We start from the raw sequence: 72,089 nt of genomic DNA on the forward strand, positions 1-72,089 counted from the left end.
CATACAGATATAGATATATGTAGATACATATACATAGACAGACTGATCTGACTATCTACAGGTATGACTGTATATGACGACCTGCAACACAGCCTGTCCCACCCCCTCTGTCACTCACACACCCTCTGTGCCCCCCCTCCACATCTATAGCAATATATGTACATCAATATATATATGTGTATATGTATACGGACATATATATATATATATATATATATATATATATACATATAGATATATCTATATACATATATATATATATATATATATATATATATATATATATATATATATATATATATAGAGAGAGAGAGAGAGAGAGATGTATATAAATTCTGAATGAGGCACATGTGTACAGATGTATTGCAACAGGTGCCTGGTGACAAAGGCATGGAGTGAACACCAGTGTCAGAACTGGAGTACCATACCACATTCCGGATCACCTACACCAGTAACCACCAGATATGTGATTGGCTGCCCACCACTGCATGTGTCAGGGGTGAACAGGGTCATAAATGTGTACAATAGTGGCCCCAATGATATTCACAGTGGCACACTATCCCTGGAATACCTGCACATGGTATGTGTCAGCGGACATGGTGTGTCAGCTATGGACATGTAGGTCGGTGTACCCCTCCACACCACATAATGGATGCCATGGTATGGACCTCACATGACAGCTACAGATATGGAGAAGGACACAGTGACATGTACAACACTGTGACAATGCACTCAAACACATTACCAATGCACAGTGACTGACAACACCACAGAGTACACATATGCTACCCACATAGAGGTTACCACTCCCGGATTTACATATGTAAGTCACACCCATGACTGATGTCCAACAACCATAGTAACACCTCACACCATCCACAACCTAAATGCCTGCTGTGTGTTGTCTGTGCCACTGCAATAGAGTGCACATGTGGAGGTAAGAGTTCCTACCCACAGATAAGACATACCCTGCAATAAACCACACAGTGTTAAGAAGCAAGACTCCCCATTAGTACATGTCACACATACCCCTGCTGAATGTTAGTCAGATAGGTAATATGCCATATGAGTCACCCTGTGTAACTGTGTGACAGCAGCAGGTACCATCACACCACATGTGTCACAATGGTCAGGGTAGCAGAACAGTACGCTGCTGTAGTCCCAGGGGCAATAGCATATTGTATAGTATTGTATTATAATGTAATGTATTGTGTTGTATTGTATTGGTATGTTGAGGTGCCTCCTTCATGGAGTGGAACCACTGCTGCTGTGCGCCAGTGTACAGGTACATATCCTGTAGTCAGGCTAGTGTTACATTGCACTTCTATATGTGTGTTTAGCTCCTGTCAGAGTTTATGTAGCATGCAACTGGGGATACCATCAGGTCCCATTCATGTTGTGTATTCTGCTGTCCTGAGGGTGGCTCTCACCTGGACATCTGTGATGACAGGGAGGTTACAGTCAGCTGGGATAACTATGTCTTATTTTGGGGAGAGGGTGGGGTGACACCTGCACTGAACCTGTCTGCCACAATGTTGTCGATATCTGTGGTGTCAGTGAAATATTTGTTGTTGTGTACTAACTATGGGCATAGAGGATGGATCCTGACCAGGTTGCTAACATAACTGAAGAAGGCCTTCTGGTTATCTGTAGTGTCCCTCTTGATTTCCCTCTCAAAGTTGCCCATGGATTTTGTATGATGGAAAATAGATCCTTACTAGTGCTGCTCAGACATGCCCTCCCTTTATGGAATTATGCTCTGTCTTGCAGTAGCTTCCATCTTCTGTAATACAATCTGTCTATGGCTGGGGTCCACCAGACAGGATGCTGTCCCTTTGTGGAGAGTGTCTTGGTCATATATGGGATTGCATGATCCATGCATTCTCGGAGATGTCTGTAGAAAGCAATTGTGTAGGGGTCAGCATTGTGGGTTGTATCTGCCACTGGCCCAGTGGGCTGAAAGGATACCATGTCACTGTTACAAAGTGTAAAGTTTGTATCTGTAATGTTATGCACTATAGTCGTTTGTGCTGGTGGTGGAGGTGGGATATGTATATCCAGGGCAATCAGTGTGTGGTCAGCTCACAGTAGCTGATGATGTAGGCCATACAGTACCTAGATACAAACCCCCAGAGTGAGGAGGTGCTCTTGACCTGAATCAGTGTTCTGACTGCTGGGGTTTGGTAGTATGTTGTATGGAGTGTGCCAGGTACTGTTGCACAGTTGCTGGCTGAGCACTGATACCTGGCCATCTACATGTGTATCCACCAATAGACAGACAGATGCTACATATGTGAGATATGTTGTATCATAACAGTCGAGTAGCATGTGTAGTATGTGTGCCAAATTCTGCTGACATATATTGCTGATACCAGGTTATTTTCTTTCTCAGGTACATGGCCCACCCGCGGAATCCCACCTACTCCACAGCTGAGGATGAGGAGATACACCAGAGCCTGGTGCGGGATTATGCAATACTCTTTTCCCGCACCAGCCAGAATCAGCAGGAGAGGGCTGCACTGTGGCAAGACCTTGTCCATCGGGTAAATGACATAGGCACGCATAATAGGACATATGAGCAGGTACGACATCACTGCAGTGATTTAATCAGACATGTCCGTCAGCGTGCGTCGGATATCCACAAGCAACAGGTCACCACAGGTGGTGGGTGGCTACACATCCCCCACTCACCAGACTGGAGGGACTACTCATGAGTGTAGTGGCTCCAGTCCGCCAGCAACAACAACAGCAGCAGACATGCATTATGATGGAGGCTGGAGCCACGCAGCAGCAAGACAGTGAACATGCAGGTAATATGCCATATGTATAGTTGACTGTTGTGTACACTGGTAGTTAATGCATGTGTGAGGTGTGTCCTTGGTTTGTAGCTGTCACCATAGTATTTAATGTGCAAGTGTGATATCCTCAATATTAGCAGCTGACCTGTGAAAGGCGACTGTTGTACTACTGACCTGTATCATATTCAGTAACAATGGCACAGTTGTGCCCACTGACATTAGTTTCTTCACGTCTGCAGGACCCTCTGGTATAACAGCAATGCAGCCTATCCATGCTGGTGAGTGTGTATTAACAATTCCTGTAATAGTGTTGATAGTAATAGTACTATTTGGCTGACTTAGTAGTGCTCTTTGTATGCATGTAGGTGTGTCTGTGTCTGTGTGTTGATATCACGTATACTGAGTACTGTACAATTGTGTGAAACTGTGTGCATGTGTGCATGTGTGCATGTGTGCACCTGTGCATGTGTGCATGTGTGCATGTGTGCACCTGTGCATGTGTGCATGTGTGCATGTGTGCAGCTGTGCATGTGTGCATGTGTGCATGTGTGCACCTGTGCATGTGTGCATGTGTGCACCTGTGCATGTGTGCACCTGTGCATGTGTGCATGCGTGCATGTGTGCACCTGTGCATGTGTGCATGCGTGCATGTGTGCACCTGTGCATGTGTGCACCTGTGCATGTCTGCATGTTTGCACCTGTGCATGTGTGCATGTGTGCATGTGTGCATCAGTGGTAATGTGTAGACATTGTAAACTGTGTTTCCTGTTTCCCTCCCACAGGTTCTGTTGCTGCTCTGGTGTCATGTAGCAGGGAACCTGAATCAGGTGCCGTGGGTACTGATAATGATGACATCTGTGTAATGGCACAGGAAAGTATGCCAGGGTCCGCCATTGGTCAGCCGATTGACAGTACACAGCTGTCGACCCCATCAATGCGCACAGTTATCCTGCCAATACACCCTTTGTCACCAATGTCCCTAGGTGATGGACAGCATACAGTGGGCATTGATCAGGGTAATGTGGTATCTGTGGCACATGCCTCCCCACACAGCAGCCATGGGCATGGCCCAGAGATGGTACCACACAGACAGATGTCCAGGGGTTCTCGTGGGAACATCCGTGGGCGTACTGCCCCTGTCAGACGTGCCCACAGAGGTCTTACAACCTCAGCTATGTTTCGGGCTGTCATGCAGGCACAGTCACGTATGGAATGGTACACCAGACAGGGTCTGAGGGAGCTGACAGCATGTCGCACAGCCATGACTGACAGTATGCGTGACATTGCGGCTGCCATCCGTGATTTCACCGATGTCATAGACAGATGTTGTGGGTACATATTAGACCGGTTCCACAACTACATGTCCATGAGCCAGGGCGATGGTGGGTGGTTGAGGCGTCGACGTGGCCGTATGCCAGCAACAGCAGCAGCTGGCAGTCATCGCGGATGACAGCAGGGCCGCGGCCGCCCCCGTAGTGCCAGCAGCAGCCCCAGCAATGCTGGGTCTGTGCTGTCATCAGACCGCCCCAGGAGACCACGTGCACGTGGCTCTGGCCAGGCCGACAGGGATCTGTGTCCAGTCAACGAACACCTGCTTCTGATGACAGTACCCAGTCTGGGTTGGTACTGGATACGGTCCGTAGCACCCCTGCAAGGCACAGGTACCGTGTCCGTGGCCAGAGACACTGATCTGTATGACCTGGCAGGTACAGTCTGTGGCTGTCCACAAACACCAGTATATGGCAGCCATGAGGTGGAACTGTGTGCATCCATACACACATGCAAATTGACAACACCTAGGGCTACTGCATACACGCACACACTGCATCAACATTGCCCCACCTTCTACTGCTGTCCCTCACCAACACACATACATGTCAATTGGTGGTATCAGTGGCTGACTCAGGCATACCAAGTTCACACCCTGTGCATATGATGAAACTGTGCCACCTCCTGCAATCTGTAACAACTGTGCAGGTACAGGTTAACATGTTGCTGATGCACAGGGTCACCACATAGATGTGTAGTAATAGTATCATGTTGTTAACAGTACTGTGTGCTGAATTAATTGTGGGTATATCACAGCATGCCTGATGCAGTAAGTGTGTGATTGTCATGTCCTGTTGTCTACACCCATGGTAAGTACCATAGTGTATCATCTGCACATGTTGGCATACTGGTGGTAATGATGTCAACAGAAGGCTATATACATAGGTAGCACAGGGATAAGGTAATGAATGTAGTAATACACAATGATGGACATGTAAATTGCAAGTGGCATGTTGCCCACACTGGACTCTGCAATGCAGATGTTTGAGGATGTTGATATGTGTGCAGTACTACACGACTGGTACAGGACACACAGGAGCACCCTAGCACTGCATGCTCACATCTCATACCATGCTAGACAGCCCCAACACACATAACTAACTGTCACAGGAGGGAGAGTCCCCATATATGTCAGGGATACTGTGGTGGCAGGCCAGGTAGCATACATCCTACTAAGTATGGAACCACTGAGTGAAGGCTCAGTGTCTGTTATTTGACATGTGTATTACTGCAGGTATGAGCACATGGGTTTCCATCCAGTTATTGTACATCCTGACAGTACATGGTCTGTACACTTGTGTGCACTGAGACTGGACCCTAGCCATCTGACCCATGTATTTCCATGTACATGTGCATAGTGCCTGCATATTTGCAGTGTTACCTACTGGAACTGGTACAGCTTGTTTGTTGTACAATGGACTACATGCAGCCCTGTTTACTGTAGCTTTGTTTGCATGCATGTTTGCTTGCAATTACCCTGGAATACTGATCACACCTGCAATGCATAGTTATAGAGCTTCTGTGGACTCCTAGTGCCATCTGCATAGCTTACTATATGTATGTCCATGTGCCACTTGACAGGATGTCACTGTTTGTCCTGTTCACATGTACATTGCCTGTGACACAGTGCATATGACTTACCTGGCATGTGTCCACGTGAGCAGTCATATATGCTACTGCTAACTAATCACAGGCACTACACCTTCACATATTCATCTTCTGTTGAACTACCTGCTTCGCTAGGGACGGCCTGCACCTGTCACCCCTGGGCTTTCAGATATTGGCAAAGGCTCTTGCTACCCCCATAGTGCCTATGTTAGGCAAGGCTCAAATGACAAACCCACCTTCATAGGTATCACAAGGGATAAGAAACTAAGAGTAATGCTACCCAACGCCAGAAGTCTAAACCTCCAGATGCATGCACCCAAAACACTCCTTGGCATGGAGAACATCGATATCTGTGCAGTAACAGATGCCTGGTTCAGGGCTACTGAGAGCGCACCAGCACTACCAGGTTTAACCTGGTTGATTTCTTTGAAACAGTCACCAAGGCCATTGACGAGGGGAAGGTGGTTCACACAGCCTACCTGGGCCTTGCAAAAGCCTTCACAACAATACCCCACTTGGGCATTCTAGAGAAGCTCACCAGCTTAAATATAAGCCCCTATGTCACTAGATGGATTGCACAGTGGCTCAAGGACAGAACCCACATGGTTAGAATTGCTGGAGCCATGCCAGACTCCAAACCAGTTACGAGTTGTGTCCCACAAGGCTCAGTCCTGGGACCTCTCTTGTTTGGTATATATTTATTGGAGGTACAGGCCAACATGGACGGACTGTGGCTGACTAAATATGCAGATGACTGCGAACTGGCCACCATAATCGACTCTCCAGCCGACACAAGCATCTTCCAAAGGGGCATCATAGAAACAGACAACTTGTGCCAGAGCCATGGCCTTCAGCTGAACAGTGTTTAGAAAGGGGAATGTGCATCCTGTAGTCTGTTCACCTAGTTGCCAAAAGGGACATTGTCCTCACACACACTAACCCCCCTCAGCCAAAAATACACACTTGCCATTTGCAGGATTCAAACCCCTATCTGACTATGTTATGACACTCGAAACGGACACATTAGCAGAGTGTGCTATTTGCATTACTGGAACGCTTCCTTTCTCTTGCTGTACTTATAGGGTGCTGACATCATCAGTGTTTAGAAAGGGAAATGTGCATCCTGTAGTCTGTTCACCTAGTTGCCAAAAGGGACATTGTCCTCACACACACTAACCCCCCTCAGCCAAAAACACACACTTGCCATTTGCAGGATTCAAACCCCTCTCTGACTATGTTATGACATTCGAGACGGACACATTAGCAGAGTGTGCTATTTGCATTATTGGGAGGTTTCCTTTCTCTTGCTGTACTTATAGGGTGCTGACATCATCAGTGTTTAGAAAGGGAAATGTGCATCCTGTAGTCTGTTCACCTAGTTGCCAAAAGGGACATTGTCCTCACACACACTAACCCCCCTCAGCCAAAAACACACACTTGCAGGATTCAAACCCCTATCTGACTATGTTATGACACTCGAGACTGACACATTAGCAGAGTGTGCTATTCGCATTACTGGGAGGTTTCCTTTCTCTTGCTGTACTTATAGGGTGCTGACATCATCAGTGTTTAGAAAGGGAAATGTGCATCCTGTAGTCTGCTCACCTAATTGCCATAAGGGACATTGTCCTCACACACACTAACCCCCCTGGGCCAAACACACACACTTGCCATTTGCAGGATTCAAACCCCTACCTAACTATGTTATGACACGAGACAGACATATTAGCAGAGCACGCTATTCGCATTACTGGGAGGGTTCCCTTCCCCTGCTATACTTATAGAGTGCTGACATCATCAGTGTTTAGAAAGGGGAATGTGCATCCTGTAGTCTGTTCTCCTAGTTGCCAAAAGGGCCATTTCCCTCATACACACTAACCCCCCTCAGACAAACACACACACTTGCCCTTCGCAGGATTCAAACCCCTACCTCATTATGTTATGACACTTGAGACGGACGCATTAGCAAAGCGCGCTATTCGCATTACTGGGAGGTTTCCCTTCTCCTGCTATACTTATAGAGTGCTGACATCATCAGTGTTTAGAAAGGGGAATGTGCATCCTGTAGTCTGTTCTCCTAGTTGCCAAAACATTTCCCTCACACACCCTAACCCCCCTCAGACAAACACACACACTTGCCATTCGCAGGATTCAAACCCCTACCTAACTATGTTATGACACTTGAGACGGACACATTAGCAGAGCGCGCTATTCACATTATTGGGAGGTTTCTCTTCTCCTGCTGTACTTATAGAGTGCTGACATCATCGGTGTTTAGAAAGGGGAATGTGCATCCTGTAGTGTGTTTTCCCAGTTGCCAAAAGGGACATTTCTCTCCCACAGACTTGCACACACACCAACTCCACTCACACTGAGCATTTGCAAGATTCAAATCCCTACCTAACTATGTTATGACGGACGCATTAGCAGAGCGCGCTATTTGCATTACTGGGAAGTTTCCCTTCTCCTGCTATACTTATAGAGTGCTGACATCATCGGTGTTTAGAAAGGGAAATGTGCATCCTGTAGTGTGTTTTCCTAGTTGCCCAAAGGGACATCTTTCTCCCACAGACATACACACACACACACACACACTAAGCATTTGCAGGATTCAAACCCCTACCTAACTATGTTATGACACTTGTGACGGACGCATTAGCGGAGCGCGCTATTTGCATTACTGGGAAGTTTCGTTTCTGCTGCTGTACTTATAGGGTGCTGACATCATCAGTGTTTAGAAAGGGGAATGTGCATCCTGTGGGGAGGCAGACACCAAGCACACTCTGGCTAAGCTGTCATTCCCTAGGGCAAACAGCCTAGTGTTGACCTCTACACCCATATGTTTAATTGTCAAATGCACATTATTTGTTGCTGATAGACTGTTTGCACATCTTTATTGCCATAGCATTCCCTGTTTGTATGAACAACTTGTGCATCTGTGGAAGATGTTTGCATATGGGAGGGATCCACTATATCACGTATGTCTCTGTAGTCATTTAACTGTGTGCACTGGGAAGACTGCTGTAATGTGGTTGGTTCCTGGAATAACACATAAAAATACCAGATATGTGTGTTCAACTGCTAAACTGAGATTTGGCCTAAGTGTGTGAGCATGCCCAGTGTGAGCATTCCATATATTGGACTCTGCAGCCCACCACATTTGTGGATGAGTGTGAACTTCAACAAATATCACCCGTTTATGGTTGTGTGTTGTGTGTCATGTTGTGTAGTTACTGTACAACTGCTTTGTGTGTGAACACAACAGGATTATACTGTACCTGCAGTGTTTGCATGGGATACTTTGCATACAGTTGTCAACATCCTTTCACACTGACCTAACACTGTAGTACTGTATAGTGTACTGGTAGTACTTTGACTGTGGTGGACAGTATCCTGGGCTTTAGTGCTATCACTGCTTTACATTTCGATAGTGGGCACAACAGCCTGGTTAGGGGCCAGTTGTGTACATCTGACCATGTTGCATTCTGTTCAGATATGAACTACTTAAACCAGGCTTGTCCAACATTGGTAGTGTATTCCACAACATAGGTGTACATTTGCAAACACTAGCGATGTGCCCTAGTCCATGTCTAATGCTAGTTGGAGAGTGTGTTTGTCCTTCAACACACATTGTAAGTGGAGTTTGCCATGACATATGTCATGGTTAGTATACTGTGCCTCTGTCTACCTGTGACATGACAGTGATACCCAGGATAAAGCTACCATCTCCCATCCACTCATCAAGATTCCTATTGAGGAAGATTGATAAGTGACTCTATGGGTAGCCTGTACTGGGGTTCACTCATGGGTGGGGTGGCTTCTGTGTTATGGATCATGCAGTACAGCTTGTCCTATGTAAGTCAGTGCTGGGGTTCAGGTCTCTCATGTGCATAGCTCACTGCCATTCAGATTGTACAAGGTGCAGCATGTTTATTGATACCAGTAACACAGGCAACACATGGCATCTGTGCAAGCTCTTTGATACTCCTGGTGAGGTACTGTTGGGGACTTTACGGTTGATGGAGGTGTCTGCTGAGGTACATCCCACAGGGGCTATTGTAGTCAATTGTACCGCTGATGAAGGATGACTGCAGAGCCACAATGACCTCCCTTATCTAGATCTGACAACCTTCATGATTAGGTGGGTATATGGTATGTTTCTGTAAACACTACAGCACATGTTTGTCCAATGCAGGATATCTATCACCTTGTGTCCCCAGGTCTCTCATTACATGTTAACTACATAATGGGTTAACACCTATGTGGTAATTGGTGGGCACTTACTGTATATCCACGGGGGTTGACTATACACGTTTCTGCAATTAGCTTGCTGACATGGCTATGGCACCAGTTGTCTGTTTCTATGTGGCCCTTTTGTGGGATGCTTGTGTCAGCTGGTGGATCATATGTGGTGAGCAGTTTGTAGTCCTCTGCAAACATGTTTGGACACAGTCCTTCCATGTTTGCCTGTACCTATGGGACATATATACCAGACGAGGGAGATCCCAGGACCAAGCCTTGTGGGATGCCAGTTATATCTGGTTTGTAGTCTGACATGGCTGCAGCATATCTGACCATGTCTGTTCTGTCCTTGGTCTGATTTGCAACCCCTCTACTGACATAGGGGTTTATATTTAAGCTGGTGAGCTTATCTATAATGAACACGTAGGGTATTGTATAGAAGCCTTTGCAAGGTCCAGCTACGCTGTGTGGACCACATTGCCCTCATCAATGACCTTAATGACTGTTTCAATTGAGTCAAACATGTTTAGGGGCAGGATCTGCACTTAAGAAAGCCACACTGGGTAGGGTCCGGTGTCAGTAGGTCCCCAATATCTTTATGTCTGTGGTACATGCTGATCCTTTCCATAGCTGTGCAGACCGAGCTTCTCAGGATTCTGGGGTAGTAGTTTTCAGTATCCATTCAGGCAACACCTTTGTTGAGAAGGACCACTGTTGTTGTACACTGCTCTTTGGGTACATATTCTGTGGTAAGGCTGACATTGAGCAGTAGTGTGGTTTGGCATTCCATTCATCTTGGAGTCCATGTTGCACTAAGCCCAGGACACCATCTAATACCATTGCTGCTGTGTGTTTTGCTTTGTAGATGTTGGCTGTTACCTCAGCATCTGCAATGTCAAAGGGGCCAGCAGTCTGCTGGGATAGATATTCTGCATTCGGAGTTTTGCACTGCACCTGTCAGGATGTATGTTGGCAATATGTGTGTGTGTTTGTGATATTTGTGTGATTCAGAGCATATCTGTGAATTCCCAACATGGTTCCTACCATCAGTTGTGAAAGCCTTGGGATTATCCTTAGTGTCCTGTACAATTTGTATCTTCATAGGTTCATAGGTTCATACTAGGCTATCCACCCTAGGGCATTTGTTAGCCTAGCCAGAGTGTGTGTGGCTTTTGCCACCCCTTGCTATGTGAATATTATGGCTATTTATGATTTGCTTTGCTGTGCCTCTGTCTGGACATGACACAGTGAAGACCCCCAGTGTAACTCTACAATCATCCATCCACTTGGCAATATTCCTGTTGAAGAGTGTCAGTGAGGGGCTCTGCCTAACATGGAGTGGGATTCTGGTCCAGGGTGTGGGAGCCTCTGGATTATGTATCTGTCCCACCAGCACATCCTATTTCATTATTTGTTGAGGTTGACATCTCTCACTCTCACAGCTCCGATGGATTTGAGTTTTCTGAGGTGGAGCATGTCCATTACTCCTGTGTTGGGCATGGCCTTCTACAACAGGCATGCAATGCCTCTGTGTAGGCAGTATGTGACTGCATTCAGCTGGGGTGTCTACAGCCAGGCAGCATATGACATATATTTGAGACCCTTTATCCTCTTGGTGAGGTACCTTTGAGGTCTTTCTAACTGCTGCAGGTGTCAGGTAAGGTACATCCCATATGAGGCATTGTACTAGATTATGGGTGTGATTAGAGAACAGTATAGGGGCACAATGACCTCTGTTGACGTAGATGTGAATCCTTCCCTGATACGGTGTCAAATGTAGACAGTCTTCCTAGCCACATTGGCAATGTGGGTGTCACATAACAGGTTACTGTCCACTTGTGTCCCTAGGTCCCTGGTTACTCCTTCCATACATAATGGTTTACCACCTATGTGGTAATTTGTGGTACCTTGTTTGGTATTTGGTGGGACATTCATACTGTCCAGTGTCTTCAGGACGGCTGGGTGGGGTTCCTGTGTGTGAGAGTGTGGTCTGTAGCATGCTACAGGCTGTACAGCAGTCTTGCCAACAGTTAGTTGCACATGGGTGGACTCCAATGCCTTGTGCATTGTCAGTTACCTGGACGTATGGGTGTCTGTGCTGAATATGGATACTCACCCTCCTTTTATGTTTTGTTCCAGGTTTTGGGGCCATGACACATGATACATGGTATAACCTGGTAGTGCTGGTGTGCTGTCAGGAGGCTTGCAGCAGGTTTCTGTCACTGCACAGACATCGATGTTCTCCATACTGGGGATGGCCTTGGGAGCATGCATATTGGGGTTTACACATCTGGCATTGGTCAGCATTACCCTTATGTTTCTTTCCACTTATGTTTTCTAGGGTGGTGGGTCAGTCTTTTCAGCCTTGCCTACAAAAGGCTCTATGGAGGTGGCAAAGGCCTTATCCAATATTCAGACGGTCAGGGGTAACAGGTGCAAGCCATCCCAAGAACAGCTGCGTGGCTTGTCAAGCATGACATCCCAAGCAGACAGACATTGGATCCCCTTGGAATGACACCAGTAAGTGTGCCACTTGCTATGACTGATCATTCCGTGTTTGTACTGTGGCATTATTCTTGGTAAGGGTAGGATGCTGCAAACGGTGAGTGTCATACCGGCCTGGACTACATAATCAGAGAGCTCATCTATGTCTCTTTTCATGTAGTCTAGGGAGGTACATCTCAGGTCATTCACACCAGCATGGACTATGACTGCATCATATTTCTACTTGCTTTGGAGTGACCTGCATACTTCTGTTATGTGGCATATTGTGGCAGCCTACAGGCAGCTTACTGTGCCCTTTCCCTTGTTCAGTCTGGTGTGTGGGACAGCAGTGTGTCTGACTATGGAGTCACCTATTACAACTGTATCAGGCATGTTGTTTCTCCTTCTGGCCTGTGACTGTTTGGCACACCAGCTTTGTGTACTATGTGTTGCATGTGCTATGTTTGGAGGTTGTTTGATTGGGTGTCTGCTTTAGAGGCCTCTGTTGGTGTGCTGTGTTTGTAATTTGTGCCTCCGGGAATGTTTTTCTGTGTTTATGTGTTTGGTTTGCAGTTGTGATAGGTCTATGTGGGACTGTGTTTGTGGTGTGTGTGGTTACCTTCTCCTCCTGACTAGTTTTGGGAGTACTGAGTTGAGGGAGCTCAGCCTCCAGTTTGGATAGATGGTTGCATCTCTCACATATATTTGTATTTCTTGGGTGGAGGTGGGGTTGTCTGTGTACTTGGGGCAGGTGTAACATTGCCTCAGGATTCACAGATTCAACTTGTTGTGGCTGGCCTTAGTGGATTGTATGTGTGGACAGATTTTATTGCCATACTACTGATCAGTGATTACTTCATTGTTTATGTTTGCTCTATCATGTAGTAGCTTCCTCATTCTCTTGCATGGTTTGGTTATGGCTGGTGTCCACCATGCCAGATTCCTCGTGTATGGCATTGTGTCTTGTTTTAATTTAGGATTGCATAATCCAAGCATTCCTGGCAGTGTTCATGGAATGGCTGTATTACAGGTTCTGAGGTGTGGCCCATATTTTGCACCTGCACAGGACCTTTAATGGATTCCACATCAGTTTGGAGGAGTGCAAATATTGCTTAACACATGTTTTCCACTGTGGTTTTCTGGCCAGGGACTGTGGTCAGGATTTGTATATCCAGTGTGATTACTCTATGGTCTGGTTTTACCAGTGAGCAATACACTTCTCATCTTGCCATCCAGTACCCATGTTGCTGATTATCACATCCAGTATGCTTACCCTCTTGTGGGAGTGGTATGTTGTTCCTGGGCCTTTTGGTTTATGGATTCTATGAACTTTTGTCCTACACTGTTGGAGCTAGTATAATGCTCCCAGTCTATGTCTGGGTATTTTCAGTCACCCAATATAATGTGGTTTGGAGGACTTGATATATTCATGTATTCCAGCATAGGCCAGGTGCAGTTCCTGGTGTTGGGACAGTAGTCTGTAGCAGGCTATAAACTGGGGGGCAGTTTTAGCCACTGTTACTTGACCATGGCTAGTCCATGCTGCTTTTTGTTGTGGTACCAACATGGGGGTGTGGTTATCCTTGACAATTCTTGCTAGTCACCCTCCTTTTGTAGCTTGTTCCATGTTTTGAGGCTGTACAGCACAGTATGAGGTGTAACCTGGTAGTGTTAGGGTGCTGTTGTGAGCCTTGGCTCAGTTTTCTGTTACAGCGCAGATATCAACATTCTCCATACTGGGTGAGTTTAGACTGCATGCATCTTGCTGTTTCGACTTATCCCTTATCTTATTCTTATCCCTTCTGATACCTATGGAGATAGGTTTGTGTTTTGAGCCTTACCTATTCAGGGCACACTGTGGGTAACAACAGCCTTTGCCAGTATCCATACGGCCTGCACTGATAGGTGCACGCCAGTCCTAGCAGGTGGTGCATCATGTCATGCTCAGCATGTCATCCCAGACTGGCACACATTGGATCCCCTTTGACTAACTGCGATACTTCCGTCAATTATTGCACTTGATCATCTCATTGTCATGTTGTGGCATGATGCTTGGTGAGGGTAGGATGTTAGTCAGGATCCTCAGGTGTGCATATAGTACATGGTGTTACATTACTTAACACATAGCATTCATGCCTCAGATGGTGCTGCAGGGCTGCCTCTGTCGGATTCGCATATTACACTTCCCTGTACATGTTTGAGAGCAGGTTGTGTCATGTTAGGCATCCCTGTTACTATATGAGTGAGTCAGAGAATTATCATTCCCAGGGTTCCTACTGAGCCAGTGTATGTGCTATGCGTTGCCTCTTTGCCAAGGCCAGGGCATACTGGGCACGCCTCCTTCTGCCTACTGGGGCAGGCTCAGGTTGTTCCTCCTCCGAGTCACGCTCTGCCTGTGATGGCCTTGGCAATGGTGGGGGGCTGTTTGGCCCGGCCCTATGCTGGTCCTGCTGCAGCTGTTTTCGCAAGATCATATTATGTAGCATAGCACATACCATGTCAATTTGGGTACATGTAGTTGGTGTGTACTGCAAGGCTCCACCAGATGTGTCCAGACACCAGAACCGTGACTTGAGCCGCCCAAACACACGCTCTATTACATTACGTGTTTGTGCGTGTGCCTCATTATGGCGTTCCTGTTCAGGTGTGTGTGCGTTTCTGATGGGTGTCATCAGCCATGGCTCCAGTGCATAACCTGCATCCCCCACTAGGTGTCCATGCGGGATGTCCCCATTGGCAAATGTCTGGTACAGCTGCGTCAAATGCCAGATGTGGGAATCATGGTAGCTCCCAGGACAGCCAGCACACACATTCATTATTATGCCCTGGGCATCACACACGACCTGGCAGTTGATGGGGGAAGCCCTTGCGGTTGATGTATGCCCTACCCCGCTCACCGGCTGGTGCTTTGATGCGTATGTGCGTGCAGTCTATTGCACCCACTACCTCAGGGTTTTCCGCTATTTGCTGGAAGAGACGCATATTGCTGGCCAATACCTCACGGGCATTGGGGAAATATACATGATCACCGACATGTGCTGACATGGCATCCAGGAACTGGTGCAGTACCCTGGAGGCTGATGCCTGTGATATCCCCATCATATCACCAGTTGGTCTCTGGAAGGTACCTGTTGCTAGTATTCTTAGGCCAACACATACCTTGGTTTCCACTGGGATGGGTTCCCCTCTGTTGGTTCTGTGTGTGAGGCGTGGCCTGCACAGCTCCACTATTTGCTGCAGGAGGTCTCTGTCCACTCTATAGCGCTCTACTATCTCCAGCTCATGTAACCCGTGGTAGGTGACCCTGGGCCTGTACACTCTTCTCCGTCTCCTCACTGTGGGTTGTCTGGCACCATCTGCATTGTCACCACCCTCAGCAAGTCGCCTATGTCTCATTATGACAGCTATGGCAGCCCCTAACATTTCTGCTCTGAGTTCAGCTTTTCAGTTTTCACTTCTGATAACTTAACTCCTGTCTTGCAGTGTCTCTTGAGAGAAACATCCTGCACTGCTGTTTGCAGAGTTTTAAGTGCTGGGCTGGGCTACTATTCTGCCTGTGTAATTGCCTGCATCTAATTGTTTTCACCTGCTAGCTCCAGCAGTATTCCCTGCTAGCTTCCTACTAAATCTGTTGCTTCCTTTTTCCTTTCTGTTTCCTCAGGGTGGAGCCGTGTGTAAACCAGCAGAAACACGCTCACAGTGGCTTACACGCACACATACTTACGGTTCAGAATCTGCTTATTCGGATTAAAACGCGTGCACGCCCGCGCAAACAGTGTTAAACATCTCCCAACATGCTCCCACATGCTCAGTCTGTCTTACACGCGCACACTGCCTTACTCGCACTTCATGGCACACACACGTGCGCATACACATCCAGCAAGAAACTTTGGTGTAGGCAACAGTGTACACCTTCCATTTCTTGACTTTCTCATGCTTAGTTAGTGGCACACCTCTTTCCATGATATCTGTCTGACATCTGTCATGTAACTCTGACCTCCAATGAACTGCATTTCTTTCTACCATTCCCCCCTGTGATGTCACCTATCTCCTACTCTGTTCCTCCCCCTTCTGTAACTCTTACACTACTCAGACTGTGCTCATTTGCTATGTGACAGTGGAATTCAGTATCCTTACACTCATTTGCATCAGATTGCCTACTAATGCTTAGTTACATGTCTTAGACTCAGCTTCCCCCCTTAGCAACCACTACACGGTGGCCATGTTGGTTTTGGTCTGCTGGTCCCTGCATTGACATTCCATATATTGCATAAAACCTACATTTGTAGGTTTAAAACCTTTGTTTTTATGTTTTATACAGCACAGCCCATATGCGCGGGGCTGCGCTGGGTTTAAACATCGGCAATCGCCGAAAAAACAAATTATATTTTTAATATATTTGCATCAGGTTACTTTGCCAATGGCCACATATTTGGCCATTGGCATGCTGCCTGACACATATGCACCCTTTATTTGGAGCTGACATGGCTCCATTGCAGTTTTTGCAGAAACGTACTCAGTTGTCAACTGAGTACATTTCTGCAGCTAAAACGGCTCTTACACGGGCTGTTCTGGGCTTCCTGGATCGCTAATTATCCTCATTTGCATGCTATTCGGCTGCAAGTGAGGTGATTAGCTTATCCACTCCCACTCCGTGTAAGAGCCGTTTTAGCTTGTCTCTTACATGGACTTTGGGCTGTTCCTGGATCGCGAAGGCTGCATGGAGTCTTACACTACTCTTAGACTCCGTGCAAGCCTTCGTGAATCCGGCCATATATCTTCTTAACAATTAACTTTATGTACTTAACACTTTTGCTGTTAGGCATATTTTCAAATCACCTTCACTTTTCCTTATTCCGTGTGAATACTCTGTATAGCTTATTTGCATTTACAAGTAGTGGCATGTTTCTCAAATAACCACTACTTGGTTGCAGAAGTCCTGGATTATGAATACCACCTTAAATTTAACAATGAAATCTACAAACCTATGAACTCAGCCAAAATACAGTACCAGAGTTACCAGCTCAGATTAACATAATAAAGCACACACACACACACACACACACACGCACGCACGCACGCACGCACGCACACACACACACACACACACACACACACACACACAAATCCAGTATTTCTATATGTTTGTGTTGCATTCTGCCTTATTATTCCTTTACTGCTCTCTTCTGGACAGTTAAGACTAGTTTGTAAAGTATTCTAGGTTATTCTGTTAGTCGGTGGTCATATATTTTTATTTACAGACTGGTTTTACTTTCTAAAACAAATAAATATATAACAAAATAAACAGACAAAAAATAAGATTGGCCAATTCCATTTAGTTATGATCCATAATTTCTTCAACACTAATCTAGTTTTCACATCATTCTAATGATACAGGGGGAGATGACAATTCATAGAACTGCCGAAAACCCAAACCTCATCCCTAAGACTAAAGTCAATAATCACATTCAACCAAATTATGTTTTCCATTCAAAGCAATATTTGGCTGCAATTCATTCCAACATTCATTCACTCAAGCAAAATTTCACCATAAAAAAGCTATACCAAACTATATTTTACCAAACTGCACATGAGCAATACCACTTCCCTCAACAGAACTTATAAATGCATTTATAAAAGATATATACTGCAAAGTGTGCAAACGTGCTGAAACTGATCAAAATTATGAACCTGTCCTGTATATGGTGACTAGTCTATATCTTAGAACTCTATGGATGTCTAATGTTTGATGAATGAAAGAGGTGTCCTTTTCATTGTCAAACCACCATTACTTCTCTCTTATTTTTACAGGATGAAAATCCATTTTGCTCTCATTCTGTACAGTTAGTTGTGGAGGAGCTTTCTGTGTAGTCTTTTCAATGTGGTAGGATTATAACAGGAGACAACTGAACTATTACAGGTATATTGTGCATATTTCATATTGCAAATATAACCTCAGAACTTTGTTAGTTTGCAGTATTTTTAATTAAAGTTTATAATGTACCAATTTATTTTGATCCGGTCAAACTATGAGAACTATTCACATTCTATTTATTTATTTATTGATTGATTGATTGATTGAGGTATAAGTAATAAAAATATACTTGTTCACACTTAGGGATATAGTTTATCCTGGTTTTAAATAAGAACAGACCCAGATTTTAGCTAGGAAGTCTTTCAGAGTGGGTTTGAAACATGGAAAGGAGGGTATTGACCTGATGGATACTGGTAATAAGTTCCAGGCCTTATCAACCTTGCATGATTATAGACCATGCAAAGCAGATTTGATAGGTTTGTAGACAGACAGGAGTTTTTGGTCACTTGATCGCAATGGCCATTGGGAATATAGTTGTGTAGAATGCTTTTTAGTGCTGGACCGGTAGATATATGCTGGATAATTTTATAAGTGGTAAAAAATCTGTGTATATGTTAGTTCATGAGGCAGTTCTAAACAATTCAGGCCTTTTAGTGCTATACAGTGATGGATTCTGGAAAGGGTATTTTCTATAAATATAGCAACTTTGTTATAGCATTGTTCAAGTTTTAATTTTTATGAAGCCTGGAGGTAAGTGAGGATGGGAGAGTCATAAAGAAATGTGGGGAGGAGATAAGTAGTGGCAAGTGTAGTTTTAGTTGCATCAGTGAGAAAGTAAAGCATTGATAGTTTTCAATTAATTTTTATTATGTAATTTTGTGTCATCCACTATCACTCCTAATAATTTACAGTAAGAAGTGACTTCAAAGGTTGTATTATTAAGAGAGAGGACTTTACATTTTGTTTTTTCATGAGAGAGGAATTTGGGGAAAAAGTAGTAGTTTGGTCTTTTTTGGGCTGAGCAAGAGTTGTGAGATACGAAGCCATGTTTCAGTGGGTGTTAAAGCTTCCTGAGTAATTTTTTTGGAGGTGCACCATGTTGTCAGATGAGCAAATGAGACTGGAATCATCCTGCATATTTTATTAGGGTGGCCTGTTATGTGGATGTATAAAAGCTGTTGGTGAAAATGAAAAATAGGAAGGGAGCAAGGATAGAGCTTTGTGGCATACTGGGTGGTAAGGAGAGACCATGGAGTGCCATTTTACTGAGTGATATCTGTTGGACAGGAAACTTTTGGACCACAGAATGGTGGGCTGAGAAAGACCTAGCAAGGACATCTGAAGTAAAAGTTTGCTGTGACAAACTGTGTCAAAGGCTTTAGAAAAGTCTGGAAATAAGGAAGAGACCAGTTTGCCATTATCTCTATATTTATTAACAGTATCTATATTGGCTAGAAGGGCAGTGCTAGTACTATGTGAAGGACAGGGACATGTTGTGTAGGGGATAGAAGGTTTCTTGCAGGAGATAGTCTAGCAATTGTTTATGAATACATTTTTAAAATATTTTGGTAAGGGGAGATGAGATTGCTACAGGTCTAAATTGTTTAATGTCTGTTGAATTTCCTCCTTTCTCCAGGGGGGTAATGTGTGACTTTTTCCAGAGACAGGGAATGTGGGATTCCTGGATTGACCTATTTTTAAGGATTGGGACAGGGCAGGCAATGCTACTGGCTGCTATTTTTAGGCACTTGTTTGGAAGGTCATCAGCTGAACAAGAGCATGGTTTAAGTTTGTTTAAGAGTAGTTTTATATAGGATGTGGGCACAGGTTTGAAGGTGATAGAGGATGTTGTGATATGTGACCATTGGACAGGGTTGGGATTAGATGTTGAGGATTCCTTGGTTAGAGATGCTATACTGTCTATAAAATGAGTTAAACTGTATTGCAGTTTTGAGTGGTGAGTTATCGGATAGGTGTTCAGATTGAATTTTTGACTGGGAAGAAAGATTTCTTTAATGGATGTCCACATTTTTTTAGGTTTGTGTTTAGTATTATTCTGAAAGTTATTTTACTATAGTTTTTTGTCTTCTCTAATTTGTTTTTTAGTATGATTATGACGCATTCTGAAGTTTTCACGATATTGAGGTGCTTTATATAATTATTTCCATGTGTTTCCTCTGTCCGGCATTAGCATTCTACTTTTTTTGGATAGTCAGATTGCATTATTTGTTTTCAGTCTCTTCCTTCTAGGAGGTGAAAGACTATTTTAAATACTTAGGAAAGTTGTATTAAATTAATTTACAGCACCATCTAATAGGAAGGAATTTCAGGAGGTTCCAGTTAATAGATGATAGATTAGTAATGACTATTTCTGGGTCAAACCTGGGAAGATTATGTGTTATTTTACAAATATACTGTTTAACTGGATGTGTGAGATGTTTGTTCTTATAGACTAGGAGATGATCACTGGGAGAGTCTGACATTGTACCTGTGGTATAGTATTTGCTAGGGTCTGATACTAGGATCCAGTCTAACAGGGAATTTGATGTCTTGCTATAATATGTGGGGTTATTAATTAGTTGTGTGAAACCATATAAGTTCATGATACATGAAGGGGAGGTAGAGTTCATGGCCAACCAATTGACATTCACATCACCTAGTAATATTTTTTTGTGGAAATGTTATGGATATCCAATGTAGGATATCTTCCAGTATAGCTATATTGTCACCAAGAGGGATGTAAAGGGCAGGAGTACATATTTGTTTATAATTGTTTATTTTGAAGAAAGCAATAAGAAGCTCTGCTGAACTAAATGTTGGTGTTGGTTTGCTGTAAGGAGAAATATGTTAGGTGTTGGGAAATAGTAAAGCAATACTACCACCTTTCTATTTTATACAGTCATTACAGATGATATTATGGCCACGAAATAAGTGACAGTGGCCAGCTTAATAAGAGGTCCTTGGAGTACATGGACTATTTCACAGAGCTTTTCAATCACAGAGCAGGCATGTATTTAACTGATTAAGTCAATACACTATAAGGTTTTTTATGATAAATTTGCTTACATTATATTATGACAAAATTCTCAGTAAAGTTGTAGGAGTAGGGCCTTGTGGCAGAGCTCCTGCAGTATTGAGGTCAGATGTAGTGACCACAGGCTACTATACAATGACAACATTTTCAGTAAACTTATAGGAGTAGGGCCTCGTGGTGGAGGTCCTGTAGTATAAAAGTCAGATATAGTCACTGCAGGCTATTATACAATTACAAAAATATCAGTAAACTTGTAGGAGTATAGCCTTGTGGCAGAGCTCCTGCAGTATCAAGGTCAGATGGAGCGACCACAGGCTCTGAAATGAAAGAAAGAGAAAAACTCTACCAAAGTGTAATATTATACAGAAGCAATTAAATTAGTACTTATTATACAACAAAAAGAGATGGAGGAAGGACCACAGTTACGTCAGAGCAAGAGAATACAGGGGAAGTATAAGAGTAGACTGATGGCAAGAAAGTGTATGAATATAAGCTCAAAGTAGTTTTAGCAGGGAGTATACTGATAGAGAACCAGAGTAATACAGTACAAATATACAGCTGTATCGAGCAAATTATCAGAACATGGCAATACACTAATAAGCACAATATAAAACCATCGCTTAGTAAACATTCCTGTGATTAACAAGTGCATGAAAACAGTGTTTTGCATATATATATATATATATATATATATATATATATATATATATATATATATATATAAGAATAGCAGCAACTCATATTATATACATATGTATTAAAGGGAAATATGCTCAGCATACATAAAGCATATCCAATCTGAATGAAAATATTAAGATATAACACACTACCACAGCCTTTTTCACTGTTCTACACAGTCTTAGAACAAAGAGAAATGTAATAACATATAACACATACCTGCACTGTGAAGGAAGATTGTGACTGAGTGTAAAGGGAGACAAGATTGAGGTGATATTTACTAATACATTCTACTACAGTGACAATCCCACCCTTAGGTCAAATTATAACTGAGAGTAATCTGTTTATAGCCAGTCCAAAGCAATTAACAAATAGATGCCAAATTAAAACAGGTTTTCTATAATTTCCTGAGGCTAAATAGCTACCATATGCAGCATTGTCTACTGTCCAAGAAAAAGGGGACACTGGCCAACTTAGTAAGAGGTCCTTAAAGTGCATTGACTATTTCACAGAAACATTCAATCACAGAGCAGGTGTGCATTTAATTACTTAAGTCAGATCATACCTGAGTAGATGAGTCTCTCTTACTTTTTCCTTGCTGGTATCTCACTTAAGGGGGGATGTATTTTTCACAGAGATATATTTACTGTGCCAACTATCATAGTCAAAAAAATTTTAGCAGTAAATGATGCTGTTGCATTTTTTTTTTACATCTTTATTAAATCGTCACTTATGACATAAGCAATCATACATTTATAAAATTGAAAACAAACCATGTTGACATGTTTTCAGTTGCAAACATTATACATCACTTATAATATATCCAGTCATTGTCAGTCAAACATTACAAAGCTCATTTAATCCTTACCTTCCCCTCAACCTCATTCTGGCTTCAAAATATTATTCTACATGTGTTGTTCCCATTATTCCCATTTTTCTATGTAATTTGCTCCTACACTATTTTAAAGATCCCACTTCTAGTTATTTTATCTCTGTTACTATATTCACTGTTTCAACCATAGTTGGTTTTGATTTTGATTTTGATTTTCTAGTAATTGCTTTTTTGGCAGCCACCACAATTAAACTCAGCAAGATCTTACTATATCTAGGCAATTCTGATGCTGCATCACAGTTCAAAAATCATTTCCTTAGTTACACCAATCTGCTCACCTAGTATTTCTGATAGAGCAGCCTGCAGGGAATTGTTAAAGTCAGCCAACTCATTACACTCCCAACATAATATGTTTCCAGTTACTGTTGTCTTCCCCATCACACCTCCAACATCTGTAATCTACTTGAGGAAAATTATTTGGAGTCTGCTTGGAGTATAAAAATACCTATACAAACACTTCCAAGCAAAGATCCAAATTCTTCTAGACTTTCTTGCATATGTGGTAACCAGTCATATATCCTACCCATTGTTTCTTTGTGAATTGCTTATCCAATCTCTCTTCCCAATCATTTCTAACTTCCTCTTATTGATTTCTATAGTTATTATGCAATATTTTATATTCCCTTTTAAACAGCAGCTTCTGTTCTGGAATCTACTAAAACTCTACGAGTGCTGATCTTTCATGTAGGATCTCTCTATTTCTTTTTCCTTGCCTGTGCTCTGATATCAATCCTTGATCAGGAAGGCAATCTGTAGACTGCAATCCAAATTAATTATTGGCCTCTTCCACTTTTATTACCTTTCTCTCTTTCTACTAAATTCCAGCCCCCTCTTGCCTATTCTTTGTACCCCTAATTGCAGTCATCCCTACCGGCAGAATCTCAGTTCTCGATCTCTGCGTTAGCTTAGCTCTTAGAATACTTTTTGCTACTTTATGAATATAATAGTCAGTATGGTGCAACCAAAATCCCAGTCTCTTCTTGTTTCTTAACCTTCCCCACTCTATTTCATGATCATCCCTTTCCACTTTGAATTATAAGTGTCTGCTTATGATTTGCATAGGAGTCTTAACTGTGTAGCTGTGAAATACCTCATCAAATCAGGTAATCCCAAACCACCTTGTTCCATTGGAAGCATTAACTTATCACATTTAATTGTTTCCCTCTTCCCCTCCCAGATACAGTCCTTCAACTCTTTATTAATTACTGTACATAACTTCTCCTCTGGTTAATAAAAATGTACCTGACCTATGTATAAAACTAAATGGACTAGACACATGTTCATTGTTTGTATCCTACTGTCCATATCCATAAAAAACAGAGCTTCCATTCCATCTTTTTTTATGCTCTTCCCATACATCCTTGGCTGTCATAACAGAATCCGTCTAATCCATACACCTAAGAACTTAATTTTATCATGTCCCATTAAATATGGGTATTGGTGAACCAATTCACTTGTAGGAGCATAGTCTACAGCTATTGCTTTTGTTTTCTCTTCATTAATTTTGTATCCCAAAAAGACTCAAAACTGTCTCAGAATGTTCCACAACACTGAGACATCCTTTTCTGGTTTTATCAGGTACAAAATAATTTTGCCTGCAAATAAAGCTAACTTTTCTTGACTACCATATCAATTATATCCTTGAATTTGTGAGTCCCTTATTTTGTTTACCAATTTTTTAATACAATGCAAATAACAAAAGGAGAAGAGGACACCCTTGCCTAGGTCCTCTGGTCAAACAAAAGTTACCAGAGAGGAACCCGCCCACACACTTTCATTTTTTTCTCCAGTCCCTCATATATCCTCCCAATCAACCTTTTAACTATATCAAGAAATGTAAATGTTTCCATCAACCTACTCATAAAATCCCAGCTTACTCTGTCAAATGCTTTCTCTGCATCAAGACCCACCAACAACACTGGATCATCACTGCTCTATTAATGTTGTCAAATATTTGCCTTCCATCCACGAAACCACATTGAAATGTGTCTATCAATTTGGGCATCACCTTTGCCATTCTTTTAGCCATTATAGGAATAAACACATCATAATCATGGTTTAGAATCAAAATGGGCCTATATGAAGCTGAATCTGATGGTTCTGTACCATCTTTAGGTATAACAGCCACCACCACTTTCTCCCAGGATGCTGGTACTTCTCATGCTTTTAACATGCTGTGCAACAAAACCTTGTAGATCTTTATCACTTTCTTCCCTTTTAGCTTCCAAAGTTCCACAGGAATACTATCTATTCCTGGAGACTTTCTCATATATTGGTTATACATCACCATTTTTATTTTAATTGACTGTCATCTGCTTCTAACCTTGGCATATTTAATTCTTCCATAAACATTTCCATTTGTATTTTTTCTTGATTTCCACATTTCTCTGCTTTATACAGATTTTCATAACTTTGGATCCCTTGTTACAGTCTCCATCAGCTTGGCAACAGCCCTTTCTACTTTCTGTTGCCTGAGCTGTTGTACTTAAAGTTTTGGTGCGCTGGAGTTATTGTCAAAAAACAGTCGCTTAACAGCAATCTTTCTACATTTATTGAGTGAGATATCTTTCTCACCAACTGGTTCTTTTAACAGTGTGTTGAATGTTCAGATCTTTTTTTGTGCAGGTGTTTATGGCTTTGTGACATGTAGGAAGTTGAACAGCACTGAGTCTTTTTTGGGCTTAAAGGCTAACCATAGGATGTGCTGTAAAAGGTCATGAACAGACGGATTCAGTCAGTCGAAGACACTTAAAAAATACACTTTTTTGTTGCATGTTGTGTTGATTGTATTTCCAATGTGAAATGATACTTTTGTATGCTGTGTTGATTTTATGTTTGTGTGACTTTATATGGAAGGTTTGAAAATTTTCTTGAAATAAAGGCATTTGAAATATGAAGTCACATGGCAAATCATGTGATCCATTCGTTACATTATAAAAGTGTATTTTTTAAGTGTCTTCGACTGACTGAATCCGTCTGTTCATGACCTGTTACAGCACATCCTATGGTTAGCCTTTAAGCCCACAAAAGACTCAGTGCTGTTCAACTTCCAACATGTCACAAAGCCATAAACACCTGCACAAAAAAGATCTGAACCTTCAACACAATGTTAAAAGAACCAGTTGGTGAGAAAGATATCTCGCTCAATAAATTCCCTTTTTCTGGCACAAACTTTCTTCCTTAACCCTCTTTAAATCCAACCTAGGTAATTGGCTAGATAACTACAATTTCTCCCTGAGTTTGGCCTATCAATCGATCATGGAAAGAGCTAGATGATAGTAGGATTTAAAACAGGTAGACTCTAAATGATGCAATAAACAACTGTCTAGTATTTTGTAAGATCCTAAGAGCCTATGATCCTTATTTTGGTCACAGGCAGTCTTTACAATGTCTAAAACTCTTTAAAAAAACAATGTGTTTGTTTTATGTATAACAAAGGTGCCAATTGCTGGGATGTTTTTTTGTGGTTGTGAGGCTGCCAAGTTTGCTTTATGAGATTCCATGTCTGAGTTGATTTATTACTAAATTAACACCTGATATTTTTTATGTTTACTTTACTACGATCGTTGAGAGGACTGGATAATATGTTAGGTATATGACGTTCTGAATTTATTGAGCTAATGTTTTTTTCAGGTACAGGTGAAACTTTTTCGGATGTAGTCTTCAAAACATCTGCAGCAGGCACCTGTGTCTGGTCACACAATCTCAGAATATTTGCATATGTTGTATCATGCATCTTTGTCTGCTCACACTGTGTTTAAAACACCTGTGTATGTAGCAGCAGACATCTGTGTCTTCTCACACATTACTCTGAACATCTGCATATGAAGTAGCAAGCATCTGTGTCTTCTCACACAGTGCTCAGAACATCTGCATATGTGGTGGCAAGCATCTTTGTCTCCTCATATACTGCTCAGAACTTTGATGTATGTAGTAGCAGACATCTTTGCTCACATTCTGCTTAGAACATCTGTATATGCAGTAGCAGACAACTGTGTCTGCTCACACACTGCTCAGAACATCTGTGAATGTAGTAGCAGGCATGTGTGTCTGCTCACATTCTGCTCAGAACATCAGTGTATGCAGTAGCAGGCACCTGTCTTTGCTTATACACTGCCCAGAACATCTGTGTATGTAGTAGCAGACCTCTGTATCTGCTCACATCCTGCTAAGAACATCTGCATCTGTAGTAGCAAGCATCTGTGCCTGCTCACATTTTGTCACAACATCTCTGTATGCAGTAACAGGCATCTGTTTTTGGTCAAACACTGCTCAGAACATCTGTAAAAGTAGGATCGGCAGACATCTGTGTCTGCTCACACCCTGCTCAGAATATCTGCATATGTAGTAGAAGGCATCGGTGTCTGCTCACATACTGTTCAGAGCATTTGCATATGTAGTAGCTGGTATATGTGTCTGCGCACATACTGCTCAGAACATCTGTGCATGTAGTAACAGACATCTGTGGCTGCTCAAATTCTTCTCAGAACATCTGCATATGTAGTAGCAAGCATCTGTATCTGTTCACACACTACTTAGGACATCTGTATATGTGGTAGCAGGCATCTGTGTATACTCACACACTTAAGCAGATGCTGAGAGTTTGCCCTTAGCATTCTGGGCATACTTATATCTTTCACAGATATGTAAGGCCATTTCAAAAAATATATTATTTACTGTGATTGCGAAGCAGTAGTTATATTGACAAATATGACAGTTATCAACCAAGATGAATATATTTTTTTCATTTCTAGAAATGTAGCATTAATTCTGTGTTTTATTTTCAGAAAAGTTTACATACCTGATGGAATGCCACTAGGTTATGGAGTCCACTTTGAAAGCCTCATTTATTTAGTCAGGTCCTTCTCTATCTGCAGGACGATGAAAGTTCAAGTGATATGATTTTGTATTTGTATTTATGTAGTGTTGTAGTGTTAGTTACCTTTTGAATGATTAGAAAATCTAAGAAGTTCCCCTTATTTTTGGGACATGATTTAAAGGTATAATGCAAAGTGTAGAGAAATATTGATGACCACCTAGACTGCTAAATGGGTAGGCCTTCTTTTAATGCTTTCTAAATATGCAAGCAATAATGTCCAACAGGGTGTGTGTTATTGTGGAAATAACTCCTGCAAAGGACTGTTCTGAAGCCCAACACTGCAGGCTAATGGCCTCTATACCCCTGGATGGGTGTTATTTCAACAATAACACACACCCTGGAAAGCATTATTGCACTTAAGAGAATGGTCTGTCTGCAAAACTGTGTTTTATTTACTTATTTATTTTTTATTACTATATTATTTTTTATATATTTTTGATGTAAAATAATTCCCCCGCCTAAGGTTTCAAACCCTGTAGTATTTGTTAATGGTGCAGGAGGAAGCATTTTACATCCGAAATATAACACTTTAATAAATATACAGGTATTTACTTTATTTTTTGTCCCTTACATCTAAAACGTTTGGTTTGTTGCCATTCACTGGAGATTGAAGTTACTAAATAATGACATACATTTGAGTTTCAGACTTTTATTTCCATTAGAAAATTCATGATAAAACAAATCCTTTTATTTAAGCAAGTTTGTAATTTTATAAGAATAATTAAAACCTGTTCCTATTTTTCAGCATTTGTTCCCCCTCTATGGCTTTATCAAGATTTCTTCAGTTGAACGGTCCAGAGGTATGCAAACCTCTTTACTGCTGCCAGTGGTCAATCTCATTCACTTACTCTCTCTCTCTCTCTCTCTCTCTCTCTCTCTCTCACACACACACACGCACACACACACACACACACACACACACACACACACACACACACACACACACACACACACACACACACACACACACACACACACACACACACACACACACACACACTCTGTTTCAGAAAATGCCTGCTAACACAAGTCCTAATATTCAAGTAATTTTGTGATTTCATAATAGCAACATTTAAAATATGTTCCTATTTTGAGCCTTTGTCTCTCATTTATTTTAGGCTTACCCAGATATCTTGACCTAAGAGGTCAAGAGGTACGCAGACCTCTTAACTGTTGCTGTCAGGGATCACTCAATCACTCTTGCTGTCACTCTTCACTCTGTCTCTCACACACACACACACACACACACACACACACACACACACACACACACACACACACACACACACACACACACACACACACACACACACACACACACACACACACACATAAACACTTTTTTCTGTTTTTTTACACTGGCTAAACAGTAAAAGCACTGCTTAGCGAGTGTACAATAATAGCGTGATCGATCTCTCTCACTGTCATATATGCATACACTCTCACACACAGACATAGACACATACACACATACTTTTTATATTATTTGTTTTCTTTTTTCTTTTACTCAAAAAGTACTGCTTAGCGAATGTAAAATAATAGCTTGATCAATCTCTCTCACTGTCATATACGCATATACTCTCACACACAGACATAGACACATACAAACACATACTTTTCTATATTATTTCTTTTTTCTTTTTTCTTTTACTCAAAAAGTACTGCTTAGTGAGCGTAAAATAATGGCAGCCGTTATGTTTGTCTGAGCTCCACTGCAGCTTGATATGCTGCCATAAAATGGTAAGCTTGTTTTTTAGCGGGCATTACCTATAAATTAACATCCTGCTGGTGAATGTTCATTCTCCAATCAGTATGCTATCTACAGGTCATACATTCTCTAAATTATATTACCTCATTCCCTCCAGTACAGCTCTTTTGAGAGTGTACTGTTGACTCAGTGGGGTGGCTTGAGCCTTTAAAATAATATCAACTTGCAGTTCAAAGACATGTTCATATCTCTGGAACCATAAGTGCTACTAGCAAACTGTAAATAAACTATTCAGGATAAATTAATCTTTGCATTAGTGGCATTCATTTGGTGCAATGCTTCAGACTGGTTTTATAAGCTAAAATAAAGGCAGTGAATATTAATTTTGTAATTTTTGTATAAACACCTTATGAAAACTCAGTAACCATTCAAGCAAGATGCATACTGCCAGCAGGATTTTCTTCATACAGCTGTGAGGTTTCATATTAGGCTGTGCAATTCTCTCTGTGTTACCTGAATGTTGAGATATTTAGAGAAATATAAAAACTATTATGGTACAAATAAACAGTATACAAATAATATTCAATATCTGTTTAGCTGCATTAGGCAGAGGTCAAATATCAATACAATTATGTTTGCCATCATGTATGCTTTAAGATGAAATCTTCTGATACCTTGTATGTAGCAAAGTTTTGGAATTGTTAATGCAAATATGAACAAGCAATATCTGAAGCCTAGAGGCGTCTGTAGGAGGCAACTGCAGAAACACCTGGAGGCGCACTCGGCTGTGATGAGTTATGGAAACTAGAATTTATAAGTCAGTTCTGAATAACTGTGGGAGAACAAGATATTCTTCATGTTGTTATGCAACTGGAGAAAGAAAAGGCGCTACATCATAAGGGGTATATAAGAATAAGCTGTTACAGCATGATGATTGCTAACATTAATCTTTTCTTCATCAGATGAGAGATTGCAGTTTCTTATGCAGAGAGCTATATTACCTTCTGCCATAGTTGCAACATAATCTATAAGCAAAGAGAAGGATTTCAAAGGACAGTACCCTACCATATGCAGCTTAAGTTTAGTGGTCATAATTTAGTTAACTCTTTAAGAACAGTTTCTATATGTAGTAGTAATAATAGTAGCCATAGTAGTTGTAGTAGCAATAATAGTTCTCATTGTAGTAGCAGTAGTAGTAGTATTAGCTGTATAAGTCATGGTAGTAGTAGTAATTGTAGCAGTAGTAGAAATAATAGTATTAGCAGTAGTAGTAGTAGAAGCAGTAAGAGGAAAAGGAGGAGTAATAGCTGTAGAAGTCATAGTAGTGGTAGTAGTAACAGCATCAGTAGCAGAGGTAGTTGTAATAGTAGTAGTAGTAGCAGTAGTAGTGGCAGTATTAACCGTAGCAGCAGACATAGCAGCAATAACAGTAGCAGTAATTGCCATAGAAATCATAGTAGCAGTAGTAGTAATAGTAGCACTAGCAGAAGTAATAGCAGCTGTAGTTGTAGTAGTAGCAGTAGTAGTAGTAGTAGTAGTAGTAGTAGTGGCAGTAGTAACAGTAGTAGCAGTAGTAACAGTAGCAGTAGTAACAGCCACAGAAGTCCTAGTAGCAGCTGTAGTAACAGTAACAGTAGTATGATCCTATTTCTCCTTTCATTTTCCTACTATTACATCCTTTTATGTATAAACAGGGTACTTGTTACATTAATTTTTTTATCCTTTTTTTATTTTTTTATATCGCTTCAAGACTGCTCTACTTATTGTCCCTTATCAAAAGCACTTCACACTGTACATATTAATAATAACAGATTAACAATAATCTTAGAAATGGTTCTTTTTACCTCATTAAATATGAATAAAAATAAATGGTACAGAGCGAGCATGCCAAAACATCTTTCTTAGACTGAGACACTTTGCATATTTTATTTACATCAGACAATGTTTTATTAGCTGCCAGAGTTAAATCATACTTCAACCCCTAGACACTGAGAATGGAGGGGATACCTTCTTTATGCAAGCATGCAGCATTTAGTTCCCTGCATTACATTAGGCTGTGTTTTGAAAACAGTCTTTAAAAGAAGTCATTCAGTAATTTGCTACCGCACAATAATAGTAGCCCTTCGAGGAGTGGAGTACAGCATCAGAACGTTTCACTTTATTTGTTTGCTTGTTTTTTAAGACATTAGGCTAGCAGTCTTCATTTTAGAAGACTAGATAGGGTGGAAGAAGGATAATTGTCTGGAAATAATATAAATTTAAATGTGATTCAAATAAGCAGTCAGAAAGACTGCGGCTCCTTTGTAAAACAGAATCTGTATTTCAATGAAAAACAATGTTCTGTTAATGTGATTAACTTGACTGTGAGAAATGGAATCAGGGGCTGAAAATGGAGTATTAACAAATATATCTACTGTGTCTAATCATTTTGTTAGGTGTTATGTTCTTTTCTGGTTTTATAATATAAACTCACTGTTTCAGTACTAGTTCTGTATGAAACTGCAAGACTGTAACCCTGTATGCTGTCTGTAAAAATAAAACAGTACTTGAGTAGAGATTGAGAACACTGTATGTGCACCCTGCAGGTGTGTATATTGAGGGTACAGTATGTACACGCCTCAGTTATGTGGACTGAGGGCATAGTATGTACACCACTCAGGTGTGTATACTGAGTACACAGTAAGTGCAGCCCTCAAGTGTGTTGACTGAGAGCACAGCATGTACACCCTTCAGGTGTGGATACAGTATGTACACCCCTCAGGTGTGTAGACTGAGGACACAGTATGTATACCCCTCAGGTGTATAGACTGAGGACACATTATGTGCACCCCTCAGGTGGGTAGACTGAGGACACAGTATGTACACCTCTCAGGTGTAAAGACTGAGGCCACAATATGTACAACCCTCAGGTGTGTAGACTGAGAATACAGTATGTACACCCCTCAGGTGTGTAGACTGAGGCCACAGTATGTTCACCCTTCAGGTGTGTAGACTGAGGAATAAGACTATTTCTGCAGTATAACTACTTATCATTTGAGTGGTGTATGATGTATTATTTATTTAACATTGTAACCAAGGTCAAAGTTGAACCCATCCAGTTGTAGCCCCACTCCATTTCAGTTAACTCCATGCATTTAGTTGTTCCCTGCAGCCTCTCCCACCATTGCTTCAAAATTACAAGCCACCCCTGATAACTATTATCATTTTGAAATATCAGAGTACGTTTGATACGTGTCACTCCTCCATCTCTAGTATAGATGATGAACAGGCAGGGTAGTTTGTTTATATGCTATGTTACATAGAAACACATCAGGATGGATATCAGCATAACAAAATATAAACAAACTGATTAACACACAGACTACACAGACATACATGCTTACATCTCAACAGCTTACTACAAAATGGCAGTCAAGCTCACACATACTCAGTAATTATACATGTGTGCAAGCCCCTAGAAAGCTTCTTAAAGCTGTACACACATATTGATCTACATCCTCCCTCTTAAATAGACTGCCCACAATGAAATGACATTGGAATAAGACATGCAAGAATATAGACATTAGAAACAAACACAATCTTCATGTCCAAGTTGCTGTGTATCTGTAACATGGTCTTGAAATGCCACCTGATCTAGTAATATAGTAATCAGAACTGGGTTTAGCAACAGGGACAGTCTTCAGTGAACAACTCATATCAGAAAATTTGGGATTCATCTCAGGAATAGGGATATTTACTGGAACATTCTCTGGAACTGGAACATTGGATAATTCATTCTGAGATAAAGAGTCTTTCTCACAGGCTAGGTGCTGTGGTACAGGCTCGGATACCAGCATCAAATGCTTCTCATTTCACCTGAACTCTACTCCTTGTGATTCTACAATGTACAGTCTCGGCTCTGGACAAATACTCTTCATGACCACAATCCAATCATAACCTCTGTACGTTTGCATTCTCACTGTCTCTCCTTCACATAATGGATTCAGTGGTTTGCTGTATTTGTCATAATACGACTTCTGGGATAGGCATGGACTTTCACAGATTTGTTATTGTTAGCACTTGGAACCAATAAACTACTGCTGACTGGTAATGTAGTTCTGGTTTGTCTTGACAGAAATCTCTGGGCAGGTGAACCAAGATGTTTATCAAGAGGAATATTTCTGAGATTCAAGAGATTTAGGAAAACATCACTATTGTCTCGTTTCAACTTCTGAAGTAAATGTTTCACACATTGAACTGCATGTTGGATGATGCAGTGGTGCAGCAGTAGCATTGTCTACTTACAGCAAGAGGTTCTCAGGTTCGATTCTTGGCTGGGGTGCCTTCTGTGTGGAGTCTGCATATCCTCCCTGTGTTCGTGTGGGTTTCCTCCCACATTACAAAGACATGCATCTGGAGCATTTCTCCCTGGGCCTTTGCTGAAAATTAGCTTTGTTCCAATTTGGACTTTCCTGGTTAAGAAATGTTAAATAAATGGTCTGCCAAACCATTTGACTGCAGGTACTCAGGACTACTCGTAACATGACAGAAGTCCCACTCTTCAACAAATCTTTTGAATTGCTGGCTAGTAAACTGCATGGCATTGTCAGAAATAACAGCGTGAGGACTACAATGGACTGTGAAATGAAGCTTCATGTTAGTAATGACAGTACTGGATGCTAAGTTAGGGAGTAGGTCAATCTTCAACCAATTAGAATAAAGAATCTACTAACAGCAAGTAATGTTGACCATTCCATTCGAAAATGTCAGTGGCTACTGGTGACCAAGGTAGTTCAGGAATCTGGTTTAGCTGAAGTGGTTCCTTCTGCTGATGTGGCTTCGCACTATTGCACACAGAACAAGATGAAAGTACTCTCTCAATGTCTAGTGACATAGAAGATGAAAATACTAGTCCTCTCACCCTCCTTTTAGTAGAATCAGTTCCTGGGTGGCTACAGTGCAAGACAGCAATATACTCTTGTTGCAAAGACTTTGGAACAATCATTTTTGGACCTTTCATGACGATACCATTGTCAGACAAAATCTCATCTTTGTAAGGAAATTAAGGTTGCACTTCTTGAGGTAAACTAGACTGCCTGATGGCCACCCTTGATTGATAAAGTGGTTGAGCTTCTGTAAAATTGAATTTGAGGCAGTATGATTTCTAAGCTCATCAAAATGTGTAGAAGAAAAACTTCTCACTTCCTTGACTTCAAAATCAAAGTTCTCATTCTCATGCTGTTCAGTGGTATTTCTGGGTGATCTGGACAATGAACCAGCAATATAAAAAAGTTTGCCTTTTGTCTAGACAAGATTGAAATTGTACTTCTGCAATCTCATCATACATTGCAATCTGGCTGTAGCTGAACACATAGGCTTTCTCAAAATAGTGACTAGAGGTTGGTGGTCTGTTTTGATCAGATAGGGCTACCATAAATATAATAATGGAACTTTGAGCATAAAAACACAATTGCCAAGATTTCTTTCTTTATCTGAGCATACTGCATTTCTGTTTGGGTTAGAGATCTGGATGCATAGGTAACAGGTTGACCCTCTTGAAGAATGACTGCACCAAGACCAAATTTTGAAGCATCACAGGAAAGAGTAACTGGTATGTGAACATCATAGTATCTGAGAGTTGGTGGACTGGCAATTATCTGTTCATGACATCAAATGCTCTCTGGTATTGTTCCAAACATGACTAGGATACATCTTTACGTGTCAGCTCTCTAAGCGGTGCTGCTAGTTGGCTTAAGTCTGGATTGAACTTGCCTAGATAGTTAACCATGCCAAGAAAGAATTTAAGGGCTTGAATATTGCCTGGAGCTGACATCTGAAGAATAGCTGTTTGTATTGAAGGGTGTGGTCGTAAGCCTGAACTGGTAAACAAATGATCAACATACAAAACTTCTCGTAACCTGAACTTGCATTTCGGAGGATTCAGCTTAAGATTCACTTGACATGCTCTTTCCAAAACTTTTTTGAGGTTTCTGTCAAGCTCAGCTTCACCATTACCACTTACTAGAATATCATCAACTATAATAGCACATGGATACCCAGAAAAAATTTGCTCCATGGCACGTTGAAAGACTTCATTGGCATAATTCCAAGTGGCATTCTCAAAAATCTGTACCTGCCTAAAGAAGTACTGAACGTAGTGAGCAAGAAAAATTTTTTGTCAAGCAAATTTGCCAGAATGAACACTTTGCATCTAAAACAGAAAACACAGTGGTATTTAGTATCAGAGCTGCAACTTCTTTGACTGTACACATTGGATGATGAGGTCTTTTCAGTGCTTTCTTCAAATCTCATGGATCCATACATATTCTGATATCATCTATGTTTTCTTATGAGCTACCACCATGGAAGATAACCATTCAGTTGGTTCACTGACTGGACAAATTACACCTTGTTGCACTATTTTATAAAGCTCAGCTTTGACTCTGTTCTGCATAGCTACTGGAACTTTCTGGGCTGGCCTGATAACTGGGCTGACATCTTTGTCTAACCTCAGGGAGTACACAATGGAAGCTAGCCTAGTTTGCATTCGAAATGATCAACATAGGTAGAAAAAAATATACTGGGCAAAATTAGAACAGTGGTCTTTTAAACTAACATGATTGACTTCCTTATTAAATGAAAGCAGTCCCATTTTCAAACTGTCTCTGAGCACTAATCATGACTGTACATGCCTTCTGACCACATAAAATAAGAAGTCGTAGCGTCTCCCAGCAAAGTAACATGAAAGTACTACTGAGCCTTCAGTTTGTATCTCTTCAAAACCATAAGCAACAAGCTTCATACACTTTGCCAAATCAAGCTTCTCACCAGCACATACTCTAGCAAATGTTTCTGCAGACATAACATTACACTTTGAACCAGCGTCAACTTTGAGGTTTTCTGTAATTTCCTGAGGCTAAATAGCTGGCATATGCAGCATAGTCTACTGTCCAAGAAAAAGGGGACAGTGGCCAACTTAGTAAGAGGTCCTTAAAGTGCACTGACTATTTCACAGAAACTTTCAATCACAGAGCAGGTGTGCATTTAATTACTTAAGTCAGATCATACCTGAGTAGATGAGTCTCTCTTACTTTTTCCTTGCTGGTATCTCACTTAAGGGAGTATGTATTTTTCACAGATATATATTTACTGTGCCAACTGTCATAGTCAAACAAATTTTAGAAGTAAATGATGCTGTTGCATGTTTTTTTTTTACATCTTTATTAAATTGTCACTTATGACATAAGCAATCATACATTTATAAAATTGAAAACAAACCATGTTGACATGTTTTCAGTTGCAAACATTATACATCACTTAGAATCTATCCAGTCATGGTCAGTCAAACTTTACAAAGCTCATTCAGTCCTTGCCTTCCCCTCAACCTCATTCTGGCTTCAAAATATTATTCTACATGTGTTGTTCCCATAATTCCCATTTTCTATGTAATTTGCTCCTACACTATTTTAAAGATCCCACTTCTAGTTATTTTATCTCTGTTACTATATTCACTGTTTCAACCATAGTTGGTTTAGATTTTGATTTTGATTTTCTAGTAATTGCTTTTTTGGCTGCCACCAGAATTAAACTCAGCAAGATCTTACTATATCTAGGCAATTCTGATGCTGCATCACAGTTCAAAAATCATTTCCATAGTTACACCAATCTGCTCACCTAGTATTTCTGATAGAGCAGCCTGCAGGGAATTGTTAAAGTCAGCCAACTCATTACACTCCCAACATAATATGTTTCCAGTTACTGTTGTCTTCCCCATCACACCTCCAACATCTGTAATCTACTTGAGGAAAATTATTTGGAGTCTGCTTGGAGTATAAAAATACCTATACAAACACTTCCAAGCAAAGATCCAAATTCTTCTAGACTTTCTTGCATATGTGGTAGCCAGTCATATATCCTACCCATTGTTCCTTTGTGAATTGCTTATCCAATCTCTCTTCCCAATCATTTCTAACTTCCTCTTATTGATTTCTATAGTTATTATGCAATATTTTATATTCCCTTTTAAACAGCAGCTTCTGTTCTGGAATCTACTAAAACTCTACGAGTGCTGATCTTTCATGTAGGATCTCTGTATTTCTTTTTCTTTGCCTGTACTCTGATATCAATCTTTGATCAGGAAAGCAATCTCTAGCCTGCAATCCAAATTCATTCTTGGCCTTTTCCAATTGTATTACCTTTCTCTCTTTCTACTAAATTCCAGCCTCCTCTAGCCTATTTTCTGTACCCCTAATTGCAGTCAACCCTAGTGGCAGAATCTCAGTTCTCCATCTCTGTGTTAGCTTAGCTCCTAGAATACTTTTTGCTACTTTTTATGATATAATGGTGCATATGGTGCATCCCAAATTCCCTCTTTCTTAAGCTTCCCCACTATTTCATGATCATCCCTTTCCACTTTGAATTATAAGTTTCTGCTTATGATTTGACTGCAAACTGGGCACTATAATCGACTCTCCAGCCGACACAAGCATCCTACAAAAGGGCTTCATAGAAACAGACAACTGGTGCCAGAGCCATGGCCTCAAGCTAAATGCCAGAAAGTGTATAGTCATCCCCTTCAGCAAAAACAAAGTGCCCACAAATTACCACATAGATGGTAATCCATTAAGTATGGAAGAAGTAATTAGGGACCTGGGGGCCCAAGTTGATAGTAATCTCTCATTCGACAACCACGTGGCCAAAGTGGTTAGAAAAACATTTTATATAGCCCACCTAATCATGAAGAGATTCACATCTAGATCAGGGGAGGTCATCGTGCCTCTTTACTCATCCCTCATCAGGCCCATAATTGAGTACAATGCCCCTTTTGGGATGTACCTTACCAGACACCTGCAGCAACTGGAAAGACTCCAAAAGTACCTCACCAAGAGGATCAAAGGGCTCAAACAGATGCCATATGCTGCCCGGTTAAAGAAACTCCAGCTCTACTCAGTGGCATACCGCCTGCTCAGAGGCGATCTGTGCCTGACGTATAAAGCCATGTCCAACCCAGAATTAATGGACATGCTGCACCTCAGAAAATCCAAATCCCATCGAGCTACACACTCAAGAGACTTGAACCTCAGCACTGAAATAAATAGGACATGCTGGAGGGACAGATTCATAACCCAGAGTCTCCTTTCACTCTGGAATAAAATCCCAGTCCAGGTAAGGCAGAGTCCCTCATTGACTCTCTTCAAGAGGAATCTTGATGAGTGGATGGGAGATCGTAGATTTACTCTGGGTATCACTTCTGTGTCACTGTTAGACAGAGGCACAGTATACTAACCTCGAAAAAGGGCATAGCAAAATTCATTTAAAATGGGTGGCGAAAGCCAAACACACTCTGGCTAGGCTTGTAAATGCCCTAGGGCAGATAGCCTAGTATGAACCTATGAACCTATGAACCTATGAACTGTGTAGCTGTGAAATACCTCATCAAATCAGGTAATCCTAAACCACCTTGTTCCATTGGAAGCATTAACTTATCACATTTGATTGTTTCCCTCTTCCCATCCCAAATACAGTCCTTCAACTCTTTATTAATTACCATACATAACTTCTCCTCTGGTTAATAAAAATGTAAATGACCAATGTATAAAACTAAATGGACTAGACACATGTTCATTGTTTGTATCCTACTGTCCATATCCATATAAAACAGAGCTTCCATTCCATCTTTTTTTATGCTCTTCCCATACATCCTTGGCTGTCATAACAGAATCCTTCTAATCAATACACCTAAGAACTTAATGTTATCATGTTCCATTAAATATGGGCATTGCTGAACAAATTCACTAGTAGGTGCATAGTCTGCTGCTATTGCTTTTGTTTTGTCTTCATTAGTTTTGTATCCCAAAAAGACTCAAAACTGTCTCAGAATGTTCCACAACACTGAGACATCCTTTCCTGGTTTTATCAGGTACAAAATAATTTTGCCTGCAAATAAAGCTAACATTTCTTGACTACCATATCAATTATATCCTTGAATTTGTGAGTCCCTTATTTTGTTTACCAGTTTTTTTAATATAATGCAAATAACAAAAGGAGAAGAGGACACCCTTGCCTAGGTCCTCTGGTCAAACAGAAGTTACCAGAGAGGAACCCGCCTACACACTTTCATTTTTTTCTCCAGTCCCTCATATATCCTCCCAATCAACCTTTTAATTGTATCAAGAAATGTAAATGTTTCCATCGACCTACTCATAAAATCCCAGCTTACTCTGTCAAATGCTTTCTCTGCATCACGACCCACCAACAACACTGGATCATCACTGCTCTATTAATGTTGTCAAATATTTGCCTTCCATCCACGAAACCACATTGAAATATGTCTATCAATTTGGGCATCATCTTTGCCATTCTTTTAGCCATTATAGGCATAAACACTTCATAATCATGGTTTAGAATCAAAATGGGCCTATATGAAGCTGAATCTGATGGTTCTGTACCATCTTTAGGTATAACAGCCACCACTTTCTCCCGGGATGCTGACACTTCTCATGCTTTTAACATGCTGTTCAACAAAACCTTGTAGATTTTTATCACTTTTTTCCCTGTTAGCTTCCAAAGTTCCACAGGAATACTATCTATTCCTGAAGACTTTCTCATATATTGGTTACACATCACCATTTTTATCTTAATTGACTGTCATCTGCTTCTAACCTTGGCATATTTAATTCTTCCATAAACATTTCCATTGGTATTTTTTCTTGATTTCCACATTTCTCTGCTTTATACAGATTTTCATAAATTTGGATCCCTTGTTACAGACTCCATCAGCTTGGCAACAGCCCTTTCTACTTTCTGTTGCCTGAGCTGTTGTACTTAAATTTTTGATTTACTGGAGTTATTATCAAAAAACATTTGCTTAACAGCAATCTTTCTACATGTTGCATGTTGTGTTGATTGTATTTCCAAGGTGAAATTATACTTTTGTATGCTGTGTTGATTTTATGTTTGTCTGTGCGACTTTATATGGAAGGTTTGAAAATTTGCTTGAAATAAAGGTATTTGAAATATGAAGTCACATGGCAAATCATGTGATCCATTCGTTACATTATAAAACTGTATTTTTTAAGTGTCTTCGACTGACTGAATCCGTCTGTTCATGACATGTTACAGCACATCCTATGGTTAGCTTTTAAGCCCACAAAAGACTCCGTGCTGTTCAACTTCCTACATGTCACAAAGCCATAAACACCTGCACAAAAAAAGATCTGAACATTCAACACACTGTTAAAAGAACCAGTTGGTGAGAAAGATATCTCTCAATAAATTCCCTTTTTCTGGCACAAACTTTCTTCCTTAACCCTCTTTAAATCCAACCTAGGTAATTGGCTAGATAACTACAATTTCTCCCTGAGTTTGGCCTATCAATCAATCATGGAAAGAGCTAGATGATAGTAGGATTTAAAACAGGTAGGCTCTAAATGGTGCAATAAACAACTGTCTAGTATTTTGTAAGATCCTAAGAGCCTGTGATCCTTATTTTGGTCCCAGGCAGTCTTTACAATGTCTAAAACTCTTTAAAAAACAATGTGTTTGTTTAATGTATAACAAAGGTGCCAATTGCTGGGATTTTTTTTGTGGTTGTGAGGCTGCCAAGTCTGCTTTATGAGATTCCATGTCTGAGTTGATTTATTACTAAATTAACACCTGATATTTTTTGTTATGTTTACTTTACTACGATCATTAAGAGGACTGGATAATATGTTAGGTATATGAGGTTCTGAATTTATTGAGCTAATGTTTTTTTCAGGTACAGGTGAAACCTTTGCGGATGTAGTCTTCAGAACATCTGCAGCAGGCACCTGCGTCTGGTCACACAATCTCAGAATATTTGCATATGTTGTATCATGCATCTTTGTCTGCTCACACTGTGTTTAAAACATCTGTGTATGTAGCAGCAGACATCTGTGTCTTCTCACACATTACTCAGAACATTTGCATATGAAGTAGCAAGCATCTGTCTTCTCACATAGTGCTCAGAACATCTGCATATGTAGTGGCAAGCATCTTTGTCTCCTCATACACTGCTCAGAACTTTGATGTATGTAGTAGCAGACATCTTTGTCTGCTCACATTCTGCTTAGAACATCTGCATATGTAGTAGAAGACAACTGTGTCTGCTCACACACTGCTCAGAACATCTGCGAATGTAGTAGCAGGCATGTGTGTCTGCTCACATTCTGCTCAGAACATCATTGTATGCAGTAGCAGGCACCTGTCTTTGCTTATACACTGCCCAGAACATCTGTGTATGTAGTAGCAGACCTCTGTATCTGCTCACACCCTGTTAAGAACATCTGCATCTGTAGTAGCAGGCATCTGGGTCTGCACACATTCTGCTCACACCATCTGTGTATGCAGTAACAGGCATCTGTTTTTGGTCAAACACTGCTCAGAACATCTGTAAAAATAGTATCAGCAGACATCTGTGTCTGCTCACACCCTGCACAGAACATCTGCATATGTAGTAGAAGGCATCGATGTCTGCTCACATACTGCTCAGAGCATTTGCGTATGTAGTAGCTGGTATATGTGTCTGTGCACACTCAGAACATTTGCGTGTGTAGTAGCTGGTATCTGTGTCTGCTCACATACTGCTCAGAACATCTGTACATGTAGTAGCAGACATCTGTGGCTGCTCAAATTCTTCTCAGAACATCTGCATATGTAGTAGCAAACATCTGTATCTGTTCACACACTGCTTAGGACATCTGTATATGTGGTAGCAGGCATCTGTGTATACTCACACACTTAAGCTGATGCTGAGAGCTTGCCCTTAGCATTCTGGGTGTACTTATATCTTTCACAGATATGTAAGGCCATTTCAAAAAAATATTATTTACTGTGATTGGGAAGCAGTAATTATATTGACAAATATGAGAGTTATCAACCAAGATGAATATAATTTTTTTCATTTCTAGAAATGTAGCATTAATTCTGTGTTTTATTTTCAGAAAAGTTTACATACCTGATGGAATGCCACTAGGTTATGGAGTCCACTTTGAAAGCCTCATTTATTTAGTCAGGTCCTTCTCTATCTGCAGGAAAATGAAAGTTCAAGTGATATGATTTTGTATTTGTATTTATGTAGTGTTGTAGTGTTAGTTACCTTTTGAATGATTAGAAAATCTAAGAAGTTCCCCTTATTTTTGGGACATGATTTAAAGGTATAATGCAAAGTGTAGAGAAATATTGATGACCACCTAGACTGCTAAATGGGTAGGCCTTCTTTTAGTGCTTTCTAAGTAAGCAAACAATAATGTCCAACAGGGTGTGTGTTATTGTGGAAATAACTCCTGCAAAGGACTGTTCTGAAGCCCAACACTGCAGACTAATGGCCTCTACACCCCTGGATGGGTGTTATTTCCACAATAACACACACCCTGGAGGGCATTATTGCACTTAAGAAAATGGTCTGACTGCAAAATTGTGTTTTATTTACTTATTTATTTTTTATTACTATATTATTTTTATATATTTTTGATGTAAAATAATTCCCCTGCCTAAGGTTTCAAACCCTGTAGTATTTGTTAATGGTGCAGGAGGAAGCATTTTACATCCGAAATATAACACTTTAATAAATATACAGGTATTTACTTTATTTTTTGTCCCTTAAATCTAAAACATTTGGTTTGTTGCCATTCACTGGAGATTGCAGTTACTAAATAATGACATACATTTGAGTTTCAGACTTTTATTTCCTTTAGAAAATTCATGATAAAACAAATCCTTTTATTTAAGCAAGTTTGTAATTTTATAAGAATAATTAAAACCTGTTCCTATTTTTGAGCCTTTGTTCCCCCTCTATGGCTTTATCAAGATTTCTTCAGCTGAACGGTCCAGAGGTATGCAAGCCTCTTTACTGCAGCCAGTGGTCGATCTCATTCACTTACTCTCTCTCTCTCTGTCTCTCTGTCTCTCACACACACACACACACACACACACACACACACACACACACACACACACACACACACACACACACACACACACACACACTCTGTTTCAGAAAATGCCTGCTAACACAAGTCCTAATATTCAAGTAATTTTGTAATTTCGTAATAGCAACATTTAAAATATGTTCCTATTTTGAGCATTTGTCTCTCATTTATTTTAGGCTTACCCAGATATCTTGACCTAAGAGGTCAAGAGATACGCAGACCTCTTAACTGTTGCTGTCAGGGATCACTCAATCACTCTTGCTGTCACTCTTCACTCTGTCTCTCTCTCTCTCACACACACACACACACACACACACACACACACACACACACACACACACACGCACACACGCACACACGCACACACACACGCACACAAACACACACAAAAAACCCACAAAACACACACAAACACTTTTTTCTGTTTCTTTTATTTTTTTTACACTGGCTAAACAGCAAAAGCACTGCCTAGCCAGTGTAAAATAATAGCGTGATCGATCTCTCTCACGGTCATATATGCATACACTCTCACACACAGACATAGACACATACACAAATACTTTTTATATTATTTTTTTTCCTTTTTCTTTTACTCAAAAAGTACTGCTTAGCAAATGTAAAATAATAGCTTGATCAATCTCTCTCACTGTCATATACGCATATACTCTCACACACAGACATAGACACATACAAACACATACTTTTTTATATTATTTTTTTTTCTTTTTTCTTTTACTCAAAAAGTACTGCTTAGTGAGCGTAAAATAATGGCAGCCGTTATGTTTTTCAGTCTGAGCTCCACTGCAGTTTGATATGCTGCCATAAAATGGCGGGCTTGTTTTTAGCGGGCATTACCTATAAATTAACATCTTGCTGGTGAATATTCAGTCTCCAATCAGGGTGCTATCTACAGGTCATACATTCTCTAAATTATATTACCTCATTCCCTCCAGTACAGCTCTTTTGAGAGTGTACTGTTGACTCAGTGGGTGTGGCTTGAGCCTTTAAAATAATGGAGATATCAACTTGCAGTTCAAAGGCATGTTCATATCTCTGGAACCATAAGTGCTACTAGCAAACTGTAAATAAACTACTCAGGATAAATTAATCTTTGCATTAGTGGCATTCATTTGGTGCAATGCTTCAGACTGGTTTTATAAGCTAAAATAAAGGCAGTGAATATTAATTTTGCAATTTTTGTATAAACACCTGAAAACTCAGTAACCATTCAAGCAAGACGCATACTGCCAGCAGGATTTTCTTCATACATCTGTGAGGTTTCATATTAGGCTGTGCAATTATCTCTGTGTTACCTGAATGTTGAGATATTTAGAGAAATATTAAAATTATTATGGTACAAATAAACAGTCAAATAAACAGTATACAAATAATATTTAATATCTGTTAAGCTGCATTAGGCAGAGGTCAAATATCAATACAATTATGTTTGCCATCATGTATGCTTTAAGATGAAATCTTCTGCTACATTGTGTGTAGCAAAGTTTTGGAATTGTTAATGCAAATATGAACAAGCAATATTTGAAGCCTAGAGGCGTCCGTAGGAGGCAACTGCAGGAACACCTGGAGGCGCACTAGGCTGTGATGAGTTATGGAAACTAGAATTTATAAGTCAGTTCTGAATAACTGTGGGAGAACAAGATATTCTTCATGTTGTTATGCAATTGGAGAAAGAAAAAGCGCTACATCATAAGGGGTATATAAGAATAAGCTTTTACAGCATAATGATTGCTAACATTAATCTTGTCTTCATCAGATGAGAGATTGTAGTTTCTTATGCAGAGAGCTATATTACCTTCTGCCATAGTTGCAACATAATCTATAAGCAAAGAGAAGGATTTCAAAGGACAGTACCCTACCATATGCAGCTTAAGTTTAGTGGTCATAATTTAGTTAACTCTTTAAGAACAGTTTCTATATGTAGTAGTAATAATAGTAGCCATAGTAGTAGTAGTAGCAATAATAGTTCTCATTGTAGTAGCAGTAGTAGTAGTATTAGCTGTATAAGTCATGGTAGTAGTAGTAATTGTAGCAGTAGTAGAAATAATAGTATTAGCAGTAGTAGTAGAAGCAGTAAAAGGGAAATGAGGAGTAATAGCTGTAGAAGTCATAGTAGTGGTAGTAGTAACAGCATCAGTAGCAGAGGTAGTTGTAATAGTAGTAGTAGTAGCAGTAGTAGTGGCAGTATTAACCGTAGTAGCAGACATAGCAGCAATAACAGTAGCAGTAATTGCCATAGAAATCATAGTAGCAGTAGTAGCAATAGTAGCACTAGCAGAAGTAATAGCAGCTGTAGTTGAAGTAGTAGCAGTAGCAGTAGTAGTAGTAGTAGTGGCAGTAGTAACAGTAGTAGCAGTAGTAGTAGTAGTAGTAGTAACAGCCACAGAAGTCCTAGTAGCAGCTGTAGTAACAATAACAGTAGTATGATCCTATTTCTCCTTTCATTTTCCTACTATTACATCCTTTTATGTATAAACAGGGTACTTGTTACATTAATTTTTTTATCCTTTTTTTATTTTTTATGTCGCTTCAAGACTGCTCTACTTATTGTCCCTTATCAAAAGCACTTCACACTGTACATATTAATAATAACAGACTAACAATAATTTTAGAAATGGTTGTTTTTACCTCATTAAATATGAATAAAAATAAATGGTACAGAGCGAGCATGCCAAAACATCATTCTTAGACTGAGACACTTTGCATATTTTATTTGTATCAGACAATGTTTTATTAGCTGCCAGAGTTAAATCATACTTCAACCCCTAGACACTGAGAATGGAGGGGATACCTTCTTTATGCAAGCATGCAGCATTTAGTTCCCTGCATTACATTAGGATGTGTTTTGAAAACACTCTTTAAAAGAAGTCATTCAGTAATTTGCTACCGCACAATAATAGTGGCCCTTCGAGGAGTGGAGAACAGCATCAGAACTTTTCACTTTGTTTGTTTGCTTGTTTTTTAAGACATTAGGCTAGCAGTCTTCATTTTAGAAGACTAGATAGGGTGGAAGAAGGATAATTGTCTGGAAATAATATAAATTTAATAGTGATTCAAATAAGCAGTCAGAAAGAGTGCGGCTCCGTTGTAAAACATAACCTGTATTTCATTGAAAAACAATGTTCTGTTAATGAGATTAACTTGACTGTGAGAAATGGAATCAGGGGCTGAAAAGGGAGTATTAATAAATATATCCACTGTGTCTAATCATTTTGTTAGGTGTATTGTATTTTCTGGTTTTATAGTATAAACTCACTGATTCAATACCAGTTCTGTATGAAACTGCAAGACTGTAACCCTGTATGCTGTCTGTAAAAATAAAACAGCACTTGAGTAGAGATTGAGAACACTGTATGTGCACCCTGCAGGTGTGTATATTGAGGGCACAGTATGTACACCCCTCAATTATGTAGGCTGAGGGCACAGTATGTACACCACTCAGGTGTGTATACTGAGGACACAGTATGTGCACCCCTCAAGTGTGTTGACTGAGGGCACAGCATGTACACCCCTCAGGTATGTAGACTGAGGGTACAGTATGTACACCACTTAGGTGTGTAGACTAAGGACACAGTATGTATACCCCTCAGGTGTATAGACTGAGGACACAGTATGTGCACCCCTCAGGTGGGTAGACTGAGGACACAGTATGTACAACCCTCAGGTGTGTAGACTGAGGCCACAATATGTACAATCCTCAGGAGTGTAGACTGAGGATACAGTATGTATACCCCTCAGGTGTGTAGACTGAGACCACACTATGTACACCCTTTAGGTGTGTAGACTGAGGAATAAGACTATTTCTGCAGTATAGCTACTTATCATTTGAGTGGTGTATGATGTATTATTTATTTAACATTGTAACCAAAGTCAAAGTTGAACCCATCCAGTTGTAGCCCCACTCCATTGCAGTTAACTCCATGCATTTAGTTGTTTCCTGCAGCCCCTCCCACCATTGCTTCAAAATTACAAGCCACCCCTGATAACTATTATCATTTTGAAATATCAGGGTACATTTGATACGTGTCACTCCTCCATCTCTAGTATAGATGATGAACAGGCAGGGTAGTTTGTTTATATGCTTTGTTACATAGAAACACATCAGGATGGATATCAGAATAACAAAATATAAACAAACTGATTAACACACAGACTACACAGACATACATGCTTACATCTCAACAGCTTACTACAAAATGGCAGTCAGGCTCACACATGCTCAGTATTTATACACGTGTGCAAGCCCCTAGAAAGCTTCTTAAAGCTGTACACACATATTGATCTACATCCTCCCTCTTAAATAGACTGCCCACAATGAAATGACATTGGAATAAGACATGCAAGAGTATAGACATTAGAAACAAACACAATCTTCATGTCCAAGTTGCCGTGTATCTGTAACATGGTCTTGAAATGCCACCTGATCTAGTAATATAGTAATCAGAACTGGGTTTAGCAACAGGGACAGTCTTCGGTGAACAACTCATATCAGAAAATTTGGGATTCATCTCAGGAATAGGGATATTTACTGGAGCATTCTCTGGAACTGGAAAATTGGATAATTCATTCTGAGATAAAGAGTCTTTCTCACAGGCTAGGTGCTGTGGTACAGGCTCGGACACCAGCATCAAATGCTTCTGATTCCACCTAAACTCTACTCCTTGTGATTCTACAATGTACAGTCTCGGCTCTGGACAAATACTCTTCATGACCACAATCCGATCATAATCTCTGTACGTTTGCATTCTCACTGTCTCTCCTTCACATAATGGATTCAGTGGTTTGCTGGATTTGTTGTAATATGACTTCTGGGATAGGGATTTCTTTAACAGATGGACTTTCACAGATTTGTCATTCTTAGCACTTGGAACCAATAAACTACTGCTGACTGGTAATATATTTCTGGTTGCTCTTGACAGAATTCTCTGGGCAGGTGAACCAAGATGTTTATCAAGAGGAATATTTCTGAGATTCAAGAGATTTAGGAAAACATCACTATTGTCTCGTTTCAACTTCTCAAGTAAATGTTTCACACATTGAACTGCATGTTTGATGATGCAGTGGTGCAGCAGTAGCATTGTCTACTTACAGCAAGAGGATCTCAGGTTCGGTTCTTGGCTGGGGTGCCTTCTGTGTGGAGTCTGCATATCCTCCCTGTGTTCGTGTGGGTTTCCTCCCACATTACAAAGACATGCATCTGGAGCATTTCTCCCTGGGCCTTTGCTGAAAATTGGCTTTGTTCCAATTTGGACTTTCCTGGTTAAGAAATGTTAAATAAATGGTCTGCCAAACCATTTGACTGCAGGTACTCAGGACTACTCGTAATATGACAGAAGTCCCACTCTTCAACAAATCTTTTGAATTGCTGGCTAGTAAACTGCATGCCATTGTCAGAAATAACAGCGTGAGGACTACCATGGACTGCAAAATGAAGCTTCATGTTAGTAATGACAGTACTGGATGCTAGGTTAGGGTGCAGGTCAATCTTCAACCAATTAGAATAAAGAATCTACTAACAGCAAGTAATGTTGACCATTCCATTCAAAAATGTCAGTGGCTACTGGTGACCAAGGTAGTTCAGGAATCTGATTTAGCTGAAGTGGTTCTTTTTGCTGATGTGGCTTCGCACTATTACACACAGAACAAGATGAAAGTACTCTCTCAATGTCTAGTGACATAGAAGGTGAAAATACAATCCTCTCATCCTCCTTTTAGTAGAATCAGTTCCTGGGTGGCTGCAGTGCAAGACAGTAATATACTCTTGTTGCAAAGACTTTGGAACAATCATTTTTGGACCTTTCATGATGATACCATTGCCAGACAAAATCTCATCTTTGTAAGGAAATTAAGGTTGCACTTCTTGAGGTAAACTAGACTGCCTGATGGCCATCCCTGATTGATAAAGTGGTTGAGCTTCTGTAAAATTGAATTTGAAGCTGTATGATTTCTAAGCTCATCAAAATGTGTAGAAGAAAAACTTCTCACTTCCTTGACTTCAAAATCAAAGTTCTCATTCTCATGCTGTTCAGTGGTATTTCTGGGTGATCTGGACAATGAACCAGCAATATAAAGAAGTTTGCCTTTTGTCTAGACAAGATTGAAACTGTACTTCTGCAATCTCATCATACATTGCAATTTGGCTGTAGCTGAACACATAGGCTTTCTCAAAATAGTGACTAGAGGTTGGTGGTCTGTTTTGATCAGATAGCGCTACCATAAATATAATAATGGAAATTTGAACATGAAAACACAATTGCCAAGATTTCTTTCTCTATCTGAGCATACTGCATAGGTAACAGGTTGACCCTCTTGAAGAATGACTGCACCAAGACCAAATTTTGAAGCATCACAGAAAAGAGTAACTGGTTTGTGAACATCATAGTATCTGAGAGTTGGTGGACTGGCAATTATCTGTTCAGGACATCAAATGCTCTCTGGTATTGTTCCAAACATGACTAGGATACATCTTTATGTGTCAGCTCTCTAAGTGGTGCTGCTAGTTGGCTTAAGTCTGGAATGAACTTGCCTAGATAGTTAACCATGCCAAGAAAGAGTTGAATGGCCTGAACATTGCCTGGAGCTGACATCTGAAGAATAGCTGTTTGCTTGGAAGGGTCTGATTGTAAGTCTGACCTGGTAAACAAATGACCAACATAAGTAACTTCTTGTAACCTGAACTTGCATTTCTGATGATTCAGCTTAAGATTCACTTGATATGCTTTTTTCAGAACTTTTTTGAGGTTTCTGTCAAGCTCATTTTCACCATTACCTCCTGCTAGAATATCATCAACTATAAAAGCACATGGATACCAAGAAAAAATTTGCTCCATGGCATGTTGAAAGACTTCACTTGCATAATTTATTTCAAATGGCATTCTCAAAAATCTGTACCTGCCTAAAGTAGTACTGAACATAGTGAGCAACAAAAATTTCTTATCAAGCAAAATTTGCCAAAATGAACACTTTGCATCTAAAACAGATAACATAGTGGTATTTAGTATCAGAGCTGCAACTTCTTTGACTGTACGCATTGGATGATGAGATCTTTTCAGTGCTTTCTTCAAATCTCATGGATCCATACATATTCTGATATCATCTAACCTTTTCTTATGAACTACCACCATAGAAGATACCCATTCAGTTGGTTCACTGAGTTGAAAAATTACACCTTGTTGCACCATTTTATAAAGCTCAGCTTTGACTCTGTTCTGCATAGCTACTGGAACTTTCCGGGCTGGCCTGATAACTGGGCTGACATTTTGGTCTAACTTCAGGGAGTACACAATGGAAGCTAGCCTAGTTTGTTTTCGAAATGATCAACATAGTTAGAAAAAATATACTGGGCAAAATTAGAACAGTAGTCTTTTAAACTAACATGATTGACTTCCTTATTAAATGAAAGCAGTCCCATTTTCAAACTGTCTCTGAGCCCTAATTATGATTGTACATGCCTTTTGACCACATAAAATAAGAAGTCATAGCTTCTCCCAGCAGAGTAACATGAAAGTACTACTGAGCCTTCAGTTTGAATCTCTTCAAAACCATAAGCAACAAGCTTCACACATGTTGCCAAATCAAGCTTCTCACCAGCACATACTCTAGCAAATGCTTCTGCAGACATAACATTACACTTTGAACCAGCATCAGCTTTGAGCTCTATGGGTTTTCCATTTATCCGAACAGTACAAAATACTTCACTCATTGCCCATAAATCTACTGCATTAACTGTTACATGAAGCACTGATACACCATCAACAAAAAAAGTAGGGTTACGGTTTTCTAATTGATCAACTTGTTTCTTTGAATGTTCTCTTTTAATAAGAGAATGCGAGCCTTTTTATTTACAAAACCTTTTGAAATTATTCTACTTACTAAATTTGTGACACTGCTGACCAAAAGATAAAGATTTTTCCTTTTTAGGCTCATGACTTGCATCACAGTTATGACGGTTGGCTATGAAACTGGGTAGGGACACATTCTTTTGAGTTTGTTGACTCACTCATGCTTCACTGAGATTGTGTGTGCTCTGGAATTTACTAGAAAGCTATGGGGTTTCCCTGTGACTGTTGCAGGGTTTACAGTTGGTGCCATGTGCTTGGGTCTGTTTCTTTTAACCACATGCCACATACTATAAATTGAGCTTTAGAAGTTACTGGAAGCATGCATCTCTCATTTGTAAGCATATCTATTTGCTTTTCTGTGAACTCATGTATCTGACAAATCTCAATGGTCTTATTCAAAGTTAAATCACTGTCATGAAACTAAATCTTTCTCACAGCATCATCTTTAATTCCACTCGCAAGTCTGTCATTTATCAACTCATCCCTTAAATCACCAAATCTGCACATTTTAGCTTTGTTTCTCAAGTCTGTTATATGTGCTGGAAAAGTTTCACCAGGCTTTTGATCCCTTGTGTAAAATAAGTTCCTTTCCATTGTAACATCTATTTGGGGGTTACACTTTTCTCTAAATTTACATTTTAAGGTCCTCCCTTGACTCAGCCGGTACAACTATATGATGTTTTTCCCCCTCTCCTAGAAAGACAGCAGGTGCATACGCAAATCAACACTCCCTTTTTGTGGCTTCTGAACCAGATAAATTAAGCAGAATAAATGCCTTTGTATGGTCATCTTTATCAGAAAATGCAGCCTGTATGAAAATGTCATACTCTTGCTCAAACACTCTCCAGTTCTCTGCAGTATTACTGTCAAACACAAGTGGACCTGGTTTTTGAAATCCGTCTGCCATGCCAACAAATTATGCCAAAACACACTGTAAAATGTGGTCCTTGTAATTATATACAAATAAGCATACAACCAGTATATGTAATAACAGTACAAGAAACTCTTTGAAATAGTGTACTTTCTGAAATATGCTTTGTAATGGCTGTATTTTGTGAAATAACTGTACTGTAATACTGCACAAACATGGGAACACTTCATACACTTCAGACAACTGAAATGTTGTATCTTTTGGATTTTCCCGGTTAGGGGTCGCTACAGCGGAACTCCGGTCCGCTAATGATTGGCAGTAGATTTTTACATACCGAGTTGCCAGCCCTGACGCACAACCTTCAATAAAGGTACGCTCATTCACGCATGTCTCTACACAGAAGATGCTTTAGCTGAGAATCGAACAGGGCAATGTCTTTCTGTGAGGGGGCAACGCTACCGCAGCACCACCACCGCACTTCAGACAACTGAAATAGCTTTGATTAATGTGAAAAAGTAGTGCTTAGTGAAAAAATGCGAGCATTTCCCTTATTGTATTCATTTTATCAGACTCAGACTTAATTTCAAATATTTTCTGTAGCTAATTTGAATATTTCTGTTAATATATCATAATATGGGACATTTCTGTTACTTAGAAACTTGTTTAGAGCATTCTAAATGCCTTGTTTCATATTTTGTGAATATGAAATAGCTTAAGCAAGTTTTAATACTTGAAATTCATTTCTGATATGTTTTGCAAGTTATACATGCAGTAGGGATGATTCACTCCTGACTTAACTGAGTGCATCTTGGTCTCAACGTTGAGGAATCTGGATCCCATTCTGGGAACATGTCCCTTTTAGACATGCCACATCTGGCACCATGTCACTCGCCCCTCTCTAATATAGATGACAAGCAGGTGGGGTAGTTTGTTTAGATGCTTTATTACATAGAAACACATCAGGGTGGATAGCAGCATAACAAAATATAAACAAATTGATTAATGACAGACTACACAGACATACATGCTTACATCTCAGCAGCTTACTACAAAATGGCAGTCAAGCTCGCACATGCTCAGTATTTACACACTTGTGCAAGCCCCTAGAAAGCTTTACACACATATTGATCTACAATACTCATACATCACAGCAATTTCTCCTAAGTATTCAAACTGCCTAAAGCTATGACATTAATCTCAACACCACCATACTATTAAAGGCAAGTAGTGAAATGACCATTCGTCCATAGGCAGACTTCCTCCTCACACCATCACCCATTACTGATTTAACTAGGTCTATGTAACCAAAGAGGGCTATCCACTTGACATTGTTCTGTCTTGTTATACTTTAAAGCATGCTCACAACATCAATCACATAGGTTCATAGGTTCATACTAGGCTATCTGCCCTAGGGCATTTATAAGCCTAGCCAGAGTGTGTATGGCTTTCACCACCCATTTTAAATTAATTTTGCTATGCCCTTTTTCGAGTCTAATCCGTACCAGTTATTGTATGTAACTATTCCATTTCTACAGCCTTTCAGAATTATGGAAAATTTTAGCTGTAGATCTGTTGAATTTAAGTATTGCTCTTTTGCTTATTGTATAATCAAGTTCTGGATAATATTTTATCTGTTAGGCTCAGCCCATCTACATGTAAAACAGGTGGGTTTGGCATAATGGTTAAGGTGCTAATCTCATAGAGTAAAGGCACAAGGTTTGATTCTTACTTTGGCATATTGGATAAGCTTAAAATGGCCCTTCAAGGTAGTTAGCCTAATATTTATCTATGAATTAAAAAACAGAAATGCTACTGGGATGTGGCTTAGTGGGCAGACAAGAGATTAGTTGGCCACTATTATATATTGAAAAGACAACCACTACTCAAAACATTTTTCTCATTTCTTTTTTCCTCTTTCTGCTTACCTGTATTCCCAAATATTCACCACATTTTGTAACTGCAGAACTAAATTATGGTGTGTATACTTACTAGGTTATAGGGGGTGTTTGTTTGTTTTATTTATTTATTTATTTACATATTTATTTTATTTATTATTTATTATTATTTTACATTTGTTAACCGGGGGTGTCTGACTGAGCCGAAAAGGCCCTTTTTCAGCAGAGGCCCAGGGAGAAAAGCTCCACAAAGAAAAATTACAGACACATTTAGTTATTTAGACATGATCAGTATACACACAAATTACAAGATACATGTTTTTACAGTGGTATGCGGCACAAACAGTTACAGTGGAGAGAACAATCAAAAAAATATTAATTTTAAAAATAAAGGTAAGTAATAGATTTGTGGTGTACGGCTGAACTTTGGAACGTAGGTAGAATACATACATAGTACACAGGTACAGTACATACATTGTAGATTAGCCAGTGTTTGTGAGTAAGATTGAAAACTATTATCAATTGCTCTAGATTTAGTATGTATATGTTATCCGCTTTCACTAGCCTGGGGAGCAATCATGGCACTGCCAACTTTGCTTGAGATGTTGCCTGATGAGGTCTTTAAAGGAGGCTTTGGATGATGTGTTTTGAATGCTAGTAGGGACAGAGTTCCATTTTTTAGCCACCGGACTACTATATAGTGCATCTCCAAAGCTATTGTAGCTGTTGGTGACTTCTAGTAGTAGTTTGCTTGATGATCTAAGAGGCCTTTTGGCTGAGTGATGTTGTACTAGGTTTTTGAGGGCAGGACACTTATTGGGGAGGTAATAGATAGAATGACAGAGGCAGACCTGATTGTAGGTTAGGAGGTTGGGCAGTTCAAGCCAGTGGAGCTGTCTCAAAGCAGTACAGTGATGAGTTCTATATGAGCAATTTGCAGCAAAGCGGGCAATTCTGTTATAGCAAGCTTCCATTTTGCTTAGTTCAGTTTTGTTGAGATTAGTCAGAATGGGAGATGCATAGAGTAGGGTGGATAGAAGTTGGGAGCGAGCAATGGCTGATCTTGTGTTGTTGGTAAGAAATGGTTTGATACGGTAGAGTGACCCCAGTTTGGCATGTACTTTTTTAATAGTTAAGTTCAGATGACTATCAAATTTTAGGTGGGAGTCTATGGTTATTTCCAATAGCTTAGCCTGTGCCACTGGAGCAATTGGAGTAGCATTTGTGGAGTAGATAGTGAATTGACTGTTAGTGTTTTTGTTAGAACTGGTTATAATCCTAAGCTGAGTTTTCTTTGGATTGAGGATAAGTTGGGCTTTGGTAAGGTAGTTTTCAACGTCAGAGAATGCTAGTTGAGTTGTTTGCAGGAGGGTGGGAATGTTTTGTGCAGCACAGATTAAGGTAGTGTCATCTGCATACTGAATTATAGATGCATGCTGTGCGGAGGTGTGGAGGTCATTTGTGAAGACTGTGAATAGTAGTGGTCCTAAGATAGAACCCTGTGGGACTCCTATAGTTATGGGCAGCTGAGGAGAGAGAGAATTTTCCCATTTCACAGCTTGGTACCTGTCAGTTAAGTAGCTTTGGAACCAGGTAAGAGTGGAATTAGATAGATGATATTGGTTTAGTTTGTTTAGCAGGATTTGGTGTGAGACTGTGTCAAATGCTTTGGACATATCCAAAAAAGAGTTGACACTTGCAGGCCTTCATTTTTGAGACGGTTTACTGTGTCTGTGAAGCAGAGGAGAGCTGTAGTGGTACTATGGGCAGGTCTGAAACCATGCTGAGTAGGTGACAGGATGTTGCAGTCTAGGAGATAGTTTAGCATCTGGGTATGGATGCATTTTTCTAGGATTTTGGCCAGGGGGGAGAGTAAAGCAATGGGTCTGTAGTTATTAAGTTCAGTGGAGGTCCCGCCTTTATGTATGGGTGTAACTTATGATATTTTCCAGAGTTTGGGCACATAGTTTTCAACAATTAATCTGTTTATGAGAGTGGACACTGGGATAGCAATAGCATCTGCTGTGAGTTTCAAGAAATAGCTGGGGAGTAGGTCGGCTGCTCTTGATGAGGTTTTTAGTTTGGAGAGCATGCTTTTGATTGAAGTGGTGGAAACTGTTTTGAGGGTAAAGCTTGTATTAGTGTTATTTGTGTTGGGGGGATAGTGAGGAAGGAACTGTCCTGTGATACTAAGGATAGAATTGAGTTCACAAAGTGGGAGTTGAATTGTGTTTCGATGGGAACTTTAGTGTCAGGGGTGGTTGGTTTGGGGGTAGCCTTTAGGGTGGATTTTAGTAGCTGGTTTACATTTTTCCAAAATTTTTGCGGGTTGTGTTGGTATTTAGTTTGTAATGTTGTGTAGTAGGATTTTTTGTCCAGCCTAATGCATTTTTTTGCACGGTTGAGCAGTTCTTGGTACTTAGTTAGGCTTTGTGTTTCCTTGTTTTTTTGATAGTAACGCCAGGCAGTGTCTCTGGACTTGAGGATTTGTTTGGTTTCTTTACTGAGCCAGGGGTTTGTAGAGGTTCTAACCTTGATTTTGCGCAATGGAACGACAGTGTCTAGGTGTTGTAGAAATGTTTTGTTGAAATATGCTACAGCATATGTATTTGCATTAGTTTGCTAGGAAAGTCAAAATGAGCATGTAACCCCCTTTTCAGTGGAGGCCCAGGGAGAAAAGTTCCATTAACAATATTATACAGTAATCACATTTATAAGTAACATAGAATACAGCATAGGTTCATAGGTTCATAGGTAGGTACTAGGCTATTGGCCCTAGGGCCTATATAAACCTAGCTAAAATGTAACTTGGCTTTCGCCACCCAAGAAAATTATTTTCTTGTGCCACTGTCAAGCAGAGCCACAGAAGTGATCCCCAGGGTGAATTTCCTATCTCCCATCCAATCATCAAGATTTTTCTTGAAGAGTGCTAATGAGGAGCATTGTTTGATATAGATAGGTAGTTTGTTCCACAGTATGGGAAGTCTCTGGGACAGGAATCTATCCCTCCAGCATCTTCTGTTTATTGTGGTGACAAGGTTTAGGTCCCTAGAGCATGTAGCTTGGAGGGATTGGGATTTCTTTAAGTGGAGCATGTCCAAAAGCTCTGGGTTTGACATAGCTTTGTGTGTTAGGCAGAGATCGTCTCTGAGTAGGCGATATGCGATGGAGTAAAGCTGCAGTTGTTTGAGACGGTCTGTGTAGGGCATCTGTTTGAGGCTGGTAATCCTCTTTGTGAGGTATTTCAGTGGCCTTTCCAGTTATTGTAGATGTCTTGTGAGGTACATACCAAAAGGGGCATTGTAATCTATAATGGGTCTAATGAGTGACAAGCAGAGGGGAACAATGACCTCTTTTTTCCTGAATGAGAATCCTTTTGTGATGAAGTGTGCCACGTAGAAGGATTTCCTGACTACTGTGGCAATGTGATTATCAAAGGAGAGACTACTGTCCACCTGTGTCCCAAGGTCTCTTATCACACTTTCGGTGTTAAGTAGACTGCTGCCTATGTGGTAGTTCATGGGTACAGAGTTTTTACCAAAAGGGATGACAATGTACTTTTTGGTATTGAGCTTGAGGCCATGGCTTTGACACCAGGCATCTGTCTCAGCGAGGCCCTTTTGTAGGATGTCCACATCTTTTGGCGTTTTGATTATGGCTCCTAGTTTGCAGTCATCTACGAACTTTGTTAGCCAAAGACCTTTTGTGTTAGCCTTTACTTCAGAGAAGTAGATACCAAACAGGAGAGGACCCAGGACTGAAACCTGTGGTACTTCACTTGTCACTGGTCTGAAGTTGGATTTAGAGTCTGCTACTTTCACAGTGTGGGTTCTGTCAGTGAGCCAGTTGGCAACCCATCTTGTGACATAGGGATTTATACCTAGTTTAGTGAGTTTATCTATAATTCCAGAGTGGGGGATGGTGTTGAAAGCCTTGGCAAGATCTAGATAGGCTGTGTGAACCACCTTACCCTCATCTATGGCTTTGGAGACCGCTTTAAGAAGTCTATCAGGTTTAGGAGACATGATCTGCCTTTTACAAACCTGAACTGGGTGGGGTCCTGAGTTTGGAGATAATCAATGTCATTGTTTATAAGTTCCATGATGATATGTTCCAAAGCCTTGCAGACCAGGCTCATCAGGCTAATGGGGCAGTAGTTTCTGGGGTCCGTGGTGGCTCCCCCTTTGTGGAGTGGGATAACCATCACTGTGCACCATTCAGTGGGCACATAGCCTGAGGAGAGGCTATGATTAAACATGGCACTTAGTCGGGGTGCCAGTTTGTTCTGTAGTTCATGTAGAATGCAGCCTGGTATGTTGTCAGGTCCCATGGAATCTTTGTTCTTGGCTTTGGAGAGTGTGTTTTTTACCTGTGCAGCCTTGATTACAGGAACTTTGCATTCTTCTGGTATAGAGATGGGTCCTTTATGGGATGAGAGGGGGGGTAAAGTTAGCACTGAACCTATCTGCCAGGATGTTGGCAATATCAGTTGGTTCTGTATATTTAATGCCATTGTGCTGTAACTCAGAGCAGATCTGAGTGTTGCCATTGAGATTCTTGACATAGCTATAGAATGCTTTGTGGTTGTCTTTAGAGTCAGTGGCGATTTTGTTTTTGTAACTAGCTTTGGAGGATTTTATGAGAGATCTCAGCTTCTTACTGAGGCTGACCAGCGAGTTCCTCCAATCATGAGATTTTTCTCTTTTTTGCAACAGTTTCTTTCTTCTGTTGTAGAGTTTGTTTATGGCAGGGGACCACCAGATTGGCTTCCTTTTTTTGGAGGATAGCATCTTGGTTCTGTTAGGGACTGCACGATCCATGCACTCGTGTAAGTGCTTATAAAGTGCATTCATGTAGGATTCAGCAGTCATACCACTATTGTCTGTCAGCATGGGTGACGTGAAGTTTGCCACTTCTGTCTTAAGAAGCATGAAGTTGGCTTTGGAGAAATTTTTTACGGTGGCTTCCCTAAAGGGGTTTGGGGGAGGGATGTGGATGTCTAGGGTGATTAGCTTGTGGTCGGATCTGACCAACATGGAATTGACCTCTGGTGTGGAGCACCGGTTGTCCATGTTGCTAATAACTAGGTCTAGGATATTGCTGCCCCTGGTGGGAGTGTGGATAAGTTGATCCAAGGCACTGGAATTAATGAATTCCAGAAAACATGAGCACAAGAGTTGGTACATGAGTAGTTTTAGCTAATGGTGGGGTAGTTGAAATCACCCATTATTAGGGAGTTAGGTTGTACCCTAATATTTTCCAGTGTATCAAGAAATGAGGAGTGGGAATCCTGGGGCATGGTGAGGGATCTGTAGCAAACTACAATTTGGATTGCGGTCTTGCCCAGAGTTAGTTGCACTTGGATAATCTCGGACGCATTATGCTGAGCAACTAGCCTGGAGGTGTGGATATCTTTAATGAATATGGACACGACTCCACCTTTAGTGTTTCAGTCCAGGTTTGGTGGCCGAAAGGTGTGGTATGAATTATAGCCTGGTAATGTAGGGGTACTCTCTGGAGCCTTGAACCAGGTCTTTGTCACTGCACAGATGTCGATGTTTGCCATTTTAAGGAGTGCCTCTAGTGAGTGCATTTTGAGGTTTAGACTTCTAGCATTGAGTAGCAATACCCTCAGATTTTGCTTGCTTGTACCTGTTACAGTGGTGAATTTGTCATTTGAATCTTGCCTAAAAAAGGCACTATAGGGATGGCTAGAGCCTTAGCCAGTATCCAGAATCCCAGGGGCGACAGTTGCAGGCCATCTCTGGCAAAGCATCGTGGTTTGTTGATCATGTCATCCCAGGCAGACAGATACTGGATACCCTTAGAATGACACCAGAAGCTTAGCCAATTGTTGAAGTCAATCATTTTGTCCTTGTACTGTGGTATCATTCTGGGTGATGGCAGGATGCTACTCAGGGCTAGGGTCAGACCTGCCTGGGCTACAAGATCAGACAGCTCCTCCATGTCCCTTTTCATGTAGTCCAGGGAGATACGTCTCAGGTCATTCACACCAACATGGACAATGACAGAGTCATATTTATACTTGTTGTGGAGTGACCTGAGTGCATGCGATATGTGGTGGATCCTGGCACCAGCCAGGCATCTGACAGTAACTTTCTCCTTGTTTAGCCTGGTGAGAGGAACATCAGTGTGCCTGACTATAGAGTCACCTATGACTAGAGTGTTGGGTACATTGTTATGGCTTATGGGCTGTGGTTGAGTGGCACACTGAGTTTGTGGGCTATATATCATTTGGGTTGTGTTGGGGGCTGGAGGTTGCTTGTGTTTCTGCTTTGGAGGTCCCTGTTGCTTGGGTAGGTTTTTACTGAGAGCCTCCGCGAATGTAGGTGTGTGTTCTGTGTTTCTATGTGTGTGTTTTCGTGGTGTAGGTTTTGAGGGACTATGTGATGAGTATGGTGTGATGCAAGTGTTTACCTTCTCCTCTTGACTTTCTAGTCCAGTCTTGGGTGAAGAGAGCTTTGCTTCCAGTTTGACTATATAAGTGCATCTCTCACAGGTTGTAGTGTTGGGTGGTAAGAGGAGAGGGTTGTCTGTATACATGAGGCAATTGCTGCATTGCCCCAAGATGCCCAGATTCATCAGGTAGACAGGAGAAAACACCAGGAGCTGACCCTTAGACATGCCTGGATAGGTGCTTATTTGTTAAGTACTATAAACTGTTTTCCTCTAGACTGGTGAGGAAAGTTGAGTGCTATAGTAATTTGTAGCTTATTTAGTGCTTACAATGAGTTCTGAACAAGTGCTGAGCTCAAAGAAACAGACGAGTACTGAAACTAAAAAAAATGGCTAGTTCTAAGAAACAAAATTAAGCTAGAAGGCTTCCCTCCAACCCAGAAAGGCCTGGGGGTGCAGAAGCTCATAAATAGTCCTGGACACAGCAAATCTGTATCCAGGCTAGACTACCCACAGGAAAGGCAGGAAACAAGCTTAGAACATTTTTTAAGTGAAAAAAGAGAAAGGAGGAGCAGAAACTAAGTGGATTGGCCTTCTCAAATGTTCTCCCTGTATTAGATAGAATGAGGTAATAACACTAGACTGGGAGGAGTGTCCCAGATCAAATTTACAGTAGGGGCAGGCAACTGCAAAGCCACCAACTATCAAACTGCAGAAATGTTTCTCACAGCAGAAAAGCAGCAGTGAGCCTTTAAATGAATGTTTTAAACAGATAAAGGAGCCTCTAGAGAAAGCTTTTAACTGCAAACAAGTTATCAGAATCAAACAACCCAAACAGATGCTTAATAAAAGTGGACAATTTCCAGTTAATACCTCACACACAGCGAAACTAGCTAGAAAAGTATGCAGTATTTATTTATTTTATTTATTTATTTATTTTACATTTGTTAACCAGGCTAGTCTGACTGGATATATTTCCATTTTCAGCAGATGCCCGGGGAGAAAAGCTCCACATATGGACATAAGAGATTTATAATGAGTACAAATAACAAGTTACAAATAACAAGTTACAGACTTGTAACACTTCAACCAATGCATCTTGATTACAAAAAGAAGGCAACTGGAAAAACTAAAATACATTCTATTAAACATCAATACAAGTTCTAGAACCTGATAAATAATAAGAGAGACCAGGGAAAAGAACTAAAACATTGAAACCTAAAACTAGATTACAAAGAAGTACACTACCTAGACTATCTAAATACTATCATCTTTAGCATAATTACATATTGTAGCATGAGAAGAGAGAGTAAAGGGACACGAGTTAGCAAAAAAAAAGCAGTAGAAGGGCAGTGTAGAGTTGATAAAGATATAAGCTTCCTGGGAATAGGGTCAGAGACACAAGGAATAGGATTTGTGAGGAGAAGGAGGCAAGGTGGTGAAAGGCCAGTTAAGGGGGGGGGGGCGTAAGAAAAGGGAGAGGAGTGGTAGGTAAGGAATTAACATTTAATCAGGATTTGAACATGGACACATCCAGTGGCTTTTCAGGTAGATTCTAAGTTTTTGTTTAAACAAAGTAGTAGATGCCATAGAAGTAACTTCAGTAGGAAGTTGATTCCAGTGTTTACCCAAGGCATTTGAGAAGAGGGAGTCACCAGCTAGGTTATTAGATTTTGTCAAGGAAACTAGCAGTTTGTTTGATGAGCGGAGGGAGTTTAGATTAGAATATGTGGTTAAGAGGTTAGAAAGTGCAGGTGTATTTTGACTTTGGTATAGAGCTCTATGGACAACTGTAAGTTGGGAAAGAAGTAGCATGTTAGACAGTTCAAGCCAGTTAAGTTGCTGCAGATTTAAACAGTGATGTGTTCTAAAAGGCTTACCAGTAACAAATCTGGCTATGTTATTGTAGGTGGTTGATAGTTTGTGAAGATTGTTTTAGAGGTTAGTGTAGATTGGTGAGGCATAGAGAAGAGTAGAGATGAGGTGAGAGTGGGCAAGAGTAGCTTTGGCTGGGGAGGTTAAAAAAGTCCTAATTCGATAGAGAGCCGAGTTTCCTGTTTACATTTTTAATGGTATTATTAATGTGACAGTCAAAGGTAAGGTTGTTGTCTATTGTGACACCTAGCAGTTTGGTAGTGGGGTCAGGTGATATAATGGTTCCATTATTAGATAAGATAGTGAAATCTAGTGCAGGGGATCTATTAGTAGGCTTAAAGAGTAGGAGTTTGTTTTTTTTTGCGTTAAGGAGTAGGCAACGTTTTAGGAACCACGTTTCGACTTTGGAGAATATATCTTGAGTATTAGTTTGGAGTTCAGCAATGGATTTAGCAGAGCAAATTAGTGTGGAGTCGTCAGCGTATTGTATGCATGTAGCCTGGGGAATAGCTGCTTGTAGGTCGTTTATAAAGAGGGAGAAAAGAAGAGGTCCGAGGATAGAGCCTTGGGGGACCCCAAGTGAGATAGGTAGAAGAGATGATAGTTTCTTATCCCAGAGAATGGCTTGTTTCCTATTAGAGAGATAGGAACTGAACCAGTGGACAGCTTTAGGCTCTAAGGAAAGAGATTTGAGAATTTGTATAAGGAGAGAGTGATTAACCATGTCAAAGGCTTTGGATAGGTCGATAAAGAGAGCTGAAGACAGGATGTTATCATTACGATTCTTGTTAATCAGGTCAGTAAAGGAGAGGAGAGCGGTAGTTGTGCTATGAAAAGGCCTAAAGCCATGTTGACAAGTAGTAAGAATGTTGTTTTTTATTAGGTGGTTCATTAACTGCTGGTGAACACATTTTTCCATGATCTTAGTGAGTGGGGAGAAGAGGGCTATGGTTCTATAGTTGGAGTAATCATAGGAGTTACCTCCTTTGTGTAAGGGTATGATGTGTGAGATTTTCCAGATGTCAGGTATGGTTTCTTCACTTATAGTTCTATTAATGAGAATGGATATGGGATAGGCTATTTTGGAGGCTGCTTTTTGAAGGAATTCAGATGGAAGTTGGTCTGCTGAAGGGGAGCATGGTTTGAGTTTATGGATACATTTCTGTATAAAGGAGGTAGAGATGGGTAGAAGCTTAAAGGTTGGTAGTTTGAGGGATACAAGGTCAGGGATGTTAGTGTTGTCACTAGAGAGATGAGAGGCCAAGGCATTAATAGTGTCAGTAAAGAAAGAGTTGAAAGTATTGGCTATATCAAGGGCAGAATTCTTTTCAGACCCAGATGGGGATGGAGTGGAAGTCTGTCCAGGGTGAAGAAGTCTATTTAGGGTTGACCAGAATTTTTGAGGGTTGTTGTGATTAGCTTGCTGGAGGTTACTAAAATAACTCCTTTTATCAGTGAAGATGGCTTTTTTGGTAGTGTTTCTTAGGTGCCTGAAAGTCTGTTGGTCTATAGGAGATTTGCTAGTTCGCCATTTTTTCCATGCTTTATTTCTAAGTAACATTTTTGTCTAGTGTCATTAGATAGCCAAGGGGCAGGTTTAGATTTAATTCGGATGGAGCGTTTTGGAGCATGGTAATCTAGAATTGTTAGGAATGTGGTGTTAAAGTATTGGACAGCTTCTTCAAGAGGCAGTGTCTTTACTGGGTTCCAGTTACAGGCATTTAGTTCAGTTTTAAATTGAATAGTGTTGAAATGTTTGAGATCGCGTATGGTTCTAAAATTGGAGTATTGTAAGGGCATTTTCTGTCTTATAATATAAGTTAAATTGTGATCACTAAAGTCATCAGGTAATGTTCCAGACTTATATTTTAGTAGAGGTTTATTCACGAGAATCCAATCAATAATACTTTCTTTGTTATTAGGTTTGTTTATCCTAGTAGGGGTGCTTATTGTCTGTGTAAAGCCATGGAGGTTGATATGAGAGGTTGGGTTATTAGTGTTAAAATAGGTCCAGTCTAGATTAAGGTCTCCTAGTATTATGGTTTCTTGTGGGTGGGTGGAGGTGGACCAACTGAGGATATTTTCTAAGGTAGTAATGTTGTTGCCTGGTGGTAGATAAATACAGATTATATAGATAGAATTTTTCGGGTTAAGTTGAAGCTTTGAGATAAGAAGTTCAGACTTGCTAATGTCCAGGTTGTCACAGGGTACTAATGTTACATTGAGTTCATTTTGAATAAAGAGCTACTCCTCCACCTTTTTTAGTTTTGTGGTCGAGTCTTAAGATGTTGTAACCTGGGGGAGTGATTTCATTGTCTGTAGTGAAGGGTTTTAACCAGGTTTCAGTTAAACAGAGAATATCAAAGGAGTGGTGTTCAAGAAGGGAGTGGAGATGGGTGATTTTGTTATTTATACTTCATATGTTAAGATGCCCTATGAGTAGGGTATTAGTGTTGGAGTTTGGTATCAGTGAGGAAGAGTTTAGTGTGGTTGGGATAATGTCTGATGAGGTAGGGAAAGGCCCTGGGTTTGGGTGAATGCCCCCATCTGCCAAGGTAGAGTGGGTAAATTCAAGGTGAGCTTTGTTAGACAAGTTCAGGAAGTATTTTAGTTTCTTAAGCATGAGATTTTGAACTTTAATATGAGATAGCCTGTGATATTTAGCTAGGAGGAAGCTGCCGCTAGAAGTTATATTTAAGTGTGTAAAGTTTAGGCTATTGAAATCTGAGGCTGTATGTTTGGGAGTGTGGTGAAAGTGGTAATTGAGGCATGATTCATAACAGGTTAGGAAGCAGGGTAGTGTGAGAGCAAGCAAAATAATCAATAGAAGTATTTGTTTTGTCCGTGCAGTTTTTGTTACAGAGTTTTTAGAAGAAGTGTTGAAAGCTTTGCAGGGCATGTTTATCTGTGGAGAAAGGAGTTAACTAAGGAGTTAGGTCAGATTATAGAATTAGTAAGAGAAGCTAGAAGGAAGGGTTAAAGTAAGTATTTGTCTGTGTGTGGGAGGGTGGAGATAGGGGAGGTAATGGAGGAGGGTGTGTTTGGGAGGGAGGTACAAACTAGAGTAGGAGTTTTGGATAGGTGTAGTCAAAGGGGGGTGTGGTATGTGAGGTATAAGGCTGAGGGCCCGTGGGGTGGGTGGGATAAGGGGGTAGGGAGGGGAGCGAAGCGGGGCAGAAATAGCTAGAGGGGAGAGCAAGTCAATCAGTTTAGTAAGCTGAAACGTTACTGTTTCCTAAGCTATGTAGTGTAATCAGAAGGGCTTGGGGAGAAAGGTACAGGAAGATGGAGAGGAGAAGGTAGTTTTACAAAAATATAACAGGTATAAGGTATATGTAAGAATATATAGGGATTAGCAGTGGGTCCCTGAAAGGAGTAAGTGAGTATGTAGGTAAGCAGAAAAGTCAAGATACAGTCATCTAGAGAATCAATAGGTGAGAAGAAGAGTGAGAGGAATGCAACAGCCAGGAAAGTAGTGTAGGTACAGCGAGGGAACAGAAAAGGACAGGCGAGCAGGACGTCGCTACAGAGGTGAAGCTGGCAGAGGAGGGAGACTCTAGGCCAAACAGGGGTAGGAGGGAGTAACTAGGAAAGATGAAAGGGGAACTAGTAAACTGCAGGTAGGCAGGGGACAAACAGTCCTAACTGGAGCCACGTGAGTGCTGCCCACAAGAGGAAAACACATAGAACAATATAATTCAGCAAATAGACGTACAGTCCGTAATGTTGAGAGTAAGTATCACTAGACCGTCATTCAGGAGGAGCTAGGGGTGCTTCCTGGGTGCCAGCACAAAATGGCCTGCTTTGTATCTTCTGGGAATCCAAGTGAGGTAGGCCAATAGGGAGGGGACACCCGATGGGGAGCACAAGGCTTAAAATGCTGGAATACAAAAACAGAACAGTAGGGTTAGGGATAATAGGTAACAGGAAGAAACATAGGAGGTTAGCATAGAAGAGGGTTAACATAAGATTGGGAAACAGAAATAACATAGGAGGTTAGCATGGAAGAGGAAGGAGAGATATCATGTAAGAAGTATACAGGTACAATAGAAAGAAAATAAAATATCTGCAAATCACAGCAACAAGTAATTACAAGGTAATGTACATTTCTAGTAGCACCAGATATAATGCAGTAATACAGATTACCTTAAGTAGTTATTCAAGACAGGGTCATTGCAGTTTAGAGCTAAATGTGTAGACAAAGTGCTATAAATAACTAGAATAAATAAACCAAAAAACAGGATACTTAATGTTATATATTATAGATCTGAGTTTGCTCAGTGTCCTTCTTTTGATTAGCTCAGTGTGAAATGGCAGAAACACTCACAAACTTAACTTCTTAGGTAACAGAAAGTTGAAACCTGAGACAACTTTAAAACAAGCTCAAAAGAACCAATGAATTTAGAAAAAATACTATACTAACAGCATTGCACATACAGTTAGGTAGGCATGTGATATATAACAGCAGTATAATGCCAGTCTAGTCCAGTCAGCATTATTTGCTATTGCTTAAAAACATGCCAGTTGTGAGGGTATGCTAAGTACCCTAGACCAATGAACATGACATAAAATCAGTTAATCTGAGCACAGTACCAAGCAGCATTGATATATTTAAAATATGAATTCAGTGACCTATAAATCATATCATTCAGCTACAATAGTTACTGTGCAAAGCAGGATCTGTATGCTTACCTATGATGTCACTGTCAAGAAAAAGCAATATATTAAAGAGAAGACGTAACGGGGGTGGCTATTAGCCAATTAAGTACTGTTTCAAATGAGATTTAAATGACTGAAGGATATCTAAGAGAAAGAGGCATGGCATTCCTAACATTAGACACATACTTTGAGTGGCATGCTTCTACAGCAGTATTAGCAACTTAATTTACAAGTATGTTTGATGTAAAATAACTGGAGTCTATTCAGGGAGTACTGATGTATGAAGCTCCTTAAGGATGGACATTTTTCTGGTTTCTATTTAAGACTGCATATGATCAGAAGTTGATTCTAAGTCATGTGCTGGGATAAGTCATTGCAGATAAGTTTTTTTTAGGATCAAGCAGTGATGAGCCCTTTGTGTGTAATTGACAGCAAATCTGTCTATTTTTACTGCAAAATTGTTGTAGTTTATTTTTTATATTTACATGAAGGTTGGTGAAGATAAAAGTTGACAACAGCAGTGATGGAAGAAGATATGAAGAAGCAATATTTTTTTTTTCTAGAAGTATCATTAAAATTACCATACATAGAAATGGTGGCACCCCAGTTGTCACTACTGTCTTAGAAGTGTCATTGAGATAGTGTCTAGCTCCATACAGTAGGCCAAGTTTGTGCTGTGTCTTCTTTGTGAATACTTACTATATAGCTTGTCAAATTTCAAGTTGCTGTCTATTGCGACACCTAGAAGCTTGGTATGATTTACTAGCTCAATTCTAGTTTGTTTTATGAAATAGCGAAGAGTGATTTTGTGATGGAGAAAGAGACATATATAGGAGTGAATATCATTTCTGGGGGAAGGTTGCATTCCAAGTCTCAATTCTCATTAACAGATCTATTCTTTATTATTGCCCTTCATAAAGGAGGCAACTGTTCTGAAATATCTAACCTTAAGTCAATTGCCATCCTGTCCTCCTTTCTAAGATTCTGGAAAAGTGTATTCATAAGCAACTGCTTCAGTGCTTCTTGGTCTCCTAACCCAAGCACACCATGGTTTCCAGCCAGGCCATAGCACCACTAAACTTTTCTGACAGCATTATTAAGGCTAGAGACTGAGGAAAGTTTATCTTTTCTTTTTTTTAGATCTCTCAAAAGCCTTTGACATACTGTCAAATGAGACACTTCTTACACAAATATCTTCTCTGTGTCTTTCCAAACCAACTCTTATGTGGTCCTCTAACTACCTATCTGAAAGATATCAATCTGTCAAATGGCTACATTCTCTCTCTCCTTTTTCCTAGTTAAAACATGTTCCTAAAGGCTCAATTCTGGTCCACTGCTCTTTAATATTTTCATCAATAACCTATATACTTCCTCTCAGCAAGCTTGCCTTATTCAGTATGCAGGGGACTCAACTCTCATCTGCTCATCTGACAACCCACTACAACTACAATTCATGACAGAAGATGCTGTCAACTCAGTTTAACTGTGGCTACATCTAAACCAACTTTTACTCAATCCCAAAAAGATTAAACTACTATTTTCCTAAGTCTCATGCTAATCCTAAAAGTAACTTCCACATTACCTCTCTAAACAATACAGCTATTGAATTAGTTACCCATAACAAATTACTTGGGCTCACCATAGATAAGCAAATTAAAGTTTGATCTTCATATGCAAAACTGCATAAAAATAATCAAAACCTACTTCTATATAGATAAAACATTTTTCTTACTATTTTTAGGAGACTCACCCTAGCAAACTTTTATATTTTGCTCTCTCATCTCTATGGCTCAGCTGACTTGAATAATATCTAGATCTGTCTAAAATCATAACTGGAGCAATGTCATAATGAGATAGTTAGATTTACACACATAAAGCTGATCATTGCTCTGCATTATGTACTCCCAATTGGCTAAAACTCCTACATCAACTAGCTCATAAACAACTTATTCTATCCCATAAAATAGTATATCTTACTATATAATCCCTATACTTGCCCTACTAACTCCTCAGTACTTCCTCACTATCTTCCAAATTGCCCTCTGCTGTCTCAAGACAAAAACTTGCTTGAAATCTATAATATATATATATATATATGTGTGTATATATACATATATATATATATATATATATATATATATATATATATATATATATATATATATATATATGTATATATGGGACAAAGTCTATACTCGCACTGCATAGCCTCTAGCCTCCATGTAGTCAAGTCCTTTCTCAAAGAATTCCTCACTAACTCATGGCTATGCCCATGCATCTCACCTCTATGAGGTACATCAACAAATACTTCATATTCAAACTACCCACTCATCATACCATCTATCTGTACCTTTCCACACGTGCCTTCTCCCCATCCTAAAGGGGGACTTGCTTTTTTATTTCCTACCATTATAGACTATACTGCTAATACATTTTTATACCGATTGCCATATGTGATTGTCATATTTTAATTATTACATCACAGGCGTCTCTTCATGCTTTATTATTTCCTATATTGCAATATCAAATTGTATGTATGTATGCATGCTTTTTTAAATTATATCTGTACTAGTGTTTTATTTAATGTTATTTAACACTGTGGAGCTTTTCTCCCCAGGCCTCCACAGAAAATAGGTAAACAAATGTCAATAAAATAAATAAATATGTATTCTGTCTTCCATCATTCCTGCCTTTATCATAAAGTACACTCTTAGTTTCTTGCATTCCATATATAAATCAAGAAACAAAGGACTTCTACTTAGCAATTATTAGTTTCTGAACTATATTAATGGCCAAAGTCTGATGCTGTTAGCTAAAATGTATTAATTTTATTGCATAGATGTGACATGCTTCTAGATTTGTTCTCAATCAGTCTTTCGGCTTTTCCCGGTTAGGGGTCGACACAGCGGAACTCCAGTCCACTAATGATTGGCAATTAATTTTTACGGTGCTGAGTTGCCAGCCCAACACCCAACCTTCAAAGAAAGCACACCCATTCACGCTCGCACCTACCTGTATGTCTTTAAAAGTGACGCGACTGCGGAGTGGACATGCAGACTCTGCACAGAAGGCACTCCAGCTGAGAATCGAACAGGAGAGCCTCTTCCTGTGAGGTGACAACGCTAACTACTGCACTACTGTGGCTATGCTTCTAGATTTGTTCTATGTGTCAGTTTTGCTATTCATTTTGCATTTATATCTCCTTTTACCTTTGCTTCTTCATTGGTTGTAGTGTTACTATTTCTAGTCCTAACTGACTTCACCTGGTACAGTAAGGTATATAGTTTTCTAATTATACTAGGACAGACCAGATGAGTAGGAATAGTTCTAGCTAAGACACTGATGCTATGGCCTGCCATTGAGGTAGACTAAAACCAGGATTACCTACCATACATGTCTGTGTACTACACTGAGATATTGCTCCAGCACACTGGCATATTCTTTTGGTCATAAAGGTTCAGCAGTTTTCAAAGGTTCTGTAACTTGAAGGTCCCATCAATCCATCTCTTGATGTAACCTCTTAATGTTGCACCATCCCTTGCCAGGTCTGTTGGTTCAGGAGGATAAAGCCTTGGCTATGACCCAGGTGACCCAAAGTTGCTGAGTGTCTTGGGCACCTGTTAGCATTGATGTGATGTGGGAAAAAGTGGCAGAAAAATGTGCAGAAAGGAATAATGAAGCAGTTTCCTGTTTATATGTTGCAGGTGGGGTTGGGGATAGAGCGGAGACATGCTGAGTGAGTAGATGTTTCATGTACCCTGATGGTGATGCCAGGCCATTATGTAGAACTGAGGCTACATTTAGGGTAGCAGACAAACAGGAATGTGCTACTACATGCATGAGGGCATTTCTCTCATGGATTCATTGCATACCCCCTGGATGATGTAAGTCTAGCAAGTCAATTGGATGCAGAGCTATAAATACAGAAAAAAAAACTTCAAGCCACAGTATAATGGCTACTTGTCTGCCCCATCCTTTCCATCAGTGGATGACAAGCTCTTACTCCCATGAAAACATCTGTATGAAAATTTGTAGAATCTCAATGCCTAGAGATCATCTGAAAGAAAGACCCACCTGATGTGAGTAACACTGCTGGGCAATCAGTGGTAGGGAACTGTCACAGGTGGACTTAAACAGCTAGCAGTGGATGAACCTGAGGTTAATGACAGTGATAACAACAGAAAATACTTTATATCATCCTTTACGCCATTTATTAAATTAACAGATGATGCAAGTAGTCTGTTCTTCCCTAGTCCACAGTAACTCTACTTCATCAAACATTCCAGTAGTCAGAGCTAAAGCTGAAGAAACTGCATGTATTTCATGGTGTAAGTGATGAACAACTGATGCTTGGTAGTTTTATAGAGCAAGACTGCATGAGGTGTACTTTTAAAACCAGCAGTTTCTGGAAACACCCCAGACATGCAGATATGCCAAAAGACACCAAAAACAAAGGACACTGGTTTCTAGTGTTACCCTGGATTTAAGGTTAAAACTTGCAGTCTTTTATCTTTTTCAGCATTTTACATGCCAGCTTGCACACAGTTTATAATATACATTTAATCTCTATTTGAAAAATCAGACCTGTAAATTTCTTCAAATTCAAAGCACATTAGCCCCACTTAGTCTAAGTTGATTTAATGTATTTTCTGCAGAGTGTTTTGCATAATTTACAAGTAGCAATTCCCTCAGAACAGTACAGAGAGTTAATTTTTTAAATGTATTTTACATTTTGCCTTCATAATTAGAAATGATAAGCAAAATGTCAGCAAAATAGCTAATTTCATTTTATAATGTTATATCTTTCTCAGGGCTCTGTATCCATTTTTGTGAAAGTACATTACGGACATTTCTGTGGCCCTGCCTTTCGTTTTTCACTACAACTATTTCATTTCCATCTGCATTCAAAATATATGACAATAAATATGCTAAAAGGTAAGACAGAATTTAATTTCTGCTTTAAAAAGGAAAGCAAATCAAATTAAGGTGGAACAGCTGGCAGACCTTGCCTCGGAATCATTAATTTAAGGTAACATTTTACGACAGGTGCACCTCTCTTAGAGTTATAAGCTCTAGAATGACTAGTTTAGAATGTCTACCCCTTCATTTTTATGCTAT

This window comes from Protopterus annectens, chromosome 2.part1, assembly GCF_019279795.1.
Source record: "Protopterus annectens isolate FY-2018-M chromosome 2.part1, PAN1.0, whole genome shotgun sequence".
Taxonomy (NCBI): Eukaryota; Metazoa; Chordata; order Ceratodontiformes; family Protopteridae; genus Protopterus; species Protopterus annectens.